Consider the following 72,089-nt stretch of genomic DNA (forward strand, 5'->3'; position numbering starts at 1 on the left):
GCAAGTATACTCCAAACGTAATATTGTGAAATCTAGTGTTGGTCGACCCCCCACTAGGTGGACCGACATCAAGCGGATTGTAGGAAACCGCTGGATGCTGGCGGCTCGAGATCGTTATGCTTGGAGGTCCATGCAAGAGGCCTATGTCCAGCAGTGGACGTCCATCGGCTGATAATGATGATGATGATGAGTTGATGATGAATATTGTAAACTTTGCCTTTTTATTCTTTAAAGTGTTTTATGTATGTTTACTTTAGATTTGCTAACCAAAGCCTAAAATAGATCTCTCTAGTGTTCTTAGTCACCTACATGCACCGCAAAACTTCTCACTTAAAGAAGTTCTATTCCCGGATCCAATTCTTAATGAATTATGAATTATGTAATTATGTTAGTGGTGTGGTGGCTAGGGTAATACCTAATTTTATACTCTCGAGAATTTGATATTAGGAGAAGGGATATTATGACAAGAATTTCAAGAAATTGTTTTAAATAAAACACGTAAAAAATTAATACAAACTATTTTATTGTTTTACTGATCAGCGATAGTGGTCCGCATTTAACTAAATTGACTTATAATTTTAATTACAGTTTCAATTTTTTTAATATAAATATAAAATAAGTAAATAATAAATTCTAACATATTGAAATCAATCTGGAATATTTTTCTTATTTTAATGGACTTATAAAAACCATTATTATCCAAAAAGAAATTTGAATAATAAATTAATTGTTTGATATGTTCATTACTAACTTTATTAAATAAAATGATATTTCTTACTTTACTACCAGATACCTACTTCTTTTGACCTTCACTTGACCTTCGAATTTTGTAGGGTGGAATTTCATACAAAGTTCCCACACGTATTGGTTCCCCACTCTCTTTAGAAGAACCTTCTCGAAATCTGGTTATGATACACAAAAATAATTTTACAATCTTACTGGTAGTTCCAGAGATTAGCGCATTTAAACAAACAAACAAATTTCCGCTATATCATATTAGTGTACGGAATGAGAAATAAAGCAGCAACTCATTTTAGGTCTAAGATCCGGTACAAGAAATATATACCCTCATTCATTAGTGATAAGAAATACCTAAATGATAGTTAAAGTTCACAGTGACACATTGCTAATAGGTTGCCTAGTTAAATTGCGGCCAAACACATTTTTCACACAAAATCTAGGCAACTATAAACAAAATCAAGGCACCCTTTTAAACCAAACCTACCAAATTTAGTCGTATAATGTCAAATTAAGCATAAAATAAGCTTTAATTTGACATATTATTATTATACGACTAAATTAGTGATGAGGGTAGGGTATATAAATAAATCTGGCAACCCCGCAGTTTGAAAGCAGGCAACCTTTACTATTTCAAATATTTTGGGTATATTCTAATAACTATTCTATTTTTTGTTAACTAACCAATGAGGGAAGGAGGTTAAATAAATTAAAAAAAAAACAATCTGTTAATGTATCCGGCCGCGATGTATCTAGGCAACCTATGTGCAATGTGTGAATGTCATTATTATCTATCACATGTTTCTTATACCAATCAAATAACAGATGAGGGTATATATTTCATATGTTTGATCTCGTACTATAAGTAATTCTGTTGTTATCGTAATCAAATATATTCTAGAATATTGACCAAATAACTCAAGCCTTAACTTAAGCAAAAAATATTTCGCTAATAGCCTCTTTTTATTTACAATACGCTTATCATTTATAATTAACTCAGTCTATACTTACCAATTAACAACTATAATAATTATTATAATACTATTTATAGAATACTTTGGTTTATTTCGTATTATTTACTACCTATACTATAATTGATATTTGGTTTTTAAAAAGATATGCTTTATAATATTAAAGCTTGTACTACAGTATTATTCGAAAGCTATTTAAGCATTTCTATAATATATGGTAACAGTAACAAAATAAATTTTTACACGTCTTAAATTTTATTTTTTATATTATAATATATTAAGAAATAATATGATTGAATGGATACACGCATTAACTGTCAGTTATAATAAAAAATACAAAAAAGACTAGATTAACCGGTCTAATGGTATATTATTAATGGTTTGTGTTCGGACAATTGAATGTAGGAAGAAAAACTATTTATGTAGTTTTCTATTAGCAAAAGAATATTCAAAATCGGTTCAGAACATTCAGAAACCTACAACTTCACAAACTCGAAACTTTTACCTCTATAATATTAGTATAGATAGGTTAACGAGGATTGAAGTAACTAAAAGATCCGGATAATCAAATACAATCTGATATATTAAAAATTATAATAAAACTAGTAATAATAAAAACGACATCCCTAAAATAACATAAAAAAACGACATGTTATCGTTTCTATGTATGGAAGAACTCATAATTATAATTTTTATTAAAAATCGTTTAACTTAATTGATTATAAAAATATGACATCTACTAATAAATAATTGAAACATCCAAAATCATCAATAACTAGCACATCGGAATTTTCTCTTATTCACATTGACATTCAAATTATAAACTGCAATTTGTGATGTAAATCTCGACAGCTCATATATTACGTGCGTAATTAATAACATTATCATCGTTAACTAGAGTGAGAGCCGGTGGAAGGCAGAACTTCGTCATTAAATAAAGCTAAAAGTTTGTCAGACCACGCTCTTGTATACCTGCTCGCTCTACTTTATACAGTAATCAAATATGAAGTTTATGTATGAAGAATACATGCGGCTCAAGACCATATAATGAAGGTAATATATAAAAAATATATGCGACTTATGACCGTAGTGTTTGGAAGTCCTTACAAGAGGCCTATGTCTTGCAGTGGAGGTCCATCGGCTGATTATTATGAAATTATGATGATAATAAAAAAAACAATTACAAGGGTAACTTAGAAAACATTGTACTATCTTTGGGTGGCTGCAATTAACAAAGGAGACTTTCAATAGTCCATGCATAAAAGTCAATTTGGCCACCAGATAATTATTAACTTTGCGGCAAATTCCTCCAGACGATACTAAATAATGTTTAGCATTAAGGTACTCTTATGTGCGGCGGTTGGGGACATGATGTTTTTTTACTATACCAAAGAAGACATATAAAATACGATTTTAGTTCAGGAGGCAGCAAGAATGATACATGCTACTTCCTAAACCCATCATGAACAAAACTACATAGTTGCATAGCATATTTACCTATATAGGATCACGTGTTGACAAGATTTCAGCTTTGTTGACGAAGGTTTGGTCACCACAAGCTCTCAGTCCATAATTAGAATACAGCAGCGTGTAGTGTAATTTTTTGATAATTTGATGACATATTTTGGTGACACATTTTATTTTTAAACGACTAGGTATCGTCGATCTCTATACCTAAAAGTGATCTGTAAGTGCTGCTGGAGTATTCGCTAACTTGGTCGCTTTCACTCAGCCACTGATCTGGTTTAACATTTTCATTAGATTTCCCACAGGTTTTTCCATACATTTAATAAAGTCAAACAGTTTCAGTTAACTTTAATAGCCTTTGAAAGAGACTGAGTTAACAATTATATTTTTTAAGAAAGATTTGGATAAAATAATATGAATAAAAGAGACAATATTCTCTGGGTGAATTTAAGGTTGTTTTCCAATAAACAAAAAAAAATTAAACCGAATAATCCCTAAAATATTATAAAACATTCCATCTTTATAATTATTAACTTAATCAAACCTTGAATAAGTATTTAACAAAAGGTATTACGATACAACTACCTTAATTAAGATAATTAATAAAAATAACAAGTTATAACAAAAGCGATCCCTCGGCACTGCTTTGTTGAAGTCTTGTAATCTAAAATCTGAAATATTTCAAAAATTAACTCATTTTCTGTAATGTATGGGTACGATATTAATTAACAAAGAAAATATTTTAATAAAATTATCGACATTGTCTTTAACAATGAACCATTATCTAATAAACATCTTATATTTTAATAATCAACAAATTTCACAAAATTTTCTGTTAACTCCAAAAAGAAATAGGCCTCGCTCTTTTAGATTTAATTAAAATCAATAATATTATATCAGAGAATATTATTATATACATAGACTACCTTGCTGGTCCAGTAGTTGGCCTATGTCACTTCGGATCACGAGGTCGTGGGTTCAAGTACAGGCTCGGATTAAGTAAATACAAAGCTTTTCTTTACTCTAAGAAGTTTTCAGTAAATGTCGTAAAATCCCGTAAATGGGAATATCATTACCGGAACGACCGCTTAACTTACTAATACTGTTCTACCCTCTAATCAATACTGATCGTGTATAGCGCTGACACTATCAGATGTAAACCAGGATTAACTATCATAGGACAGGTAGTTCCTGAACACACAACTCGACATTGTAGACAATATTTAGGTAATATTTGTTTAAAATACTTTTGTAGTTTAATATGAGAGTAAATTAAATTAAGACAATTAGCCACCTTGGTCTCGACGCTCTAGTGACAGGGATAATAGTATAAAATCTTTGGTTTAAGATTTTAAAAGAGCGTTAACTCTTTGAGCATTATTTATATATTATATATTATTTGAGACTCGAGCTCAGCAGCGAGCCGAATAAGGGTTGATAATGATGATGAATATTTACCTATAAAAGATTAATTCAAATTAAATCTTACCTTGTGTACCAAACGGTGTGCTTTCCGAAGATTTCCCCGCCACTATATTTAGTTTTTGAATTGCTGAAACAAATATAATATTTAAAAAAGTCCAAACTGTAAACAAAACAGACAAATTAAAAGAATACCAACCATTTCTATTTTCCAACGCAGGTGGCTGCATAGCTGTGAAAAAAATATCTCTATAGAAATAAATAAATCTGAAAGGTCTGTCTGTGAATTTAAAATAACTCTATTTTCAGAGGGCTTGCCATAAGGGTAGTCTTTAGTGAAATAATTTGTAAAGAAAAATTTAGATTCTTTTCACCGACCGACTAATGTTGATCCAATGATTAATGTTATCCGTGATAGCCCAGTGGATATGACCTCTGCCTCCGATTCCGGTTGTGGGTTCGAATCCGATCTGGGGCATGCACCTCCAACTTTTCAGTTGTGTGCATTTTAAGAAATTAAATATCACGTGTCTCTAACGGTGAAGGAAAACATCGTGAGGAAGCATACCAGAGAATTTTCTTAATTCCCTGCGTGTGTGTAGTCTGCTAATCCGCATTGGGTCAGCGTGATGGACTATTGGCCTCTCATTCTGACAGGAGACTCGAGCTCAGCAGTGAACCACGATAACCCAAACGATGTATCAAAATTTAAAATTCATTTATTTCAATTAGGCTTAGTTTACAAGCACTTTTGAAATGTCAGGATTATGTCATAATTTAATTTAATTTAATGGTGGTAATAATAGTCGAAAACTTAAAATTAAAGTTACGAGGGTTCCAAACGCACCTTGGTCCAAAAATAGCCCACAACAAACTCAGCCAAGGTATATTTTTTTTTTGTTTACCACAATTTTACAAACTTATTTATACAGTTTAACACCAAGCTTTTTTTATCATTTATATTATCATTAACACTATAATAAGACTTTCCTAAAAGCGTGCGTTTATTATCAGAACAATACTTACGATATAACTTGATGGTGCCTTCGGTGTCACCCAAGGAGTTCTTGGACACACACTTGTATGAGCCGTAGTCTGAACCAGTCACTCTTCTTATAGGCAGCCGAAGTATCGAACGATACGATCCAGCAATCTTTTGCGGCTCCAAACTACCTCCTGTGGAATTCAGTTATATAGAGCCTCTATAGCTCAACGGTAAGAGTGGTCGGACTTTTCACCGAGGGGTGGTGGTTCGATCCTCGCCCCGTTTGTCTATTGTCGTACCCACTCCTAATACAGTCATTCCCTACTAGTTGGAGGGGAATGGGAATATTGTTCATATTTAAAAGATGTGGAAATATTCTTTTTTTTTTTTAATCCAAAAAAAAATTATTTTTATTTCTGTTAAGTGCATATTTCCAAGAAAAGCGTGCGAGTCTCGGGATGCTTAACATAAGTGCTAACTTAAACCTGCTACTGCCTTATGCGAGAGAGAAAGTGAAGCCGTGAGTGGCGCCGTAACGCGTTACGTTATACGTTTATTTTTTTTTTATTTTTTGCTGGTTTCGGTGGACCTACTGCTACTGCTAGAAACAGTCACACAAACAAACAGTTTAGACCTATTACACTTTTTACGGTGGTAACAAATCAGATAATAAAATCAAAAGTCTGTGTACCAAAATAATGTTTTAACAATTTTAAAAGAACTTTTTTTCTATCTTTTTTCTACTTTCTAAGATTAACGTCCATTGAAAGTCCCGCCGATATCTTCGGAGAAAGACTATCTGATTAGACTTTAATAAAAGTAAAAGAAAGTTAAGTTCTGCTACAAAATCGATTTTTAGATACTAGTGATGTCTAGCCAGTGGTAAAAATGAGATCACGATTCAATCTATACTAATATTATAAAGAGGTAAAGTTTGTAGTGTAGGGGTAATCACTGAATCTACTGAGCCAATTTTGAAAATTCCAAAATGAGGGTAGATCTGTATAGGAAAAAACTAGAGGCGATACAGAGTAGGATGGTGATAGGTATATGTGGAGTGTACCGGACGATTTCTACTGTTGCGGTTCTAATCGTAGAAGGCCTTATTCCCATCGAGAAACTAGTAAGAGAAAATGCCCAGTTGTTTGAGAATAAGGAACAGACGTCATTGCAGCTGCGGGAGAAATCCCTATCCGAATGGGAAGAAGTAGGAAAGGGAACCTGGACGAGTAAGAAAAAATGCCCAGTTGTTTGAGAATAAGGAACAGACGTCATTGCAGCTGCGGGAGAAATCCCTATCCGAATGGGAAGAAGTAGGAAAGGGAACCTGGACGAGTAAGAAAAAATGCCCAGTTGTTTGAGAATAAGGAACAGACGTCATTGCAGCTGCGGGAGAAATCCCTATCCGAATGGGAAGAAGTAGGAAAGGGAACCTGGACGAGTAAGAAAAAATGCCCAGTTGTTTGAGAATAAGGAACAGACGTCATTGCAGCTGCGGGAGAAATCCCTATTCGAATGGGAAGAAGATTGTGTTTGAGTACGAAAGGGAACTTGAATGAGGGAATTGATCAGAGACCCGAAAAAGTGGTACAACAGAAAGCAATGGGGAGGTAGATCATTGGCTCACACATTTAGCGCGGTCATGGGGTGTTCAACATCTAACTCTTCGCGATTTGGAAATCTCCTAGTGAAAAATGCTTCTTTTGTGAAGAGAAAGACATTCCAAGGCTAAGGCAAGTCGCATAAGGAACGAGCAGTAATGTTGATCCTAAAAGCCTGATCAAACGTATGCTAGTCTAGTGTCTAATGAGCAAGATTGGCAGAGATATGGGCAAATGCTAGAAAGCGATTATGCTGAGGAGAGAAGAGAGAGAAAGTTAGCATGAAGAAATGCGTCGCAGTGTCATGCTGATTTCGGAGGCAAGAGGAGGTCGTTCAGTCCGTGCGAAACGAATAAGTCCAAAAGGGATTTTTCCTCCTCGGAAAAAAAAGGTAGATGACATTTCTCTGTTGATGTGATGTTAATTGAATGTGCTGTTAATAAAAACCAAATTAGTTAATAGACCAGCTGGATACTTAAAGAGTGGTTGTTGTCAATTCATAGATAGTCCAATACCAATGAATACGCTGAGTATGTCTATCGCAACTTTATTTAAACTCAATGGTAAAATCACTTTCAGAGATTCCAATTTTCTCATTTATATAAAGTAATTGATTGCATTTGCATTCACAATCATGATAGCGTTTAATTTAATTCACTTAACAACTCTGTACAAGGTAAGTATATTTTATAGGCTGAGAGCTAGAAACGTTTTCGTGAGATTTCTTGAGCAAACGTTCATTGTGATAATTTTTATTAATATTTTACTATTTGCTATCATTAACTCTAGTTTTAACCGAAGCTGAGTTAACATCAATTTTTAAATTACTTTAATATCATAATTATAATCTTAATATGTAATGCCCTTGTCAGTCAAAATGAAATGTTATCACCAGGCAGGTGACAAACCAAGTAAGTAACAATAAATATGAGTAAACCTATTTATAAATAATGTTTAAATTTAAATTTTTACTGCTTTTTTCCTGCGTTTTCCAAAAGTACAAAAGGAAAAACAATTTGGCACATTATTTTAAAAGTTATTTTTAAACAAAAATACTTCTATACTACAGCCTTTCTTGATGAGTACTGTTTACAAAGAAATTAGAAATGAAGACAGAAAACGCACGTAGTGTAGGTTACACTCACCTATAGGAACAATTTCACCGTTGTCTCTGCTCCAGTAGCTCACTGGCTTCGGGTAAGCTTCAGTTTCACACTCCAACACCAGATCTGACCCCAACGTCGCGCCTACCAGTTGATTTCTTATAACAATTACCGGTGGAACTAATAAAAGAAAAATTAAGTATATGTTATAAAAAGGACAACTAGGCAGCCGCCATAGATTTCTCAGTTTTGCCACATTTTCTATTGATGCTTCGCTATTCATCATAGTGTGACGTTTATATGCCTAGCCTTCCTCTATTAACGGACTATCTAACACAAAAATAAGTTTTCCATTTGAACCAATAGATATTAGAGGGTTCATTTAAAGAAATTCTTCAAAATTCTTCTTATTTCAATTTTTCAGCTTTATTAAATTTGTATAAATAATATAAGTACTTACTAATATTCCACAAATTCTCAATAATATTTATTACTAGACTAGAAAGGGTTAACATAATTTCGTTACCCAAAAAAAACATGAATACATTTTTTGTAGGTGTGCGATACGAATTTTAGTAAGACTATCACAACTATAATAGAATTTTGTGTTAATAACACAACTATAATAAAATCTTTAGCATAAACTTATTTCGTTACTAATAAGTAAACCCACATTTAGCATTTTGGACTCTCCTACTATAAAACTCGTGTCACTTACTATGTTTTGAAATTGCACCGTTAAATACTAAAACCAATAAACTAGTCAAAGCATTATCCAAAAACTCACATTCAACAGTTAACATAATCCTTTTGCTGACTGTCGGGGGCACTCCATTGGACGCTATGCACAGATAGGCTCCTGCATGTTGCCGGCTCACTCGACTTATATTTAGCACAGGGCTCTCCAATGACGTCACTACAATCATATTATCAAGCAGTCGCTTTATTTGGCATCTGATGAGGCTTAACTTAGCACTCGATATGAAGCTCGATCGTGTGTCGCTGCATTAAGTTTATCGATCTCAGCTTGTAATAATTGGGACAAAATTATCAATAGACTAGCTGACGCCACGCGGTTTCCCCCGCGTGGTCCCCGTTCCCGTAGGAATACGAAGATAATATATAGCCTATAGCCTTCCTTGATAAATGGGCTATCTAACATATAAAGATTTTTTCTAATCGGACCAGTAGCTCCTGAGATTAGCGCGTTCAATCAAACAAACTCTTCAGCTTTATAATATTAGCATAGATATAGTTAAAGTGTTTTTCAGATAGCATGGGTACGGTGACAGCCGCCTGTAGGATGTTTTTAACACGTACTATTATCGTGAATCGCGTCAAACTTTCAAGAGTGAAACGAACTCACCCGCACCATCCTACATGAAACGAACTGTAGATGTTAAATTATCTACATATTAAGTATATTTAGAGAAATTTAATGTTTTACATTTATTTACGATTAAGACAAATCAGTATGTTTGATATGTGAAAGTGAAAAAGCAAATGTGAATAATATTCTCAATCACGATTTTTCTCACAAAATTTTTTCATTAAATTCAAATTCGAATTCTTTTACACGCTACAAGCACATAAAACAATTCGAGTGTTAGGTTTAGTTTACAAGCATTTTTGAAAAGTCAAGTTAATCGAGATCGAGACGACGGATTCGGAAGTCAGGTTCAGCTAAGAATATTATAACTGTCAAGAAACGAAACTTTAAATTTGTAAACAACGGCGTCATATTGCTGCAAAAACTATAATAAAGTGTATGTACGTAGATTTAGTTCTTTCCAAATTATTTTCTTACCGTGAACGTCATCAGAAAGAGTTATAGGTTTAGAATGTTCCCGTCGCCATATTATCTGTGGAGGTGGTGACCCGTTGGCAGCGCACGTAAGACTGACAGGCTCGCCTTCACGCACTGTCTGATCGGCGCTCGTGCCTCGGTCCAGGATATCCGGCGGAACTAAAAGAAAGTCATATTCATAATCATGATGTAAAATTAATAAACAATAATTTATTTATGTTGCCATTCTCCGCAAAAACCAATGAATCTAAGCGGCAAAGCTAACCGGACAAGTATCTCACATGCAGTTATATACCAAACCGGAGTTGTATGAAGAAATATTGACTCTACAACATACTACATAAGTGAGCTGAGGATCTATACTAAAATTTCTCGGATGAAAGTTTCCTGACCTGCTACGTTACGTTCCAGATCCAACAAACTAAGCACCAATTCAAAGTTCGACGCAGTCAATTTGTGCTAATGACGTCACTTGTATTACCTACACCATTATAGTACACAAGGAGAAGGACCATCTCTCGTCGATTCAATTTGACTCGACAGTAGCAAAACTATCTTTGAATAATTTCAATAAAACTGTTTCAAAGGTTTTTTCTTAAAGGACTCCGATACTCCATTTACAGAAAGAAGATAGGCGAGTCGTTTATAATAATATTAGTACGGATTAACTTTCCTAAGCTGATTTCGTGTTGAGGGTATAAGTAATTACTTATGGTCAATGCAGACAGGCGAAGTGTCTAATATCTTATACGGAATTCATGTGTGAAAGTATATATCTTCACATTCTGATTTTAAATGAAAATCGTATTCTGTCCTATCATCCTTACTTTTTATTTATTTATTAATATTTAAATGAGAATAATATTAGTGATTGTATGCTAAAACAATTGAGCCCAAACCCGATAGGATTATCTTGTTTGGTTTAGGAGTTGCTTTGGACACCTTCTTATTCCAGCATCAGAGATTAATAACTTCATGGTACTTTCATAATACCATACTATTGCTAGTATACAGAATTTGGATCCAAAGAAAAGTCAGGAAGTGGCTTTGACTGGCCTACCACGAATTCACCCATTAACAGAGCAAGTTAAATTAAAGCTTGTGGAAAGAGTCTGTGTTGACCAGACCTTTGATATTTTATAAAACTGAAAGTTTGCCAGCTCGTGCTACTGTCCTATTTACGTATAGTAGGCTCAACAAGTCGCAAAGCTAAAGTAGCAATGGGCGGGGCACATCCTTCAAAGAGCTGATGGACATCGGGGTCCTAAAGTGCTGGACTGACGACATCAAGCAAGTTGCAGGGATTCGCTGGATGCAGGCGGCTCAGGGACGTTTGGAAGTCCCTAAAAACGCCTAAGTCCTGCAGTGGACATCCATCGGCTGATATGATGATGATAGTAGATTTAAAGGGTTCTAGACCCTCAGTTGTTGCGTATGAAACGTAATATTTTCATGTTTAATTTTATATATTTATATGGGATACTATGAGAAATCATGTCTCTAGTTGCCGAAAAAATTTCTTTCTGACCTTCCAATTTAATGTATTGATCAGACTTAATTACCAAGATTTTCTTGAAAAAATTAACCAATCATTGATCTTGGTGATTTTAGTACCTGAACCCCATCATCTATAGCATATGCACATGCATAGCATGAACAAACAGAATAGAGTATTACGTAGTGCTTTTATTGCTATAATATCCAGCAAACGAGCTTGCAAGACAGCTGAATCTGTCAACCTTCACTTTTGAACAGTTGCAGAACACAAAATGAAAATGCGTTGATATAGCCTTTGAGGGATTTGCTTATCTGCCCCATAACAACCATACTTCAACTGTGTGGAAACAGCCGGATGTTTCACAAATTGTACGTGCGTGGAGGAAATGATCGAAAATGTTTACGTCATATTTTCAACCAGTTGCCTGTCCCATTTCATTTCGGATGATATACTAAATAATGTGTGGGCCGAAAATGTTGATTACATTTTAATTGATTTCACCGAGTCAACGACTCCTTCATTAAAATGTGATTGGTTTTATTTTTAAACTACCGATTTCAAATATGAAGGTTCTGTATTGCGCATCTATAACATTTTTAAAGTACAAACAACCTAATGCTCAACTGTGTCAAAAATTATTTTGATGTCTAATTTAAGTTTGACGGCCTCCGTGGCGCAGTGGTATGCGCGGTGGATTTACAAGACGTAGGTCCTGGGTTCGATCCCCACCTGGGCCGATCGAGGTTATCTTAACTGACCCAGGTCTGGCTGGTGGGAGACTTCGACCGTGGATATTTACCACCCTACCGGCATAGACGTACCGCCAAGCGTTAGCGTGCCGGTACCATGTCGTGTAGAAACCGAAAGGGGGTGTGGATTTTCATCCTCTTCCTAACAAGCCCGCTTCCATATTAGATTGCATCATCACTTACCATCAGGTGAGATTATAGTCAACTTATAAAGAATAAAAAAAATAGAATTCACAGTTTCACAAACCTACAATATCCAGGTACCCCAGTTGACTCTTCATGGGGTCAGTGTTGATCTGACACATGTACCAGCCCCTGTCCGTCTCTCGCAGTTCCCGGATGTGCAGGAACCAGGTCCTGAGGTCGCTGTGCGTCACCCCCACCCGCCTGCTCCGGGATATGACGTGGGTGTGGATGGTCAGGATGGTTTGCGTGTCCACCCGTAACCACGCCACCTATTGAATAAAATATACTTAAATAATAGGCTAGTTAACACTTTTTTTTAAATGGTCATTATCGTTCTACTAAATTGAAAAAAAAATCATATTTTTTGCCACGTGATAAAAAAAATCATATGTTTTCGTGTGACCTACATGAAAATTTTATTTTTTAAATATCTTTTTGACAATACGAACCAAAACGAACCGACATTGTGGGCTCGAATCCGGTCGGGGCATGCACCTCCTTGTGTGCATTTTAAGAAATTAAATATCATGTGTCTCATACGGAGAAGGAAAACATCGTGGAGAAACCTGCATACCAGAGGATTATCTTAATTCTCTGCGTGTGCGAAGTCTGCCAATCCGCATAGGACCAGCGTGGTGGACTATTGGCCCATTCTGAGAGGAGACTCGAGTTCAGCAGTGAGCCGAATATAACCCCGAATGTCATGAAATTATTAATTTCACTCTCGATCAAGATATCAATATTCTCTTTCAGTGCGCTTTCATTTGAGACCCCACTCGAGTATATTTGCAGGAATTCGGTTGTTCTTCCCCATTTTTTCTTCTTACAAAAATCGAAACTGAGACTTTCCATTTATTAGGTCAGCGCTACACTACGTCGAGCTACTTAGTAAGTAAAATATAATCCGTCGCAAAATGTCCCAACTGAACATAAAACTGTAAGTCCGCCATGATGTATGACGGCCCGTGTCGCACACACTACACATCGCGGGAATGTTTTCCAAGGCTCGCGGATTTCCGTCGCACGTTTTCCTTTCGTGATTAACTATCTATCTATTCGTACATTTTTAATAGTAATGGGGAGATTCCTTAGACCATTAAAAAGAAAGAACCTGCCTCGAAAACCGTTACCCCTCTGTATGTTGCTATAGAGTCGATATTTCATTGTTGTAATCGTTTTCGTCGTGTAAAGAGCTCCCTAAAAATGCCGGTTTGTGTAATTGAATGACATAAAAACTAAATTTGTAACTAACTAAAAATTTGTAAGTATTTCTACCATAATTTTATCAAATTTGTAATAAAAACGATTTCTAAAAAGAATCGATTCTTTTAACGGAACAGCAAAAAATCGATTAAGTAATCGAACATTCTATATATTTATTTATTCTGTGGATAATCTAAGCGATGTGTTGGTTAGTCTGTGTAAAAATTACGCGTGTGTGTATTGCAAGTTAATTATATAGTTGTGTGTAGTGTATGGACACAGAATATACTTAATGTTGTTAAATGTTTTCGATGTGTGAGTTTACCTCGTCCCCCTTTAAAAAACGACAGACTTTTTTGCTGGTGAATTTGGGTGCGAAACATCCATTCTTTTTAATGGTCTAAGGGAGATTCTGATGAAAAAGGTTTAATTTTTTTCAAATTGTCCCGACTCTGAAAGACAAGATGTGCCACGTATTACTGGAAGTCACAAATGAAGCAGAGCAATGGCTCAACGATTTCCTATACTTAGAGAGGTGGGCTGTAATAGTAATTTGGCATATCTTCAATCAGAGGAAGCCTGAGTTCTACAGTTATAGAAAAAGTCGTTGCGAAAAATAATTTATTTAAGTTTAGCATGTAGTGTTTTAGTTTATATGTATAAAATACTGTCATAGGCTGTGAAGTGAACCAAAAATAGTTGGAATATATGACCCGCCGTATGTTAAATTAAATTAGATAACACCACAGGTTCACCAGCATAGTTCCTGTTGCCATGGGAATACGGGGATAAAATGTAGCTTATTTTACTCGCTGATAATGTAGCTTTTCATTTTTATATTTAACTGTGAAAGCGTAACAATCCTACAAACAAACGCATTTTCGCATGTATGAAAATGGATTTTTCCCCACTATTTCCATCTATAAGTGCAACAATATATACCTACTAATCTATACTAATATTATACAGCTGAAAAGTTTGTTTGTTTATTTGTTTGATTGAACGCGCTAATCTCAAGAACTACAGGTTTGATTTGAAAAATTCTTTCAGTGTTAGATAGCCCATTTATCGAGGAAGGCTATAGGCTATATATTATCCCCATATTCCTACGGGAACGGGAACTACGCGGGTGAAACCGCACGGCGTCAGCTTGTAAATATATAAAAGCACTACCGAACTAGTGTTCAACATTCAGCAAACTTAAAGCCGCTGTCTTTGGAAGCAACTTAAGACGTGAACAACACGTAACGTATGTACTTATCAACTTTTATTGAGCCGGGCCGCAACTTTGTTGCTCCTACGATCAGCCATTTCAAAGCAAAAGACGAAATTTCATAGCAAAATGAACCATAAATTGTACGGAATGCGGTTCAATTTCTTTTGGCAACGACATGCTTAAATATATTAGCTTCTGTCCTCATGTATGCTTTACTTTAGAACGGGTGCAGTAATGAATTTCATAAGTAAAATCATATTTTCCAAACTTTTAACCGGATTTTGTAGTTTTTATACAGAATTCATTTTATGTAGTGATAGATTACAATCAATCAATGATACTAAGTGGAACTGTATATCATTAAGAGATTATAGGTAAAAAATATCATCTGGTAAGTACTGACAACCTTTCGTGGATATCATACAGTAGGTAATGTATACCTATTATACCAGTTGACATTATGATTTTCAGTAACAAAAGAATTACGGAATACGAAAATTGCGGTTGTTATTGATTTGATGTTAATTATTTTAGGCGGTTAACACCAAAGTTAGTTATTTTTTTTATTTTCACTTTTTACTTGAAGAAACCCATATTGTAGGTGGTGGGGAAAACTGAAACTGGGAGAGCATTCTACATCTTTGCAGTGCGTATAAGAAAAGAGGAACTAAACCGCTTAGTACGCGTCCGAGGAATTTCGACGACATAGCGTTGCAGATCTCTGCGATGGCTAGCAGTCCTGTGGTAGAACGGCGAAGGTGGCACAAGATCGAACAGTTTCTGAGCGCACTCCACGAAATATATCTTGTAAAATACCGATAGACAAGCAACCTTTCGTCGATGCTCTAAACTTTGTTTAGTGAATAGGGCGGCTGGACTGCGTAGTGTGTAATGCGTTTCCCAGTGACAAAGACAAAGGATGTACGTACCTTATATGAGGACAAGTTGTGAACTGAACAAGCGAGTATCGCTTCTCTTCCCAGAGGCGCCGTTATGTTTTCTATAGGACCGCTGAAACCAGGTTCGTCTGAAAACAATCATCTCATTCAAAACACATTCACAAGTCAAATTAAACTTATTTGTTTATAGCCCCCGATGCAAAAGAGAGGTGTTATAAGTTTGACGTGTCAGTCTGTCTGTGGCACCATAGCCCCCGAACGGGTGAAACGATTTCAATTTAGTTTTATTTTTTACTAGCGGACGCCCTCGACTTAGACCTCTTGGATGGAGTAACTTCTCCCGTTTTCCCAATATTTTCCTTCACTGCTTCTCCTATTGATCGTAGCGTGATGAAAAGTATACCATAAGCCTACCCAGGATTATGAAGAATATTTGTACCATGTTTCGTTAAAATCCGTCGCGTAGTTTTTGTATCTTTATCGAACGTACAGACAGACAGAGAGACGGAAAAAACTTTACAGATTGCATTTCTGCCATCAGTATCGATCATTAATCAGTAATCACCCCCTGATAGTTATTTTGGAAATATATTTCATGTAAAGAATTGACCTCTCTACAGATTTATTATAAGTCTATCACCACAATAGATTAAGGATGACTTATGTGCGAGCATTCTTAGATAATGTTTGTTTAAAATTAGTTGAGCCGTTTAAAAGTTGTGGGTGTGAAAGTGGGGAAGGACAACCGAATGTCTGCAATTATACTTCAGTGGGGTTTCAAATAAAACCACATTGAAAGAGAATTTTAATGACTTGATCGAGAGTTTCGCAAACATAGCAAACATAGCAGGCGTCCACTAACAAGTAAATAAAATAAATTATAATCGTCATCAACCCATATTCGGCTCATTGCTGAGCTCGAGTCTCCTCTCAGAATGAGAGGGGTTAGGCCAATAGTCCACCACGCTGACCCAATGCGGATTGGCAGACTTCACACACGCAGTGAATGAAGATAATTCTCCGGTATGCAGGTTTCCTCACGATGTTTTCCTTCACCGATTGAGACGTGATATTTAATTTCTTAAATTATAATAAATAATATAAATTAATATATAATATGATCTTCAGTTTATTTGTAAAAAAAAATTAACCCTAAATTGCACTGTGCACTAAATGAATACAGAAAATCAGAGTGCTCAGCTATATGGATATTACTTCTAGATGTCGCTTATATTGAGCTTAATTCCGAGAAATGAAAATCTTGTTCTGTTTCCTTTAACTCCGTTCATTTAAGTGTTTCTAAAGTCTCTCTTGACTGCAGGAATTTAATTACAAGAATTTCAATGGTCTTTTTTCAATGTTCCGTTAAATAAATATTCATAAAATATATTAGGTATCTTAATGTTCCGTTAAATAAATATTCATAAAATAATATATTAGGTATCTTAAGGATATTTATTTATTTGGCAATGTTTGTTTTGATCAAATCTTTGAAGGTATTCTGGGAATATTAATAGTAAAAATGGGGTGTTTTAAAAATAGATATTTGTTAATCAATGAGCTAATTATTCAACTAATCAACTAAATACGAGGCAGTAAACGGAAATCATAAAAGATTATATTGGGTTTTAAGTAAACATTATCTTAAATATATCAAACTATATTGGATAGAAGCAGGCGTTACTTTGCGGAAGTTCATCATGAATATATAATAATTTATTTATTTTGCTATTATCCGCAAAAATCCGACGAACCCATGCGACAACGTCACCCAGGTCCGACAAAATACTCTGTACGTACGAGCATCCTCAGGAGATTTGACTCTGCAACGTGCAATTGCAAAGTCTTTGCTTTGCTTTCTTTCGGCTTTTTGCGGATAATAGCACAATAAATAAATTATTATATATTCAAACTGTATAACGTGTTGTTAATGAAAGACACAATAAACCCCGAATTTTACATTATATCCAGCGCTTTGGCTTGATGGGGTTCAGCTTTTATTATTATCATTAAGCTTTTATTAAAAACCCCTTTTAAAATTCTCTCTCGCAGAACACTACTCGGTAACCCATTAAAAAGTATCTCGAACAGGGTTGCTACTTTCTTTTTTGAAAAAAGTCCATTATTTTTAGTTACAAAAATATACTGTAGTAAAAAATAAGTTCATTTGTACCGAGTACTTTGTTGTTTCTTTTAATTTTTAAATATTTTTTAGGAATTATATTATTAATACTACAGTGAGGTCCAAGGTTCGAATCCCGGGTCAGGCCAACATAAAATACGTTATTGGGAGTTTTCTTACAAGAAAAATCTTAATAGCAGCCTGGAGTTAGGAAGTTGGTGGTGTTGGTACACTCCTGTACTTCGAAGAGCACGTAAAGCCGTCGGTCCTGCGCCTGATCTTTCACCAGTCGTGTAGTTTTGCCGTCCCATCGGAATATGAGAGGGAGAGAAAATAGAGAACATCTGTGCTTACGCACACACTTGTCCACTATAATATCTTCTGCGTAGATAGTTGTAGATGCTGGCGTAGATGCTGGCGGCTCGAGACCGTTTTGTTTGGAAGACCAAGCATGAGGCCTATGTCCAGCAGTGGACGTCCATCGGCTGATAATGATGATAATGATGTATGTTAGTTGTGGTCAACAACGAACGTTATATAAACAAATAACACCTAAATATCGTCAACAATGTCGAGTTATGTGTTCAGGAAGTGTAAAACTATTTATACATAAATAAATAATGGAATTAAACACAAAATTGAATTGTGCAAGTGTGCGCTCAGTTTTGTAGCCTATTCGAATCACATTTTGCGGTGATTTTGTAGGGACGTAACCGATCAATAGTATAAAATTTTACCGTTGGGACCGAAAAGAAAAAATATGTTTAACTTGTAAATTAAATAACAATGTAATTGAAAGAAATATTAAGGATCACAACGGGAAAAGACGTGAGGTTGCACGCTCGAAGATCGACTACGGGGTCATCCCCTTCAACCTAAGATCGAATAAGGGACGATTGCTCTCCCGGCCCGGGATGTTTATCAGTTTTGTTTTCTAGCCCATTTCTATGCTGAAACTTGCCGGGTTTTTTTAGGATTGTCGGCTGTGGAAATGTGATGCCAGTAAAATAATAACTCGAAATCATCATCATTGTACAAGAACGTAGAAAAGATGACATATTTACCTCCAGGGGGAAAAGTCTTTATTCAAGGCTAAAGATGCGACTATTACTGTTCTACAAAAAAGGACATTTTATTTTTGAAAATGATTGCAAAAAAAAATAAGTAATTAAAGCGGTGCTAATAGCACAGTGGGATAATATGACCTCTGCCTTCGATTCGAAGGGCGTAAATTCGAATCCGGTCCGGAGCATGCACCTCCAACTTTCCAGTTACGTGCATCCCGTGTATCTCTAACGGTAAAGTAAAAACATCGTGAGGATACCTGCATACCTGAGAATTTTCTGCGTATGTGAAACCTGTTAATTCGCATTGGGCCAGCGTGGTGGACTATTAGCCTAAACCCTTTCATTTTGAGGGGAGATTCGTGCTCAACAACAGTTAACTATATGGATATATTCATCTCAAAGCTACATCGATAAAACCGTACAGGCCGTGAGGATTACCTACGTCACGTATCAGAAAATTGACACAATTTCCTCCACACCTCAACATTCTGACCTCGTATTGCATTAAAAGTACCAAAGCTTCCTACCCCCTGGGAGTAGCCAACCAATATAGTGGGAATCCAAGCACGATTGACATTTTATAGGTTGTTTATACAGAATTAGCTGACCCGGTGAACTTCGCACCGCCTCATAAAACGATCGTTCCCATACGAAATTGCCAATACCGATTGTTAGTTTTTTAGCAAACAAAAAGAAAACATTCAAAAAAGTTTTAATTGTTTTTTTTTAATTCCTTGACAGGTTAGCGACAAGTTAGCCCTTGATGGCACTACACCTGATGTCTAGGGGTGATGCATTCAACGATAAGTGAAGAAAAGCTAGCTTACTTTTAAAAGTCACAAGTATATTATACCCACTCCTTCGAGGATTTCTACGGCATCATACCGAAACGCTAAATCACTTAGCGGTACTTTGTCGGTAGTAACTAGCCACTAGCTATGCCTACCACCAGACCAGACCTGAGCTAATTTAGAAATTATAAAGTACCAAATTGACACAAGTTGGGAATCGAACACCTCTCTGCTGAGAACCACAGCAGAGGTCGTCGAAATTTTGCTATTCCTCTCGAAAACCCATGAATCCATGCGGCAACGCCAACCGGGCAAGATGATTTCCTGTCATCTGTATGCGACCATACGTTAGTTTTCTCCCAATAACTTGAGTAACAACTTGATTTTAAAAGCTAGTATTATTAAACTTATAATATTTTCTTGTGAATCGTAGGTTTTGTTTTTAAATATTGGATAGAAGCAGGCGTTACTTTGCGGAAGTTCATCATGATTATATAATGATTTATTTATTTTGCTATCATCCGCGAAAATTCGGCGAACCCACTCTACAACGTGCAATTGCACGTTGTAGAGTCAACATCTCCTGAGGATGCTCCGGTTTCGGGGTGAAACGTACGTAGAGAGTATTTTGTCGGACCTGGGTGACGTTGTCGCATGGGTTCGCCGAATTTTCGCGGATAGCAAAATAAATAAATCATTATATAATCATGGTTTTGTTTTTTACGAAACTGCCTGTTTGTTCTATCAACTGTATCAATTTTTTTCATTCTCAGCCTCTTTTCATCAAGCTCTTCTTACTTAATCCTTACAGTAAAAGAAATATGATCGCATAGATCTCAAACCCACCACGCTGCTCCAATATGGGTTCGCGGGCTTACGGTCATAATGTTTGACTCATGGTGGTAGGCATATAGGCCGTGGTTAGTTACCACCCCAGTGGCAAAGACGTACCGCCAAGCGATTTAGCGTTCAGGTACGAAGCCGCAGAGAAATAGGTAGAATAAACTTGTAGGTACTTCTTCCAAGTAAGCCAGCTTCCACATTAGATATCATCACATAACATCCGGTGAGATCGCAGTCAATGGCTAAACACACTGAACAAACAAAGCTTAGGAAAAAATTGACTTTTTTGTCGAACTTGTACTAAAAATCTGTATTGGATGAAATACTTATGGTATTTGTTCAAATACCGCCAAATAAGAAGCTGGATACAATTTTTCAATCCAAAAACTACACTCGAAATGTTTTGTTCGTAAATAGCTAGCTAGTTTTCCTCTGTATACCGAGCGGCGAGCGGGATCATATTTGTAGAACGGTAGAGTGCATTAAAGGACGTCGTATTTGGTAACTATAGCTTGACGTATCGAACCGAGAGACCGTCGTGTTTGCCCCGACATGCCTCGACATGCCCGACATGCCCCGGTGCCGCGATAGGGTTGACATAATTACTGCTCCTACTAAAGCGAGCACATGGAGCGCTTAATGTCAATCTTTAGACAATTACTGCAGAGTCACTTATTGGGTAACTATTCTACTATAAAAGGTTTCTATTTGAGTGAACTGAACCCATGGCCACATGGATGAAGAAAGTATTGCACAAGGATTTAGACCAGGTGATTTGAGGGATTGAGTGTGCATAATCGGGTGACCGCAGTCTGTTTACAGTTTTAAACTCAGAAAAGCAGATTACGACTGTGTAAATTGTCAATATATTTGTTGGTCCATTTTTTTTTTTAATCTTTAACCCTTGACTACAATCTCACCTTGTAAGTAATGATGCAGATCCAAGATGGTAGCGAGCTAACTTTTAAGTAGGAGGATGAAAATCCACACACCTTTTGGTTTCTAAACGACATCGTACCATCCATCCATCCATTATTTTATGAAGTAGTTCCTAATTGCTTGTTTTAATAAGAATATCCATCATGATTTGATCTTGACTTAATCATGATTATTTTTAGCATTATGACACTAATAGCTAATCTATTAAAAACACAAGAAAGTCAAAAACAATCTTTTTTTAATTATATCACTCTGAAACTACTGGATGGATTCAAATGAAACTTGGCACGATGTGAGGCATATAATAGCTTACACCGCACGGTTTCCACGTGGTACCAGTTGCCGTAGGAATGCGGAGATAATGTTTAGTCTATAGCCTTCCTCGGTAAATGTGCTATCTAACATTGAAATAATTTTTCAAATCGGACCAGAAGTTCCTGAGATTAGCGCGTTCAAACAAACTCTTTATAATATTAGTGTAGATACTTATGAACAGAAAATCTAGAAGTTTCTAGAAGCTCATTTGTACTTTTCACTTGGAAATCAACCCAAAAACTCGTAGCCTTATTGCCAAATACGGATTAATAAACCATGTTTTGATTAAATTAGTCGACTCGCACGCGACACGAAATAAAAACAAATCCAGGTCGAAGCTGTAACGCTTTCTCCAGATATTCGCCTTTAATGTTATACTAATAAGGTTTTGATTTATTTTGGGCAGTAATTATTTTGGCATTTTACGAAAAATATTCCCCATAAATTGTTATGGTGTTTCCAGTCTATCGCATTTATTTGATACAGAAATGTTGGTATTTACTGTTTTCTTTTTTTTTTTAAATGTACTGCCCTGTGGCGCAGCGAGTTTGCCATTGCCTTCTGCAACAAATGCCCTAAGTTCGATTCTCACAACTGAAAATGATTTGTGTGATGAGCGTTTTCCACCATGAACTATTTTCGTAACGACTTATGGGAATGATAACTAGGTTTGAATACATTGATTTTTATGATACACTCGGGTAACTAAAGCCAATGTTAACTAATTTATACATAAAAAGCAAAGATTGACTGGATATTTGCAAAAATAAATAAGATTATAAAATTTCAAAATCTATTAAAAATCTTATATCGTAATTAAATGAAAATTCATATAGTTTTAGCTTCCTTACATTACATGTGACATTTTTCAATAATTGCACAAATAACAAAGATATTTATTAGTAATTTTGTTTGAACGCCCACACAAATCTAACGATTAATATGACCTACGACGTCATTAAATCGTATCATTTTGTATGGGGCGTTATTCACGGATTCGTGGCAGAAGTTTCCTTTTCATAAAAGAAGTCCCCCAGACGTGACGCTAATGTCTTAATGACGCTCATTGTAATTTGTGTAAGGCGCTGTCAATTTTAGTTCAAGTTGCATCAAAAGGACTCTACAGACACGAACCGCACAGACAAAATATTCTTTCCGTAAATACGGGCGCGGCCCGTGTCTGTCAACGTCTGCGCGGCCGCGTTACGATAGATATAAATACGTCAATAAACACTGTATATACTACAGCCTTTCTTAAAGAGTACTGTTTACTAACAAACAAATTAAAAATGAAGGTACAAATCACTAGTCATTTCACACCTAATAATAATTAAAATTAACTTGCTCTTCACGTCATCAACCCATATTCGGCTCACCGCCGAGCTCGAGTCTCCTCTCAGAATGAGAGGAGGAAGGCCATTAGACCACCATGCTGGCCCAATGCGGATTGGCAGACTTCACACACGCAGAGAATTAAGATAATTCTCTGGTATGCAGGTTTCCTCGCGATGTTTTCCTTCACCGATTGAGACACGTGATATTTAATTTCTTAAAATGCACACAACTGAAAAATTGGAGGTGCATGCCCCGGACCGGATTCGAACCCACACCCTCCGGAATCGGAAGCAGAGGTCATATCCACTGGGCTATCACGGCTCTCTACTAACTTGCTTAAACAAATTTTATTATTAAACCTGAACAATTAGATATGGTTAATATATTTTATAAACAAACCATACATAATTTAAAATAAATGTCATGAAATGACATGCGTTTTCTACCTACATTTCTAATTTCTATGTTGGTAAACAGTATAACATCAAGAAAGGCTGTAATATAGAAGAATATTATTTTGTCTGCCACGGCACGTGTCTGGCACGCTAAATGTCTGTAGATATAAACGTACCATTACACCTCGATTGCAATTTCATGGGTTCTGTAAAACAAACGCTCATGAAACTTCCGCGGCTGTCACTGACAAATTGCAAATGGCCGACCCAGTCCGCCAGTCAGCGCTAATTGACTGCGCGTCAAATTTAGCCGCGATAATCCAAATAGAGGGGAGTGATTTTAATACAGCGTTTCTAATCGTCGGTGTCAGTGAAGCTATTAGCGGCTAATGTGTACTCGAAGCTATATTTATAGCTACCTTGTATTTTTTTTCTTTACATAATATATTAATAATATAGATACATAAACGTGGCATTGATTTTATAAACTAAAATAGTACTTAAACTAAAGTCAAATTCGATGTGCAATGTTTACCAACAAACAAATTCGTTATGAAAGTAGAAAACGGATGTTTTTAATTTCTAATTTATTTTAAATGATGTTTATTTTCAAATTTTATTCTCATTAATTTAGGAATAATTAAAATAGCTCAAAGTCATTTTATATTAAAGCAGTGCATAAATTGTATTATAAAAAGGTAATATTTGTTACTAATACGTAAGCCTAGCCTACATTACTTTTTTATTACACAGCTAACTAAATCTATACTAATATTATAAATACGGAAGTAACTCTGTCTGTCTGTGTGTTACCTTTTCACGGCTAAACGGCTGAACCGATCAAGATGAATTTTGGTATGATCGTAAATGGGACCTTGGAGCAAAACATAGGATACTTTTTGACCCTAAAATAAAAATAAAAGGGGGTGAAACAGGGGTTGAAAGTTTGTATGGAAAGTCCTTCATTTTTAGAGTTACTCTTTTAATTGAGATATTTGAGATATTTAATTTAATTTAATTGTTCATCCTACTAATATTATAAACGCGAAAGTTTGTATGGATGTTTGTTACTCTTCAACGCCTACTCTTACTTACTCTGGTTTAACACATAAGTTACTTTTTATCCCGGAAAATTCTGTGGTTCCCGAGGGATTTGTGAAAAACTAAATTTCACGCGGACGAAGTCGCGGGCGTCTGCTAGTATAAACTAAATAAATATTCAAGCACATAAAATGTTACTTCAGAAAGTGTCAATTATCAAGTATTAACGGTCGAATTTCGACCGCTGTCAACCAACGAGTTTTACTAACTTGTGGCCATAGCTATAAGTAAGTATAGCTATAAGTAGACTTGGACAACGACTTGGGGAGATTTTGACACCGAAAGGGATTGGTCAGAGGTCAATCCCTGATAGGTACATAGCTAATTTTGTTTTGAACGTCTGATTGTTAACATTACATTACATACATTATCAACCCTTATACGGCTCACTGCTGAGCTCGAGTCTCCTCTCAGAATGAGAGGGGTTAGGCCAATAGTCCACCACGCTGGCCCAATGCGGATTGGCAGACTTCACACACGCAGAGAATTAAGAAATTCTCTGGTATGCAGGTTTCCTCACGATGTTTTCCTTCACCGTTTGAGACACGTGATATTTAATTTCTTAAAATGCACACAACTGAAAAGTTGGAGGTGCATGCTCCGGACCGGATACGAACCCACACCCTACGGAATCGGAGACAGAGGTCATATCCACTGGGCTATCACGTGTCTGATTGTTAACGTCGTAATCAAATTGCATTACTTTCAAGTGTGATTTTTAGTGCTTTTTTTCTGTTTCTGCAGCGAAATACCCGCCTTCACCTTATAGGACTACTTAAAATAGGCAGATATTGTCGGTTGTTATCACAAGCGTGCTTACAATCTTAGTACTTCTACTTTATACAATACATACTATATGACGCCGAGCGGTTGCACCCGCCTGGTTCTCGTTCTAGTAAGAGTACGGGGATAATATATATCTTATAGCCTTCCTCGATAAATGGGCTATCTCACACTGAAAGAATTTTTCAAATCGAACCAGCAGTTTCTGAGATTAGCGCAACCAAACAAACGCTTTAGCTTTATACATTAGTATAGATAGATATAAATTATTACTTATCGAATCGAAATAGAATCAAATTAAGCTTTGTTTAATTATTTGTAGTTTGTAGTTTCAATAATACTCAATTATTTTTTTAAGGAGTAAGAAAAGATCTCTTTCTTTTAAGAGATAAAATAACAATTTTGCATTAAAGGTCGCCCATACCTGTTAGGATTCTGTGTTATTCATTGATCTTCGCTTTTCTGGCATAGTATAATGAAAGGTAATGAATAAAGCCGGCGGCCAATTTGTAGGCGTATGCCTAATAATAGAGATCGTGTTCCGAAAAGCTTAATATTAAATATTCATCAAAAAGTTATCGGTGTATCAGTGCTCGTATTATTGGTTCTCGTTAAGGATGCCTTAATAAATATATAATAACTAGCTGACGCCGCACGGTTTCACCCGCGTGGCTCCAGTTCCCGTAGGAATAGCCTTCCTCAATACATGGGCTATCTAACACTGAAAGAATTTTTCAAATCGGACCAGTAGTTCCTGAGATTAGCGCGTTTAATCAAACAAACAAACAAACAAACTCTTCAGGTTTATAATATTAGTATAGATTATAAGATGTCGTTTTTTTAAGTTACGCAAAACTTATAGTGTGACCCACGTATGGCAAAGCGATATTAAAATTTAAAAAAAAAATTACCGTCCGGGTAATCATAGAGGCCCGTGAAACTCGTAACTACCTCTAATTATCATTTTCATTATTAGCTTTAAGCTGTCGAGTACTCATTGACAGCAACTATAACAACCGTTTCAATAGAATGATTACTTTAGGAACACACATTATAGGACACGAACGACGCCGTGATAGCCCAGTGGATATGACCTCTGCCTCCGATTCCGGAGGGTGTGGGTTTAAACCGGTCCGGGACATGCACCTCCAACTTTTCAGTTGTGTGCATTTTAAGAAATTAAATATCACGTGTCTCAAACGGTGAAGGAAAACATCGTGAGGAAACCTGCATACCAGAGAATTTTCTTAATTCTCTGCGTGTGTGAAGTCTGCCAATCCGCATTGGGCCAGCGTGGTGTACTATTGGCCTAACGCCTCTCACTGAGTGGAGACTCGAGCTCAGCAATGAGACGATAGATAACGGGACACGCTTTACAAAAGCCCGAATAGCGTTTCCGCTCTCTGTTTTTCTACTAGTTGGTGGTTTTTCCGACATACCCGTATATTGTGTATTTAAAAACCGGAAACAGAGACACCCGTGTTAATGGTCTTTTAAAAATATATATTGATAGTCCAATAAAATAAATGTCAAGCGGTAAGTGCAGTCGGTGTGAAAAATTGCAGCTCGTAAAAGTTTATCCAAAAAAAAAAGAAGTTAAAGCGATAAATCTTCATCCTTACTTATTTTGCGTTAACGCCAGTGCCGCATGGTTTTGCTTTTATTGTAACAAATAAATCTTTTTGGGGCCCGCGGGAAGTTGGACGCGTTAATGTAAGAGACGGGAACATTACTACTAGTAGTGTGGTTCAACTTAATAGGTCAAAGGTATCAATCTATACTAATATTATAAAGCTGAAGAGTTTGTTTGGTTGAACGCGCTAATCTCAGGAACTACTGGTCCGATTTTAAAAATTCTTTCAGTGTTAGATAGCCCATTTGTTGAGAAAGGCTATAGGCTATATTTTATTCCCGTATTTCTACGGAACCACACGGATGAAACCGCACGGCGTCAGCTAGTAATAATATAATCTTCTTTCATTCATACAAAATTCCTAAAATCGCGATAAAAAAGGGTGAGGATAGAATAGTGCAAAATACTTCACGTCCTTTCTACTAATTATAGAGAAAAAATCATTAATATAAATGTAGATTTTTTTATTAAACTTGCTGACTTGGCAAATGTTGTTCCACCATATAAATTTATTTAATTAAAAACTACTTAAATCGTAATCTAAAATGGCAGTGAGTGAGTAGGGGGTAAAATATATTTTATGGCTATTTCCAGAAATCTAAATCGGTCAACCCGTTTCAAAGGCGTGTGACCAAAAAATCTGTGACAGGATTTTTTTATTTACTAGATTAAGCCCCTGCGATTTCATTGGCGTAGTTCTCATTCCCATGGGAACCTATGTTACTCGCTGATAATATAAAATATGTGGTGAAAGCAATTTTAAAATTGGTCCTCTAGGTTCTATTCAATCTATAAAACAAAAATCAAATTTTATTTCTATAAAATATTAGTTTAAGAATTTGTAACAAACAAACTTATATTTATCACGATGTTAAATAACCCTCAATATTATAGAGAAATATATAGAATTTAGTGTTCATTTTTCATATAAAACTTAAACTGTTCTACTAACACTACATTTTTTGTAAGCCAAGCAGCGCGCGGAAAAGCTTCAAAAGTCATTACTAGCCGAGCGTGTTACTCTTCGCTATTCCAGTTTTGCAGCAAATGTTAATAATTATTATTTTAAAAAAGCTCACTTGCTTGCGTACTTGTTAATAATTATTATTATTCAAAAAGCTTCACTTGCGTACTTCATTAAAAGTGCGCCTCTTCTAAAATATAAACTGGATATTGTTATAAAGGATAACTGCTTCGTTGTGGTATTTGTTAACTTATTGAGCTGCAAATAAAGAAAGAAGAAAGAGCCTCAACTACTACTAAAGATACTTAAAAGCCTCAATAGCTCAACGGTAAGAGCGGTCGGACTCATCGCTGAGGGGTGGTGGTTTGATCCCCGGCCCGTTGGTCTATTGTCGCACCCACTCCTAATACAGTCTTTCCCGACTAGTTGGAGGGGGATGGGAATATTGGTCATGTTTAAAAGATATGGCAAATATTCTTTTTTTTTTAAAAAAAAAAAGATTTTTATTTGGCACACACAACAATGATTGATGCATTTGGACCCTATCAAGCGATGCTTCTGCGCTCGCCCAAAGCCCCCGGTGACGCCGCGAAAGTCCCGTTAAGAAGCCTACGGCACTTACACAATCAAAAAAAATAAAGGATTATGAAGTTCTAGTTGTAGTCAAGGGCTAACTTGTAAAGAATAAAAAAATGGTTCGACATAATAACATCCGTGAACCAAAATTTTTCCGGATGTGGCTGTATGTTTGCATACTATTTATTCCGGAAAAATCCTTAGTTGCCGCGGTTCTCAGTAACTGAATTTCACGCGGACAAAGTCACGAGCGTCAGCTAGATATATAAATTTACGGAAATGAACGAAGTCGCAGCAATATAATAGCTATTAAAGTATAATAAGCGTTATGTAAAAACGGTTTCGTGATACCGTGGCGTTTGTGTCAACCGATAATACGTTCAGTATTAACTCAGTGGTGAAAGTTCAATGTCAAAACGCATGGGAATTATTATGATGGGATTTTATATTTCTTCATTCATACTTTTGCGTTTTATGAATGTTACTAAATAACCTCCTCACTTATCATCACTTATCATCATCATTATCAACCCATATTCGGCCCACTGAGCTCGAGTCTCCTTTTCAGAATAAGAGAGGTTAGGCCAATAGTCCACCACGCTGGCCCAATACGGATTAGCAGACTTCACACACGCAGAGAATTAAGAAAATTCTCTGGTATGCAGGTTTCCTCGCGATGTTTTTCCTTCACTGTTGAAGGAAAAATGCGACACATGATATTTAATTTCTTAAAAAATGCACAGAACTGTAAAGTTGGTGCACGCCCCGCACTGGATTCGAACTCGCACCCTCCAGAATCGGGGGCAGAGGTCATATCACCTGTCTGGAGTCCGTTATGTGCTACTCATACACTTACCGTTGAGAAAGTCCAAAAAAAATTCGCGCGTGGTTTGTATAAAAAAATTTACGGTTATTACCCATATTTATACCCTTCCTTGTTTGTGTCTGGTATGGTGGGGCTAGACACTCTGGAGTTAAGGCGAAAGAGAGCTATTCTCATCCATTACTTCCTGCTAATACACAATAAAGTAGATAACTCGGACGCACTGTCGCGATGTGCCTTGTCGGTTCGAGAATCAGGCAAGTTGCTTCGGTCGTGTCGTAAGCGACCTTTTTTCGCTATCAAGTCGTTCCGTACGCAATATGCTCGAAATGCCCCAACTAATCGGGTACTGTCGATGCTCAATTCGTTGATTGCTCAGCGCCAAGATCTAGATATTTTTGATATAAAACTTCATGTATTTATTGATATTGTAAACAGCTGTGAATTCTAATTTTAATTTTATAGAAATATGCAATTTAAGTGTTTGTATTGTATAGTGATTATATTGTAATTTGTTTATCAGTTATATTGTTATATTGTAAGTCTGTACTTTGTATGCGTTTTGGCTTAGCTGTAAGCATACTAAGGATATATAATAAATAAATAAATAAATAAATATCCACTGGGCTATCACGGCATATCATCACTCATCACGAAATACCGAAACGGTGAAGGAAAAACATCGTGAGGAAATCTTCATACCAGAGAATTTTCTTGATTCTCTGCGTGTGTGAAGTCTGCCAATCCGTATTGGGCCAGCGTGGTGGACTATTGGCCTAACCCCTCTCATTCTAAGAGGAGATTCGAGATTAGCAGTGAGCCGAATGTGGGTTGATGATGATGAAGGGTAGACAAAGTCGCGAGTACTATATCAATGCAGTTGTTCTGTATATCGGTCCAGATCTATTTATTCCTGTGGGAGTCTGTGGCCGCAACTAATTACTGACATGTCAGCAACGGCGTGCCTTGATACTGCTGATAAATAATCCTTCAACGTATTGCCACTATTCAGTGTTTCCCTATATAACCAAGTCGTTGCATTTTGTGTGAAAGCTTTTGCTTTCACACAAAATGAAAATTTCTGAAAGTCGCAGATATGCCGCTATATGACGCCCCGCGGTTTCAATTACGTGGTTCCCGTTCCCGTGTGAATATGAGGACCAAACATAGCCTATGACACTCGCAAATAATGTAGCTTTCTATTGGTAAAAGAATTTTCCAAATCGGTCCAGTAGATCCAGAGATTACCCCCGACAACCACACAAACTTTACCTCTTTATAGTATTAGCATAGAAGTCGCTTGGGAAATTATATACTTTTGGTCATTGCACCACGCACAAAAGGCTTGACCAATTTCACTGAGGGTAGGGGTAGGATAGGGGTAGGGAAGGGGTAGGATAGAGGTAGTGTAGGGGTAATTTAGGGAAAGTGTAGGGTACGGATAAGGTAGGGGTAGTGTAGGGTAGGGGTAAGGTAGGGGTAGGGAAGGGTTAGGGTTAGCGGTAGGGTAGAAGTAAGGTAGGGGTAGGGTAGGGGTAGATTAGGGGTAGGGTAGGATAGGGTATGGATAGGTTACGGGTAGGGTTAGGGTAGGGGTAAGGTGGGGGGAGGGTAGGGTTAGCGTTAGCGGTAGGGTAGGAATAAGGTAGGGGTAGAGTAGGGTAGGGTTGGGTAGGTTTACGAGCAGGGTAAGGTAGACGTAGATAAGTTTACATCAATTTTTACGCGGACGAAGTCGCGGGCGTCCGCTAGTGTTGTATAATTATGTTTTGTTTGTGTATACTGTGATCCGTGTGCAGTGCATTCAGATTTTTTTTAGAAAAAAGAAATATCGTAGACCGATTCAAGACTCGAACCCACGACCTCGTGCTTTTAAGCCAAATAGGCTAACTACTGGACCAACGAGGCAGTTACTAAATATACTCATATTATGTACATTAATATTACTATATTCATGTAGGTACATATGAGTATTATTTTGACGGCCTCCGTGGCGCAGTGGTATGCGCGGTGGATTTACAAAATGGAGGTCCTGGGTTCGATCCCCGGCTGGGCTGATTGAGATTTTCTTAATTGGTCCAGGTCTGGCTGGTGGGAAGCTTCGGACTTTTGGTTAGTTACCACCCTACCGGCAGAGACGTACCGCCAAGCGATGTCGTGTAAACACCGAAAAGGGTATGGATTTTCATCCTCCCCCTAACAAGTTAGCCCGCTTCCATCATTACTTACCATAAGGTGAGATTGTAGTGAAGGGCTAATTTTTAAAAATTAAAAAATATATATCAAACACAAGTATGAAATAATTATGTAGGTATGTAAGGCTTGGAACTAACACACTGCTAACGAGTTGGAAGGTAATGATTTCCGACTCAAAGGTAACTACTATCGTGAAACCTATCACCCTCATAATGACTCAGTTTAGACTTACTCGTAAACACGAGTACTTACTCCAATAATATTGATGAGGCACGAAAGATATATATGTAATTATACTAGCGGACGCCCGTTACTTCGTCTGCGAAAATTTAGTGTAATCTTACAACATTCTCTTTCAACCATTTAGGGGTTGATGTTTAGAACTGTAACTCTAAAAATTAAGGACTTTCCATACAAAACTTTCAACCCCTATTTCGACCCTTTCTCTATTTATTTTAGACAAAAAGTAGCCTATGCTCTGCTCTTAGATCCCAGTTATTAGAATACTAAAATTCATTTTGATCGGTTCAGCCGCTTCGACACACATTCAGACAGACTTACTTTCGCCTTTAATATAAGTAAATGAGAAAGTATGTATGACATCCAAATATTGAAAATCGAAAAATGCTTATTTATTGAACCTGAGCTAATGTTACTTGTCAAGTGCATAATATAATAGTTTCGGGGGTAAACAAATGACACACCTGATGGTTAGTGGTCCACAGAGCAAAATTTTACAATGCATACCTACCTACAAGCGACACCGATATCGTCATTCTGTAAGCTTATAAAAAGGGAGAGGATTGGTAAGTGTCATATGCCTGTTACTTTCCTGGCAACCATTAACCCTTTAGACTAGAAGAAAGCAATGCTACTAAGCGGAAAATATAAATATGGCGATAATTCTTCCCCAGGCAAGCTTTGTCAATAAACGCTTTACTACTGCAACAGACACGATAAGACATAAGTATGTAAGATTGTGACAATTATGTAAAGTAACTTAATACTTACGTATAGTGGCGACGATGCTTTGTGCAAACAACCAATCCAATATGAGAAATACAAGAAACATTTTGATAATTTTGCCAATTCCAAATTGGTAAACAAAGTTCATCTTATAAATAATTCACTTAGTTTTTTAGTTTATGCAGTCCTAGTCTCACACAATCATTTTCAAGTATTAAGAAGGTAGTTAGAAAATAAACTGTTTATAGTCCCACGTTGGGCGCCAAAAGTTAAAAAATAACATCACAATTTACGGATCTTTTTCTATGTATTTAAAATAAATAATTCAATTAGATTAGCCACCAAAGTAGAAATACAATATGGTATTTAAAATATGCGGCATTTAAATAATGATAAGTTCATCCGACATGAAAACTAAAAAAAACACTTCGACAAATACATTTTAAGGAACGAAACACATCGTTAACCATCACTGGATAACATCCAACACACGCGAAGCAGTGATTATGAGGGCGGTAAACTTTTAATCTGTTTCTTCTTCGAAGTGCCGTGAAAAGTTTATGTTGTCTGCCCGAGCGTAAAACACGACCGCACTGTTCGGCGTCCACCGAGCTACTGAAGTGAAGTACTGAGTTGAGAATGGTGCATGGGGTTGCAACGCGCGCCGTAGCGCCTCCCCTTTCGCTAGGCCTTCTCTTTTATTACGGCACGGAATACGTAGAACTCAATATAGCCTTAATAGTCTAATGATTTTCTTTTGAATCCTAGAATCGTACTTTACACAAAATTATTCTTTAACGGGAAAAGTCTCTATGCATTTCCTCCTTATATATGATTCCAATAGCTTACTTTACTAATACTTTCCATGAAAACTTAATAAGTAGGCATTATTCTTATTTCGCCTCTTTGGCCTTAGCGATCTCCGCAACTACTAAACGCCGCAACTACTAAACCGATTTGGCTAAAATTTTAGCGAAGATAGATAATACCTTGGAATTATTACATAGACTACTTTTTATCCCGGAAAAAATCAATGGTTCCCTAACTAAAACCTAACTAAACTAAAATCCACGCAGATGAAGTCGTGGGCGTCCGCTAATGGCAAATATATTTTGTTAGCTATTTTGTTTGTTGACATCCGCTTCAAAGAAAACATCTCTGAAGTGTTCGTTGTTGCTCGTAAATTAAAGGAAACTACTTGGTAAAAATTATATCTACGAATGAAGCGACTCACATTCGTTTAATCACTAATTACCAGAAGCTTACGATCTCTTACATCGGTTAATGCCTACCTACTCGTACCTACCTTTATTGCCTTTTTTTAAAAGTAAATCTAGAAATTATATGCAATAGTTTTATGCAGAAGAACAAATATCTGACCCACTTCATATATTTGTATGGTTTTCCTCTATTTGCAGCTGACGGAACGTTTTGCGGTTGTAAGCGATATATACGATACAATACTTTCAACAACAAAATATCGACGCGGTGATGCTTGAAACGACGTTACGGGAAACCTTTTAAGATCCCTTCCTTTATACAAAATGTATGTTATTCTACACTACAGTGAAAGCGACGTTTGCCGTAGTTTTGAATATTTTTGTATTTATTGGCTACTTTAAAGGTACGTTGAATTTTATTTTCCTACAGCTGTCGATACCTTCTCGGAAAGTATAATGAAAATAAAGAAGAATATTGAAAAGGAAAGGAAGTGAGAAAAGCCTACGACATGGTAGGCCGAATGGCAGGTACACCACTTGAAGTTTTCAGCCGGTAGGAGTCCAACACTACCCAACCGAGTTTCCATGAGGATTTTCAGCTCTACAGAAAAAAAAACTGTCGATACCTTATTCATATCAATATTATAAATGCGAAAGTCTGTCTGTCGGTGTGTCTGTTATCACGACTAAACCAGTGAATCGATCTGGATGAGATTTTATATAGAGATGAATCCACCACGCTGGTCCAATGCGGTTGGCAGACTTCAAACACGCAGAGTATTAAGAAAATTCTCTGGTATGCAGGTTTCCTTACGATGTTTATGTCTTTCACCGTTTAAGACATGTAATTTTTTTTTAATGCAAACAACTGAAAAGTAATGAGGTGCATGCTCCGGACCGGATTTGAACCCTCGCCCTCCGGAATCGGAGGCAGAGGTCGTATCCACTGCGCTATCACGGCTCGGCTAGAGCATTTATTTATGTACATTGTACATAGACCTAAGCTTTATAGATTTATAGATTGTGTTGCGTGGTTCCTTACTAACACAGGCGTTTACAAGTCGTAGTCATTTGGAGACGTCATCGCTCGTTTCAAGTCAAAGAATTTAAATAAGAATTCTTAAATATGAAATTGGCGTTTTGTCAAACTGACCCTCAGATTAATCAATAATATACAGATAGAGCGTACGGAACACAACGGTGTCGTATCCGTCACACATACGAAATTCAAAAACTAATACATTTTCGAATCAGTACGACACCAAGCGTCGCGTCAGTAATTTTCAATATTATTCAAGAAAAATAGCCTCTTATGTTTTTAAATATATTAATTGTGTTTTTAAATAATTTAATTTATTATATTAATTTACGTACTTGTTGTAAGTGTTAAATTTTGAAATACATATTATGAAAAAAGTTCGTATATGCGGTTGTCAAGGAGACGCATGACGTTTGTTTTTTTATGGGTTGCGCCGGATTCACACGTTACTTGTAAAGACTCACTCTGGTTACTCTGTGTACTGGCCACTATGATCTTAAATATCTCTTCTTTGGTAAGGAATTCCAATTTCAAATTTATACAGCTATCTGTGCTAATATTACGGTCTCTCTGAAGGTCGGCTAAACGACTCATATTCTTGCAAATAGCTGATAATATTATGTGCAGTTAATGCAAGGTAATTGTTAACCAGTCAATTATTTATTGTATTCCTAGAAAGCATTGACCGACTTTCCACCGGTTCGAATTCTGCGAATTCGCTTCTATGCCGCGAGCGGCCTTACTGTCTTTAATATTTAAATGACACTTTTTAGAATTTCCTTAATGGTTTCATGATATCGAACTGCTTGATATTATTTGCGACTTTTCCTTTATCAAAATGCCTGCTTTGTAGTAAATCTTACTTTGATGATAAAACTAATAACTCTGTTCGAGTGAAATTCAATTTTCACTATAAACAATGGTGATATGCTATAATTAGTTATATATCTTAATTGATTATGAAACACGGCTAAAACTCACGTGATATTACGTCGGAGTATGCCCGACTAGTTTCGAACCCATACGGGGCCCTTAGTCAGGCCCTTGGCTGCGTTATGTGGATGATGTGTTTGCCATTGTAAACAGGGATGATTTGGCCATAACATTCCAGTGTCTCAATAGTCTACATGAGAAGGTTCATTTTACGAAAGAGGAAGAAAAAGAGGGCGGTCTGCCATTTTTAGACGTGATGGTGATCCGGGGGTCTGGTGGTGAATTACATACAACGGTGTACCGAAAACCGACTCACACCAACAGATATCTCCATGCGAGTTCGCACCACCATCCGTCGCAGATATCGTCGGTACCAAGAAGCCTCATAAATCGAGCCCTAAGTCTTTGTGACCCACCCTATATTGAGTGCGAACTAAGAGTAGTGAGACAGGCGCCGGAGAACAATGGCTATAGTTGGCGTCAGAGTTCCAGATGGGCACAAACAACAACTAGGCGGAAACCGTCCTGTGTGAACCGGTCACCAGTGTACTTAACATATGTGAAGGGCGTGACGGACAAAATCAGCCACTATCTCCAACGGAGATTTGACATAGTGACGCGGTTTCGTCCACCTGCACTGGTGAAGAGTATACTGCGATCGCCTAAGGATAGGGATCCGCTGAACGTGCCCGGGGTGTACAAGATTCCGTGTGACTGTGGTAGATCATACATCGGTGAGACTCGCCGTAACATCACCACTAGAGTAAAAGAACACATACGGAGCATGAAGAATGTGGACACGGACGGTTCAGCAATAGCCGAGCATGTTCTAGCTTCGGGTACGACTCATTATATCCGTTTTGATAAGGCTTCTGTATTGTCAAGGGAAAAGTTTCTAGTACCTCGTAAGATACGTGAAGCGATAGAAATTAGTCGTCACCCGAATTTTAATCGGGATCATGGATGGTTGCTGCCCACAGCGTGGAAACCGCTATTTCTTTCATTGTCACATACAACAAACTTGGAACAAGATAGCATTAGTTCGGTTTGCTTACAAGAAGACGAGTCTAATGAAGATGACATTAATGAACCGTCGGAGAGTGTAACGGAACCTTCACTCCCCACCACTCAACCCCTCTCCGCGCGCGCAATGCGTGCAGCAGCGTGTCGCGCAGCCGCTTCGCAGTTTGGATCGCGCCGCGATGCAAGAACCAGCTCATGACTAAGGGCCCCGTATGGGTTCGAAACTAGTCGGGCATACTCCGACGTAATATCACGTGAGTTTTAGCCGTGTTTCAGAATCAATTAATATGAATAACACTCACGATAGTTTAAATTCTAAAATAGTTATATATCTGTTTTCGGAAAAAGATTTTAAAACTTTATTAGGCTTATTTTATACTTATATTCATGTGTACAATAAATAAATAGAAACTATTTGTCCGGACTAATCTTTGTAATAACTGAACCAATTTTAATGAGACTATCTATCACTGGTAGATAGAGGAGGTAATGGAGCAACATAATATAGGCTACTATTTAATCTGAAATTTTCCCGCAGGTTTTGTGAAAAGCTGAATTTTCACGTAAACGAAGTCGTAGGTGTCCGCTTTACACATAAATATGTATAATTAAAGTATGACACACGTTTTAATCTAAATAATCTTTATCTATACTAATATATAAAGCTGAAGAATTTGTTTGTTTGATTGATCGCGCTAATCTCAGGAACTACTGGTCCGATTTGAAAAATTCTTTCAGTGTTAGATAGCCCATTTATCGAGGAAGGCTATAGACTATATATTATCCCCGTTTTCCTACAGGAACGGTATCCACACGGGTAAAACCGCGCGGCGTCAGCTAGTATAATTATAATGCAAAAACATAGCTTATTAAAACTTTTACTAACTTAAACTTTAACTATTACCTGCTTTACTTGAACTTTTAATAAGTTCACGTAACAACAACAACAAATAAGGATTGTGTATACGTTCAAAATGCTACAAAACTTCATCAAAATAAACACAGGCCTTCTTATACTGCTCGTATAATTATTGCGAGGGTACGCCCTAAAGTGTTTATTTTCTCTGCAAAACTTCTGTTATCATGGGATCTGTTAAAGTTTGCCAAACAAATTTAACACGGGCCATTAATTTTAAGGTTAGGCCGCTTTTTATCGTGAACTTTTAAACAGTTTTTCAGTTCTGTAACATTGTATATTTTAATCGTTCACGATCTTAAACGTGTATGGTGTCGTGACGGTGGTGAGCTGGTACCAACACTCTTAAAACCAATGATATTAAATACTGTTAGATGTGTTACTAGCGCATGAAAAATGATGTGCTCAAAAGACGAAAGGAGATGGTCCAAAACTGAGCCTAGGATCAGTCATTGTACCCTAGCGGAAATAAAAGAAAATATGTTTTTTAAATATTTTTGATTATACAAATCTACGAATTTACTTTAATGCTTTCGAAATAATATTCAGTAACTCCCAAGAAATGCAACACTTTAAGGATAATAATGGCGGATTGATGACGTTTTCAATGCAGTAATCGATTTGACGTTTGCTGTCAATTGTCTTGACATAGTTGCCATCTTGATGTAACTCAAAAACTTGGGTCTTAATTTTGTTTATTTATTTTTATTTAGTTACATTTATTAATTTTAATAAATTTTAATAAAATCCTTGTATTTTTTAAATTTTAATGATACGGGGTACAAGAGTGGACCTGAAATGGACCATCTCCTTTATACACAACTCAATGTTAGTTGTAGTCAACAACGGACGTTATTAAAACAAATAATACCTCAATATTGTCTACAATGTCGACCTGTATATTCAGGAAGTGTAAAAATTGTATATACATAAACATATATTGGAATTAAAGACAAAATTGTGTATATGTGCGCTCAGTATTGTAGCCTATTATTCGGATCATTTTTTGCGGTGATTTTGTAGGGACATAACCGATACCTATACTATAGGTATAAAATAATAATTGCTTATAACACGATTTCGTTTCACTATTCGTATCATTACACGCGGAAGTTAAAAATGAAGGGTAGGACGTCCTCTGTTGTGGTCTTTATAGCAGAATTCAAAAAGGGAGAAGGTTCTCAACTTGATTGGTATTTTTTTAAATAACTGCTAAATGTGAGTTTCGTTTTTCGAGCATATAGAATAGAATAGAATATATTTTTATTTGTCCACACATAAGTAATAAAATAAACAAACAGAATATACAAAAATCTGGTCGTGGACAAAAAGGTATCCACCTCAGCACGATGCCACAGCGAGCTGTGGCGCTGGTTTTCAGGTCATATATGTATTTGTTGTATGTATTATTTTAAGGACATTCGCTACTACGACCACGTGAAATTCAATTGTTCAAAAAATGCGCAAGAACCATACTACAATCATGTCGTAATTTTGCTTTGAAAGTTTTCCGGGAGTTTTGAAACTATAGGTATTTTAAATTATACTGAAGAATTTAAAGTGCTCATTTTTAATTATTGCCGTTCACGGCGCCACTTTGGAAAAATGGCGTCTAAAACCAGTTTTTTGACAGTATGAAATCCTTTCCGAGTACAGCTAGACATATTAATTGATTATGAATAATTATATGAAACACGGCTAAAATGCGGCACGATCCAGAGCTCATGACTAAGGGCCCCGTATGGGTACGAAACTAGTCGACCATACTCCGACCTTATATCACGTGAGTTTTAGCCGTGTTTCATAATCATTTAATATGAATAACACTCACGATAGTTTAAATTCTAAAACAGCTACACATTTTTTTTTATATATTATTTCATATAGGTATAGTTTTTCTAATCTTACTGGTTCTTCTAAAGGTTACTTTTTTAAAAAGAAACCCTCTTTAACTTTAAAAAATATTTTATTCATCTTGCAATGAAAACTTATTATTGGTCAAACTCAGTATTCAGTTGACTAGTAAACTAAGTTAAACTCAGTACCCTTATTTTTATTCTGTCGCAGTCGGTATAAGCCGTACATAGTAGGTACGAGTAACTCATTATAGCCATGTGGTCCTGAAGACCGAGAATTACAAATCTTTAGTTATGACTTATGACATTACAATGGCTTCTTACTAATTCGTAGAATTCTTGGGCCTTTTTCTGTTGTATGCTAAACTAGTACCTACTACATATAATAGGGATGAAGACAGTTTTTTAAATTAAGAGTACGCTAATAGTAAAGCGATTTTGTAAAAGTAACAGGGTATCTGCGATCATTACTATCGGAGCTACAGGGATTTAAAGGGTCAGATTTGCGGCGCTGCCGCGGGACACTGAAAAACGACCCATACAAAATGGTACGAACTTATGACGTCGAAGGCAATTAATGATCCTTAGATTTGTATGAGCGTTAAAACAAAATTACTAATATCTTTGTTATTTCTGCATTTATGTTTATAGTTCACATATTACAAAATGTCACATTTAATGTAAGGAAGCTAAAACTGTATGAATTTTCATCTAATTACGATAAAATATTTTTAGTAGATTTGAAATTTTATAATCTTATTTATTTTGCAAATATCCAGACAATCTTTGTTTTTATGTATAAATTAGTTAACATTGACCTTATTTACCCGAATGTATCATAAAAATCAATATATTCAAACCTAGTCATCATCCCCATTATGTGGATATACTTTCTAGATTGTAAGTTGCATCTGTTATAAATTAATATTTATTGAATTGGACGACGACTTTTTTTTTATTTCTGTACAAGTTAGCCCTTGACTACAATCTCACCTGATAGTAAGTGATGATGCAATCTAAGATGGAAGCGGGCTAACTTATTAGGGGAAGGATTAAAATCCACACATCTTTCGGTTTCTATACGACATCGTACCGGAATGCTAAATCGCTTGGCGGTACGTCTTTGTTAGTGATCGTTCACGGTTTTCGGACCTCTGTTTTTTTTTTAGATTAATAAACAAATTTTTAAAGCTTAAACTCTAAAAATGAAGGACTTTCCATACAAACTTTCAACCCCTATTTCACCCCCTTCTTATTTTGTTTTCGCAATAAAAAGTATCCTATAACCTTTTCCATTTTATGGTCTCAAACCAAGCAAAAGTTTCATTTGAATTCATCCAGTAGTTTCAGCGTGATACCTGAATAACAAAAAAACTCACGGACAGACAGACAGACAAAAAATTAAAAAATATAAATTTTTAGCTTCAGTATCGATTATATAATGCCCAAAATTTTTAAAATGTACAAAATGTACAGAATTCGTATTATAAGTATAGATTCTAGATGGCGCTAGTAGTACTCTAGGCCACGGTAACGTTTGTTGTTACAAATGGTATAAGTAAAATCTCAAATTGCGAATAAATGTATAGAATTCGACCAGTGTTATTATAAGTATAGATATAGATATATTTGTAAAGGCATCGTTAACCAAAACCCTCATATACTCGTAATTCCATCGGCCCAAAATAATCGCGGTTGTAATTCTACCGGACGAACTCCCTTAAAAAGCCACCCCCGAGATACCCCTAAAATGCTATGATTATGCTTTTTCCGAATCTCTATGCGATAAAAGGTATGAATAGGGGTGTGTTAGGTCCCACCGCGGCAGTTACTTTCCGGCCGGCCGCTGCCAGTAACGAGCAGTCACATAAAACAAAATGCCACTAGAAAAGGAAACCTGCGAATTGCTTCGATATTTATAAAAACACCCATTTCGGTTAGCCGTAACCGTTTAAGGATAATATACTTGAGAGTATATGGTAGGGAGTCAAATATCAAACGAAATGACTTTCTTTTTTTTCGTATGCTACGGTTTTTATTGTAAATGTTATTGTTTCGGTTATACTTTTATTAGCTTTTGACGACCTCTCTGGCACAATTGCTGTGGTTCTTAACAGATAGATCCTAGATTCAATTTCCAGCTCGGGTCAATTTAGTCCCACTAATATTATAAAGGCGAAAGTTTGTGTGTAAGTGTGTATCTTTGTTCCTCCTTTACTCTGCGGCTACTGAAGCGATTTGGCTGAAATGTGGAATGCAAATAGATTTTACTCTGGATTAACAAATAGGCTACTTTTGATCCCGGAAATCCATGGATCCCGCGGTGTGATAAACTGAATTAGACGCGTAAAAAGTCGCGGGCGTCCGCTAGTATTTTATTATTTTAGAGTTGGGATAAGTTAGTCGGTTGATAGGCATCGGCCGTGGGTAGTTAGTTGTAGGTCAAAATCACTTTAGTAGACGAACGAACGAACAAATTATTGAAATCTGTCTAAGAATATCTAATAGATAAGTGTGTAAGGGTTTTATACATTTTTACTCTGCAATAGAAATTGATATATTGAAACAATCTCATACGTTCCAATTCGTATCAAAGTTGTCTCGTAATAAGTGCTTCCAAACGGTTTCTTTTTACCTTTTCCGAGACAAGGAGCCTCGCAGACGTCTATTATTTGTAAATAAAGGCTGAGTAAACCCATTTCCCTTTTTTCATTTCCCTAGATTCAACGTTACTCATACACCCGGTCCCTTGTCAGGAGAAACTTTTTCCCTGTCTCATCGAACCAATTACGTTGATCGCGAAGAAGTATTTTTATGAGTGATTTTCAGTGCCTCCGAATTATACCCAAAGGAATGATCCTTTGGGTATAATTCGGATCTATTTAAAGCTTCTTGAAAAACTAATTTTAGCGTATCATTATCTGAATGACCTATCTTCTAAATTTTTTTTTTTGAAGTGTTTTGTGATATTTTTCTTTAAAGCGAAATTTTCAGTGGCTCTGAATTAGACCCAGAGGATCCTTTTTGGGTATAATTCGAAGGTACGAGTATCTGTTTATAGCTTCTCGAAAAACTAATTGTAGTGTATCATGATCTGAATTTGTATGTCTTCTAAATCAATTTTTTTTTAATTCTTACAAGTTAGCCCTTGACCGCAATCTCACCTCACCGTTGGTAAGTGATGATGGAATCTAAGACAGAAGCGGGCTAACCGGTTAGGCGTAGGATGAAAATCCACACCCCTTTCATTTTCTACGCGACATCGCACGTCTTTGCCGGTAAGGTAACAAACCACGGCCGAAGCCTCAGCCAGACCTGGACCAATAAGAAACCTCAATTAGCCCAGCCGGGAATCGAACCCAGGACCTCCATCTTGTAAATCCACCGCGCATACCACTGCGCCACGGAGGTCGTCAAAATCTACGTCATGTATATATATCGAAAACAACTGGACGTACAAAAATAAGATTTGGGAGGTAGTTTGTTATTAGTAAATACCAAAAACCAATTATGCAACAGGGTCGGATTAAGGAGGTCTATGTGTGACGTCGCTGGCGTCTTCTAGTTTAAATATTAACTAGCCTTTTTTGATTATTTTTCAGCTCAGATAACATATATTGCGTTATTTTATGCCTTGATGTCAGCTATCACTCCGTCGTCATACTATTTGCGGGACACCCTTTATAAATAAATGTTGCTTTTGACTTAATAAAGCTATCGTGGGAGTGGCTATAGTTCATGTCACATCCATATATCACTAATTGGACAGTTTAATAACGGCTGACGGATTTGAAAGCGGTGCAGTATATTCGGGTAGCGTCAGACATATGTGCCAACGTTTCCCTATCTCTGACATTTACTCGGCGTCGTCACGAAATTATGACGTTCTGCTTCACGCTGTCATGCGTCACGCGTGTCAGTCACGTCAGCTTGTTCACTGTGCCGTTGGTAACAGGTAGCCAATGGCGTGCTCAAGGTTTTTAACTAGAGTATGCATCATATGTACAAAATGGAAAATTCCTTCTCTAATACTGGTTTGTAATGAGTCTTCAGGGTAGGCAGTGCGTTTTTGGATATATGAAATGCACGCCACTGCAGGTAGCACCTACTATATGTTTGATAGCCTCCGTGGCGCGTGGATTTACAAAACCTGGTCCTGGGTACGATCCCCGGTTGGGCCGATTGAGATTTTCTGAATTGGTCCAGGTCTGGCTGGTAGGAGGCTTCAGCCGTGGCTAGTTACGACCCAACCGGCATAGACGTACCGCCAAGCGATTTAGCGTTCCGGTACGTTGTCGCGTATAAACTGAAAAGGGGTGTGGATTTTCATCCTCCTCCATAAAAAAATACTTCTGTAGCGTAGTTGAAAATAACATGACACTGTCATCATTATCAACCCATATTCGGCTCACTGCAGAGCTCGAGTCTCCCCTCAGAATAAGAGAGGTAAGGCCAATAGTCCACCACGCTGGCCCAATGCGGATTGGCAGACTTCACACACGCAGAGAATTATGAAAATTCTCTGGTATGCAGGTTTCCTCACGATGCTTTCCTTCACCATTTGAGACACTTGATATTAATTTCTTAAAATGCAAACAACTGAAAAGTTGGAGGTGCATGCCCCGGACCGGAGATATTTATTCTGTTTTCTTAAAAAGGTATGTCAATACGTTCTACATTGTATAAAAAGGCAAAGAATTACACATATAGTGAGTGGGTATAAGATACTTTCAACTTTGTAATGACAAGTCGACGGAAACTTTTTATTGTCGAAGTCTTCATGTCTCTTATCCTACATAGTTGGTGAAGCAACTTAGTAAGAATTTCAGCTTACGAGATCAAAAAAGTAAATTCCTGTACAGAGGCAAGATATAGAGACGTAACTAACTAGGGCAGTAAAACGGTATTTTTGGTATTGGGATTTTAATTATTTTAAAATGAAACTATTATAATGGCTATCGACTAATAGGAACGTCGTTATCAATCCTTATTAGGCTCACTACTGAGCTCTAGTCTCCTCTCAGAATGAGAGAGGTTAGACCAATAGTCCACCACTCAATGCGGATTGGCAGACTTCACACACGAGAATAATTAAGAAAACGCTCTGGTATGCAGGACCTTTGCTATCGATTCTGGAGGGTGCAGGTTCGAATACGGTCCGGGGCATGCACCTTTCTTTCAACTTTTCAGTTGTGTGCATTTTAAGAAATTAAATATCACGTGCCTCAAACGGTGAAGAAAAAACATCGTGAGGAAACCTGCATACCAGAGAATTATCTTAATTCTCTGCGTATGTGAAGTCTGCCAAACCGCATTGGGCCAGCGTGGTGGACTATTGGCCTAACCCCTCTCATTCTTAGAGGAGACTCGAGCTCAGCAGTGAGCCGAATATGGGTTGATAATGATGACAAGGTATAGGAATAATTCTATACACTATTTATGTCTCATTATCTACCAATGGTAACTAATTAAAAGAGTCCCCAAGGAGTTAACCTGGTTAGTTTAACAATGTATAAATTCTGATAAATGAATTTGCAAAGGGATTTAGGATTACTAATGTTTAGTTCATATCGAAGCAACGCAACTGAAAGGTAATTTAGATGCAGTGTCCCGTGATGTGTACACTAACAGCTTGTTCAAATACTCGCCCGGTATTATACTGGTGTGGCACTGGCTGTAACATAACCATTTATACAATGGACCATATACAACAACATATAAGGGGAATTAATATAACTATAACCCTAAATGTTAGGAGAATTCCGAGATGTCGTCATCAAAGTGGGGATAAAAGGTGGTGATAGTGCGCCAGCAAGCCTATATAAGTCATTGCGCACTTCATTCTGGGCGATTTTCAGACGGTGACAACAAGTAAGCTCAAAATCTGTCCATTTGGGTTTGAGAATTTGTTATAAGAAGTGTTGTGTAATTATTAACGAGTTAAACCTTTGATTTTGTTATCATGTGTGTGTAAATAAATTATTTGTATGTCGTAATTTTTATTAAATTACCCAAGTGGTTCCTAAAAATCTATACTAATATTATAAAGCTGAAGAGTTTGTTTGTTTGTTTGTTTGTTTGATTGAACGCGCTAATCTTAGGAACCACTGGTCCGATTTGAAAAATTCTTTCAGTGTTAGATAGCCTATTTATCGAGGAAGGCTATAGGCTATATATTATCTCCCTATTCCTACGGGAACGGGAACCACACGGGTGAAACCGCGCGGCGTCAGCTAGTATAATATAAACAATGACAACCCTATAATGAATTATCATCATCAACATCATTAATATTAGCCAATGGACATTCACTGCTTGACTGACTTTTGAAGAATTTAGAAACGATGTCTTCATATAGCGGACTGTAACCCGCATAGACGGGTTTTTTTTTTATTATTTACAAGTTAGCCCTTGACTACAATCTCACCTGATGGTAAGTGATGATGCAGTTTAAGATGGAAGCGGGCTAACTCGTTAGGAGGAAGATGAAAATCCACACCCCTTTCGGTTTCTACACGACATCGTACCGGAACGCTATATCGCTTGGCGGTACGTCTTTGTCAAGGGTAACTAGCCACGACCGAAGCTTCCTACCAGCCAGACCTGGACCAATTTAGAAAACTTCAATCGGCCCAGCCGGGAATCGAACCCAGGACCTCTTTCTTGTAAATCTACCGCGCATACGAGTACCACTGCGTCACGGAGGCCGTCATTACTACTAGGAGGCCGTTGCCCGTTACTATCCACTTGACCAACACTACACTTGCGGTCGCCATTCCAGCATCCATGGGTGTAGGGTTAAAGACATCTTTGACAGTTAACTAAATTAATTCCCATTCTCTGCTCGTGTTGTTCTCTGTCTAGAAAAATTTGGTAAGATCCTGCTAGAGCAGCTTTGGATACCCGTTCTAAAATAGAACTTGTATACTAATAATTATATAATAACATTTTTAACTTAATTTGTTAAGTCATAATTTGTCATAATCTAAAAAATGCACTATCAAATGTTATCTCTACTAAAAACTATCATAATATATATTCACTTATACGCTGCGGTATTTCGGAATGATAGTCGAGAAACCAACATTTATGTAGTTACTTGTAGAGCTTGAGAGTACTATACGTTTACTTTGTTTAGAAAATGGAAAATGTCTGGTCTAGATCTCGAAATAACGATATCGTCTGGTGATAATTAGTCGAAAACTTCAAATTAGAGTTACGAGGGTTCCCAACGCGCTCTCGTCCGAGAGTACCAATAATATAAGGATGTTCTCGTAGGTAATTTACGCAGTCAAGTTTTCATAAATTTTGTTTATTCTCAGGGAAATGTAACAAGACGGTTTTACGATGGAGCGATTCACGGCCCAATCTTCTCTTGTTCCTCGGATATGGTAACATTCGTGCAGTTACAGCCTGGATTGGACGCTTTGCCTATTTTCGTGTAGTTCGGTCGGGCTTGCACAAATTTTATATCCTCTACTAGAAATGACAATGAAAACGACAAAAAAATTAAAACATCATACTAAATTTAAACGGCCAGGCCAGCCAGGTTTTCCTCTTTATTGGATAGGGAATATGGAACTTAAACCCACCATGCTTTTCCAATGCGGGCTTTGCGAGACGATAGTAGAATATATAATATAATAGTAGAATTCTTTTACGGCCAATAAGTATCAAATGCTAATACTAAGGACCGAGACCGATGGCCTATCTTGCCTTGGCACGGATGTGTTACACCACCAATTTCACTAATTTCCCCATCCCGGGCTGAGAACTATTTCTTAGCAGAAAGTGTTCATGCTCATGTCTATAGCCCGACCAGGGCTCGAACCCAGGACCTTATGAGTATGATCCGAATCCACATAAACTTACCACTGGACCAACTTAGCAGTTAACTTCATACAATCTTATCTACTTGATAAAAACTTTTTTTAATTGATCTGATTACCAGCATTATCTGATTTTTGAGATAAACCCAAACTGCATTGCTATTGCATTTTGTATGATTTACTGTTCGTTCTTCCATAAAAGCTTATGAATAAAGCTTGTTATATAACAGTCAAGCTATTCATCATTAACAACCCATAATTAGCTATTACTTTTGAGCACGAGTCTCCTTTCAGAATGAGAAGGGTTAGGCTAATATTCCACTACACTAGCCCTATGAGGATTGGCAGACTACACATACAAGAAACTTGAGAAAATTCTCAGATGTGCAGGTTTCCTCACAACATTTTTCCTTCACTATTTGAGACACGTGATATTTAATTTCTTAGTGCACAATGCACATAACTGAAAATTTGGAGTGTTCTGGATAGGATTCGTACTTACGCATTCCGAATCTAAGGCTTCAGCTCAAGCTACTCGCTCAAATGTAAATAATATTGGTTATCTCTTCCAGTAGTAATATACATTGATGTGAAATGAAATTCCCTTGAAATATTTTACGGTTCTTGTAATAAGCCCCTGAAGAGGGGCTCAACTGGTATGAATGCGTTCCCATCGTGATTTGTGTTGTACAAACAGCTAGTACAAATCGTAAATTTGGTACTACAACGCACCGTAGGTCTTGTACCAACATTTTGTCGGACGTACTCTAGAAAAAAGGACTTGACAGACAAAGAGGCAGAAATACGGACTGCCAAACAGATTGATTTGGATAGCCAAGTTATCTTATAAGCCTTGCGCTTTTCCGCTGAAAATCAGCGCTGCTCTTTGCTTACGGGGAGTATATAGCAATATGATGAGCTGGGACCTTTTTCTAGGTTATGCCATATAAGCAAGGCATCACAAGGTATTGTTCTGGTGTAACTAGAAATAATTGTGATGTATTGTGATTTCATCATATTATAAAGCTGAAGAGTTTGTTCGTTTGTTTGAACGCGCTAATCTCGGAACTACTGGTCCGATTTGAAATATTCTTTCAGTGTTAGATAGCCCATTTATCGAGGAAAGCTATAGGCTATATATTATTCCCGTATTCTTACGGTTACGGGAACCATGCGGGTGAAACCACGCGGCGTCAGCTAGTGTAGTAATAAGTATTTGTCTTTCTTTCAATTGTTTCTATATTTTCTTTTATATTTTCAAGGTACTTACGGAGCTCTTAAAAATCCTGAATACCAACAAGCCCCATTCAATCAATTCAATTTATGGAAAACGTTTGATATTCTCAGTACCTCGGGAATACCCGTGGAAGAAATCTTTATTCTTGAGAATGCGTTTCGACGCGTTGACATTGAAAGTGACGTATTGTCATTTAGGATAAAAGAATTCGCAAAACATTATTTAGATCAGACGTTGTGAGGAGTTGAGTGTTCATAATGAGAACCGCGTTCTGTTTAGTTGTATACAGTCTTGAGCTCAAAAAGCATGCAGGTTATGAATTTGCATGTTGCCAGGTTTTCGTCTATTATTTTGTTATACCCAAACCCCTCTGATATTGAGTATATGGACTGAACAAATCTGTATCAGTTTTATTGTTTATTTGTCGCTCGATGTCGACCCCCCACCAGGTGGACTGACGACATTAAGCGAGTCGCAGGGATTTGCTGCATGGGATATGTCCTGCAGTGGACGTCCATCGGCTGATATGATGATGATGACGATGATTATGCATTAGTATCAAGATTAGTATTAACTAGCATTTTTTTAAATGTAATACTCTGAAACTACTTGATGAATTCAAATGAAATTTGGCACAACTTCAAGTATCTTATTTCTTTGAAGTATCTTATAGGATATGGAGTTTATACCCACCACGCTTCTGCAGTAGGTACGGATTGGCAGCTTATAATGATAAACTCTTAGACGATCACTATCAGAAGTATAATAATTACCGAATAATAGAAAAAAAGGCTTAGTATTTCAGTTCTCGTCCCAGGGTTCGAACCCAAAACTTCGTAATGTGATGCCACATAGACTAACCACTGAACCAAATAGGCAGTTACATTCACAAAGTCAACTGGCAAAGTATAAAACTCTGAATATAAAATAGAAACAGAACTTCCATAACTCACGCACTCCAATATGAAGAGGTTCGAATCGAGTAAGTAATGGGCGTAACAATTTCCTATTGCGCTATAAAACCACATTTTGACTTTATTTATTCGCACTAAAATGATCAATATGCGATATTGCCCTTCGATATCGTTTTCATCCAGCGATAATGGGTTTCTTTCTCGTTTTGTATCGTTTTATTCTTTGTAATAATAGCTAAGAGACGTGATAGCTCAGTGGATATGACCTCTGTCTTCGCTTCGAAGGGCGTAGGATCATTATCAGTGTCAAAGTGACAGGCAACAGTTTTGATAAGGATCTGACATTAACTTGATACATTTAGTCAAAATAGGACAATAAACAATGTCAAATCCCTACGAAAACTGTCAGTTTGATAACATTTGACATGAATATTTCAATTCAATCAAATTTTTGATTTTACGAACATGGATATTTGACAATGACATTTTATTCTTTGATTGACTTTGACATTGACAGCCCGTGTTTGCAAAGACAACTGACTATCAATAATTACGCATCAAAGGGGATTTCATTATAAATCACTACGATATGCGTTTAATATAAAGTTTTACTAGCGGACGCCAGCGACTTCATCCGCGTGAAATTTAGTTTTTCACAAATCCCTCGGGAACCATGGATTTTTCCGGGATGAAAAGTGGCTTATGTATTAATCTAGAGTTAAATCTATTTCTATTCCAAATTTCAGCTAAATCGGTTCAGTAGTTGCGCCGTTAAAGAGTACTCGTAACAAACATCCAAACAACCAAACAAACATCTATTACAAACTTTCGCGTTTATAATATTTGTAGGGATATATGTCTATATATCTGGATCGGTGTGAAAATAATGAATTCAGCTTATTTTCTCTGTTGGCGATTATTGTTTCCGATAATAGAGTAATCTAGTAAAATATACAAGATTTCTAGTACATTTTTCATTTCTGTATCGTTCTAAAAAGTGAGTACAATTTAGAAGATCTCCTTTTCGAACAATAGTAAACAGTAATGATTAGGTCCACTTCGCTTTGCAGAAATTTGAGGTTTAAATCCTAATCAATGTTTATAAATATGGCATATGAACACCGAGCATTGCCGCTGGTCATCTGTAGGCTTAACATGCGCACCATGACGTTTTGACAAGAGAAAACACAATAATATGAAATAGCGATTAGTAAAACAAGTTGTTTTACTATTCCACCACCACTCACCAGTAACCCACAATTCTTAAAAAAAGAGAAAATCCCCTTTTTTTTTAAATCGGTACATTTCTGCCCCATATAACCCAATTCAATTTGATAGCTAATGATCCCTACTATCATCCTTTAAATGGATCGCTATACGTTTCCATTGACCTTGTATAGATTTCATCTCTGCCTTATGGCGGTAGGCCTGGTCCTGTAGTAGGCTGTTAAAATGGGCTGATATTGATAATACTTTTGAAATCTGAATGATATCCAATTTCACGCCCAAACTGTGATACAAAAAAATGTCTTTGTACATTTTTTTATATTAGTGGTGGATATTATTATGTAGATGTTCTAAGTTACTTTATATAAAACACAACAGTACAGGCAGCAATGTTTATTTATCGAACTCGTAAAAGCCAAGTAAAGTAATACAAATAACCGGTAAAACCGAAAACTCGTAGTTCGGCTGAACCCGGACACTGGGTCGCTGCTAACTCCTTTACCGAAAATTTGCTTAACTTGAGATCAAAAGGGGGTGATATCTGAGAACAAAGGGTATAAGTTACACCTTTAAATGAAAACTTCACATTTTGTTTATAGCACTTAACTTATTTAGAAGTGCTTTCGTCGTCGTCGTTATAAACCCATATTCGGCTCACTGCTGAGCTCGAGTCTCCTCTCAGAATGAGAGGGGTTAGCCAATATTCCACCACGCTGGCCCGATGCGGATTGGCAGACTTCACACACACAGAGAATTTAGAAAATTCTCTGATATGCAGGTTTCCTCGCGATGTCTTCCTTCACCGTTTGAGACACGTGATATTTAATTTCTTAAAATGCACACAGTTGAAAAGTTGGAGGTGCATGCCCCGGACCGGATTCGAACCCACAGCCTCCGGAATCGGAGGCAGAGGTCATATCCTATGAGGTTATCATGACTTTGATTACAATTAGAAGTGTTTTACCTACTTTTATTTTTGGCAACATTTTTAACCCTCGACGCAAAAAGGGTTCTGTCTATCTGTCTGTGGCACAATAGCTCCCGAACGGATGAAGCGATTACAATTTAGTTTTTTTTTGTATTAAAGGTGACTTATGTGCGAGTGTTCTTAGACATGTTTGATGAAAATCGGTTGAGCCGTTTAAAAGTTCTAGGAAGTTAAAGTGGGAAGAACAAGCGAATGTATGTAAATGTACTCGAGTGGGGTCGCGTATAAAAACGCACTGAAAGAGAATATTGATGACTTGATCGAGAGTGTTCTTAGCTATGTTTGATAAGAAAATTAATAGTTTGCATACGTTATACATTTTATTAGAAAGAAATGAATATAAATATGCTTGCTGATTAATGTAATAACTACACAACGAGCAATGGTGAGAAGTATTTTAAACGTTTTAAAAATTCATAAAATACGAACTAGACAAAAAACAAAAGTTACAAATGCTCTAAACCATACATTGACACTTAAATGGCAGTGGACCAATCACATCTCATGTTACATTGATGAAAGGTTGACCTTACACTGTACAAAGTGGATGGGACCAGATGCAAAAGGAATGCAGGTAGACCAAACAGACGGTGGATTGACGACATCATAAAAACTGCTGGAAAGGAGTGAATTAACACAGCAAAGGGTGTCATGGAACAGGATGGAGGAGGCCTTTGCCTAAAAAGGGGCTAATATCTCATAAACACTAACATACTAAACAACTTAAGAAGCTTTCACTGAACTGTTGGATCAAGAGTCGGATACAGAAGGCGCGTATATTTCGAAGGCGAATTCTTGAGACGGCGCGTATTGTGAGGAGGTTCCTCACTCTCCAGCCCTAACCACCGGTTGCTTGGGCACTCTAATTTCCCGCAGCGGGTTGATTTTTTTATAAATTTTTAATAGTGTATTTGTAATTGTATTACTTTTTTATATTAACATTGTTAAAAATTAAAAAAGGATTAATAAATAATTGAGAGAAAAACAAAGTAAATCGTACTAATAATAATTACTAACAAAGTGAAATGTCAAAAAGATTTTTGAGACAGAGAAATTAATAATTATTTTTTTTAATTCTTATTTACACAACATTTTTATTGCCAAAAAGGACTGCCAACAATCTATCCAAATATCTTAGTTTTAAAGGCATATTGAATGCACGAATAGTGTAATATGCGTGAATGGAACACCAGATGTTTCGTGGCTTTAATTCGATCGCCAAGGCTGATGCGGGAAGCTTGCAGTCGAATTAAGCACAAAAAGTTGCCACAAAAGGTTTGATAAGACTAACAATATGCAGTAACAAGACTGGAACGCTTCTAGAGGAGGCTACGAGTATGTTGTTCTGCATTGTCTCGGCGTACCGCGAGGGCTCGCAGTAGCGGGTCTCTCCCATTGTCTAGCTCTCTTTACCTGCCAAGACGGATTCATACAAAGCCTTACCTCGTTCCGACACTTGTGTTTATTTTTTGTTTTATGCAATTGTACGTTTCGAGTGTGCCGTGTGGATGCGACGTATACCCGCTCGTTTGTGAATTGGAGTGTGCTTTCAATTTATATCCGGGTCTATTTGTATGACAGTATGTTCTATAGAGATGTTTCTTTGTTTTCTATTTTTCACACACCACAATCACAATTATCTTAGAATAACAAATACCCTGCGATATGTGGCATAACCTAGAAAAAGGTACCCAGCTCAACATATTGCTATCTGCTGCCATGCAAAAAAGCATACAGTTCTGATTCAAACATACACTGTATTCAAACTTATGTGCACTCCATAGATGTACTAATGCACTGCTTATTGTAATCTATATATCGTCATTATGAACCTGTATTTGAAAAGGAATTTTCCATTTTGTACAATTTGTATGTATAATGCCTACCCTAGTTAAAGCCTTGTGTACGCTATTGCTTATGTGCTATGGAATTCTAAAGGTATTCTTCAGTAAAACTATTTGTAATGAAGATATCAATAGTTACATAGAGAAAACAGAACAGAGATTATTTTTTTTCTCTACGTATTTTTGCACTATCCCGTTTATTAATATATTAAATTTCTTTATCCAAAGGTTGATAGTGCTAAAAGCAATAAGACCGCCTTTGCACACACTTGTTTACTATGTTTTTTATATTTTCTTCGTAATTGTTTTTCTTTTGTGAAATAAAGTAAATAAATAAATAAAACTTTAAACTTTCTGAAATATAATTACTTAAACATAAATTGAGCATACACCGTTACAAAAATTGCATTAATGTTAGTAGTATTGTTTTGGAAAATTGGGAAATGCATCTTCCCGATTGAACTGAATTAGGAGAAAACTGACTCCTTCACTAAATAGGTATTTGTCAGAACATTTAATAAAATCGTAACGAGCCTACTGAAAACTTATACGTAAAGCTGAAAACGTTGAACGTGTTATTTTTTCACAGCTTCAAGGATAGAGCTGAGTATATAATTATTTATACTTGAGTTTTAATTTCAATGCAATACCGCAATCCCGCAATAAAGGATCTTGACACACATTCAGACAGTCAGACCACAAAGTGATTCTACAACGGTCTCGTTTTTTGGGTTCCGAACGAACGATATACCTGAACCCTTATTTTACTTCGGAACCCTAAAAATACATCATAGTTACCAAATACAAACGCGGGTAAAGCCGCAGAGTTCGCATAGTAAAATGTAAGACGTGGGATCGGAACAAAGAATATGCTGATCTAACACTGTCTGCCTTTCAGCCAGCCAAAACGGATCTGGGCTTGCGCCAAGCCGTACCGAAACTCTTTGTTTAGAGAGATTATGTACATCCCTTCAGCGAGAACAAGATGCATTTGCTTTCGAAATATATGGTTTTGGAAAACTATTTGCATCGCTACGAGATCGATTCTGTACTTGGGTCAATTTGGGATTTTATAATTTTAAGGGTTCCGTAGTCCAAGGAACCCTTATAGTTTCGTCATGTCCGTCTGTCTGAAAGCTGTAAAATAGCATTAATATGTACATTAAAAATGTGAACATTGTCGTAGAATAACATTTTGAATATATAATATTTTTTTTCACTACTCTTGCTTAAAAACATTGTCATATTACCACTCCACAGCGGGGCTAAACAAGCATATTAGCCTCTAGGGCTAAAGTAATTTTGTTTTTTTAATTATTGTCTGTTACGAGTACTAGCCAAGTACTAGCCTACTTTATATCGAAGGAGGTTATATGGCTCCGCGCGTCGAGCGATTGAGCCAGAGGTAAGGTCCTGACTGTTTGATAAAAATAAAACTTGGAATTGGAATAAAATGCAGCGTTCTTGTCTGTGGAATGCGGTTATTTTTTTTATTTGATTTTTATTGAGTTGCGAATTTATAGAGCGAGATTTGAAGACAAGGGTGCACGGTGTAATACCTTTGCCTTTTCTTCATGGGAAAAAATTATATTAATAAAGAAAATAAAATTTAAGAGCAAGAATTTAAAAACAATTATTGTCGTGAATAATCTAATTACTTGATATTTTTAAATAAATTCATTGTGAATTTGTGAACGTAATTTACATGTTTCGCAACATTAATTGTTATGTCTTCATCTAGTGAGAATGGTGACCCTAATTTGGAGATGGATCAAAAAAGACTTACAAATTAAACACCTATTTACGAAAAATTTAATAATTAGAGAAAAGAACAACAAGTGCATTCTTACTTACAACTTCTTCTTCGTCGTCACACTCTTGACAGAGTGGTCGTGGTCGTCATTTGGGCGCGGTGGCAAGCCTCACTATCCGTCGCCATTCCTCCCGCAGTGTGGCTCTCCTAGAACATTCGTGGAGCGATCCATGGAGAGCGGTTTTTACTTGATCAGTCCAGCGCATTGGTGACCTGCCACGTGCTCTTGTGCCCTCCACCTTTCCTTGCACCACAAGTCTCTCTATGGACGTGTCATCTTTTCTTGTAATATGACCAAAGAAAGTCAGTATGCGACATTGGACTATTGAAGAAAGACGCTGTTTGATGCTCAGTTCTTGGAGGATTGAAATGTTGGATCGGAACTGAGTCCAGGATATGCCAAGCATTCTTCTCCAGCACCACATTTCTAGAGCGTCTATCTTTTGTTTCTCGCTTTCTCTCAGAGTCCACGTCTCAGCACCATAAAGAAAGATGGGAAACACCAATGCCCGGACTAATCGCATTTTAGTGGCCTTTGTGATGTTCCTGTTTCTCCATATCCTTTTGAGTCGATCCATGGCAGATCGTGTAATAGCCATCCGTCGTTTAATCTCATCAGCGCATCCACCACTATTTGATATTAGTGCCCCGAGGTAGATATATGATTGAACAACGTCGCAATTCGCAATTTTAGTAACTTCGGGCGAATTGCCATTAGCTCGATCGATAACCATAATCTTTGTCTTGCTGCGATTTATCTTTAGACCGAAATCAAGACTAACTTGCTCCATTTTGGTCAGTAAGCATTCCATATTTTCGATGCTAGTTGCAAATAATGTGGTGTCATCTGCATAACGCAAATTGGATATTTTATAGCCTCCAATAGTAACTCCGTCTGTCCACTTTTCGAGTGATATTCTCATAATGAGTTCCGTGTAGATGTTGAACAAAAGTGGTGATAAGATGCAACCTTGACGAACTCCGGCACTAGGATGAAAATTACTCGACAACACGTCGTCTGTTCTCACCGAAGCTGTACCTTCTTCATAGAGTCTCCTAAGAAGGTGAACGAGATGTTTTGGTGTTCCCATAGCCAACAGGGTCTCCCAAAGTACTGGCCACCTTACTGAGTCGAATGCCTTTGAGAAATCAACAAAGCAAATATAGGTCGGCTTGTTGAACTCTCTGGCCTTTTCAATAATTTGGCGTACATTCAAGATCTGTTCGCGAGTACCCTTTCCTTTTACAAAACCAGCTTGCTCAGGAGCAATCTCCTTCGATAAATAAGACTTCAATCTCTCGTTTAAAATATGCAGCAGAATCTTGCTTGCGTGTGAGATCAAGGCAATTAGACGGTAGTTACTGCATATTTTGGTGGAACCTTTTTTATGTAGAGGAACAAAGACAGTGTGAGTCCATTCTTGGGGCCAAGTACCTGTTTCCCAGACTTTGCTACACAGGGTATGAAATATATCAACACCATACTCTCCGGATATTTTGATGGTTTCGATCGATATAGCGTCCCTCCCTGTAGCTTTTCCGCTTTTTAGTCGTCTGATAGCGGCTCGTACTTCGTCTTTTAATATGTGTGGCTCTCTCTCTTCGTCTGTGGGTTCCGTCGAGAGATAGTTGTGTGCTTGAGGATCTTCAAATAACGACTGACAGTAGTTCTTCCAGGTCTCAGATATTGCACCTATTTCTGTATGTAATTCACCCTGTGAGTTTTCTACAGCCCAAGTTTTAGAAGAGAGGGTTTTTGTAATTGATCTTATTTTTTGATGTAGGTCGCTAGTTTCGTGTCTATTAGCGTGAACTTCAGCTTCTGCGCATAAGTTGTTCAAATAGTTATTAAGATCCCGCCTACATGCTTCCTGTATACGAGCAGACATTGAGTTTAAGTTGTTAATGTCTGTTCCCTGAGCTTTCATGTTTCTTCTTACTTACAACTTACGCATGGTGTTTTTTAAACAATTATCTAACATGTTTACCCCTCATATTCATTATTCAACTTCACTGTAGTCGGAAATTAAGTTACCGGGTAAAAGCATTTCCCCGAAACATCCAAAGTTATAGCATTTTGTACCTACATTTTAATTTTCAAATAAAATATATCGTTGAATATTGTACTAAACTATTTTATTTTCTCGCAATCGTAGTGAAAAGCAGAGTGTAACACGTGGGGCTAAACCCATTATAAACTCGGTTTCTATTTAGGCGGCCCTCGCCTTCGTCTCGGGCCCTAAAAATACCTCGTATATAATGGGTCTTTTTAGCCCCTTGTATAACAATCTACTATTGGGTACATGTATAGTGGAGATTAACTTTTTATTACTTGTTTATTTCATAGTGTAGGCTTGTTATATCTACTGTGGTGTAGGTCTTTGTAAGACATGATTAATTATTATTTGTTATTAGATAATATTTGATAATTAAGACAATATTTTTCAATTCAGGGATCCGTTGTAAAATATTAAACTTTAAGAGCAAATTTTTGTTAGATTCAAGTGTCTACACCCTGTACCCTGTATGAACATGGGCTATACTTTATCCTCGTATTCCCACGTGAACAGGAATTACGCGGGTGAAACCGCGGGGCGTCGGCTAGTCTTTACTAATATTATGAAGAAGTGAAGTACGTGGTATTACAGGGGGTAATCTCTGAATCTCAAGAACGGATTTTAATTGTTTTTTGTCAATAGAAAATCACGTTATTTGCGAGTGCTATAGGTAATATTTTACCCCTGTATTCTCACATGAACGGGTACTACGCGGATAAAACCGAAGAGCGTCGGCTAGTCTTTACTAATATTATAAGGATGTAAAGTAGGTATTACAGGGGGTAATCTCTGAATCTTAAGAACCGATTTTAATTTTATTTCGCCAATGGAAAGCCACGTTATTTGCGAGTGCCATAGGTAATATTTTACCCCTGCATTCTCTCAGGAACGGGAATTACGCGAATAAAACCGAGGAGCGTCGGCTAGTCTTTACCAATATTATAAAGAAGTGAAGTACGTGGTATTACGGGGGGTAATCTCTGAATCTCAAGAACCGATTTTAATTTTTTTTTTCCAATAGAAAGCCACATTATTTGCGAGTGTCATAGGTAATATTTTACCCCTGTATTCTCACAGGAACGGGAATTACGCGGATAAAACCGAGGAGCGTCTACTAGGCTGACATAAAATGCAGCCGTAGGTATGATTGTAAGCGGCGAGGAGCAGCGTTATCGCATGATTCATTCCCGCGTAGATATTGATAAGGGCGCGGATTCGTTACACCCCACACATTAAAATCGCGTTAGCCACAAACTGACCGTTACAAATGTTTTCTGTCTGAGTTCATTAAATTTTTGCACGCCTCATAACGCGTTTGAGTTTTTGTGTTGTAACTCAGAGACTAGTAGTAATAGATAGCAGCGGCGAAGAGTCCGATTCCCGCCAGGTTACCTTTTGAAAATCCATACATACATATTCATTACTGTAATGAAAATAAATGTAAGGATAGATGAGTAACCGGGGTTTCTATTAAGCGGTATGAATTTCCTATTCTTTGGGACGGCCTACCTTCGTCAAAATTCCATTCTTCGCCACTGCTATACAGCTCAATAGAGCATCAGTAGCTCAACGATAAAGACTCATCACCAAGGGGGGGGACTATTGTCGTTTACCCACTTCTAATACAGTCTTTCTCGACTAGTGGGAGTGGGAATATTGGTCATATTTAAAAATGATCAAAATACAAAATTCATTTATTTCAATTATGCTTTGTTTACAAGCACATTTGAAACGTCAAGTTATGTCATTATTTAATTTATAGCCGAACACTTAAAATTAAGGTTACGAGGGATCCAAATGCGCCTTGGTCCGAGAAGAGCCCACAACAAACTCAGCCAAGGTTTATTGTTTTTTTTGTTTTTTGTACAAACTTATATCTAGAACTAAGTACATTTTAAATCACATACGAAGAAATTAAGAAAGAAAATTAAGAATTAAGAAAATTAAGATACGTGATATTTAATTTCTAAATATCCACATAACTGAAAAGTTGGAAGTGCATGTCCCAGACCGGATTCCCAAACCTATGCCCTCCGATTCAAAGGCAGAGGTCAGAGGCTATCACGGCTTTCAGAAAAAGTATTACAAAGTAAGTTTATAAAATTAAAAAGAAAATCACACTTTTAATAACAGGATTGAAACAAGTTGACCAACTAAAACACATCATACTAAGTCAGCAATCGTGGCTGCGGAACCCTACACTGAGCTTAGCTGAACTCACGCTTGACAGGTTTTTTTTCACGTCATTCTGTCCTGGAGGATATTTCAGATTACGCATAGGTTTCTTGTTATGCAGACCGCATACTAGTACTATGACAGTGCTAAAAGTTGCAGACTTCATCGCTACGGAGTACGTAACAAGGGACCAACGTAGAAACTGATTAATGCACAAACAAAGGCTTCTAGTGTGCTTTAATCGGAAGGCATAAGGTCGTAATTTGCTTGCTCTGAGTAACGCAGTGAATACGTCGCGCTATTCAATTGTACCTAGTGGTTGTTTCGTTATATTATTGACTCAATTGCCTCATTGTTTCCGTGGTTAGCTGGGTCAAGGGTTTGAATCCCGGATCAGGCCAACCCAAGATACCCAAGTTATAGGAGTCAGAAACACTGACTTGGGAAGGATATTCCAAATCCAAAAGTTCTAGGAACAGAATCAATAACATAGTTCTATCACTATGTTGTTGATTCCGTTCCTAGAACCCACCCGATGTGTTGTGGTACGATGGTAAAAATTATAATAAAGTCCCTTCGTCAAAAGTTTAAAGAAATAGGTATACTAACAGTAGCCTGTCAATATATATATAACAGTATAGTCTATGTAAGACAAAATATTAACTTGTACAAACGAAAAGGAGATTTAAACTCACGTCTTACTAGACACGGGCATAAGTTAGTTATTTCTGCATATCGTCTCCAAAGAGTAAAAAAATCTTTTGTAGGTTTGGGTGTACTCTTCTATAACAAGATCCCCAAGACTGTGATGGACCTGCCAATGCATAGCTTTAAGCAATGTGTTAAAAACATTTACTTAGTCGAGGTTACTACAACATTGATGAGTTTCTTAAAGATAAAAGAGCTTGGAGGCCATTGGATCAGCTTCCACCTTCACACAGGAAATAAAAGTATAACAAATTGTAATTGTTATCAATTGTAAATTATAATACTGTATGACTTTTTCAAAAGAGCAACTGTTGAGTTTCTTGCCGGTATCTTCTCAGCAGAACCTGCCTTCCGAACCGGTGGTAGAATCTTTACAAATAGTCAACTGACGTGTCAAAAGTGCTTGTAAACTGAGCCTACTTGAAATAAATGATTCTTGATCTTGATTCTTGAATAGAATCTTTTATAATATTCTTATGGATCAACAACATATATAGTGATGAAAACCCACCCGAAATCTTGCGGTACGATGGTAAAAAAGGGAAAATGGTATGACGTCGAATAGCTTCTTTTATAATAGAATCTTGACTATAATATCAGTGATCATCTCCTTTCCCTTATTCCACTTAAGTGGAGTCACTGGCGCCACTTTTAAACTTCCTCTTATATACTCTTTCTTTATTTTATCCATTCTTCCCGTTCACCGCCCAACATTCTGATCCATACAACACGGCAAGTCTTACAACCATTTTGTATATTTTAGGCTAAGTCTTAGAGGCATTCAAGCGTCACATACACCAGAGTGCCTAGTGGGAGTTTTCAATGTTGAAAACATTGAAAACTTACAACTTAAACGCAAATTTATATGTAACTGAAACAGTTGTGCAGTAGTGCCACTAGATGGCGCTGTTTCAATTCCTTAGAAATTTGCGTTTACGCTTACGCCGACGTCATAGTACTCGTATCAAACTGCCACTAAGCACACCGAGACTTGTCGCCATTTCATCCATCCCGCATTTAGTCTACTTTTCACGTCTCGGTCCACATTGCCATCGTTTTGAAAAAGCGACACGAGGTACCGGAAATCGGAGCAATAATAATATGGATTAACTAGCGGACGCCCGCGACTTCGTCCGCGTGGAATTTAGTTTTTCACAAATCTCTCGGGAAACATGGATAATGTATCTTAATACCAAATTTCAGCTAATTTGGTTCAGTAGTCGAGGCGTGAAGGAGTAACAAACGTTCATATCATCAAAATCATCAGTTTTCGCAAATCTCGGGAAATCATGGATTTTTTCTGAATAAAAAAACCAGTCAATCCAGAGTAAAATCTATTTTCATTCCATATTTCATCCAAATCGCTTTAGTAGTAGCGGCGTTAAAGAGTAACAAACATTCAAACATACATCCAAACATCCACACAAACTTTCGCGTTTATAATATTAGTAGGATATGATAAACTCGTAGTATCTGTTTTTTACATAAACAAGTTTTAAAGTACAAAGACACTCTGTCCTTGTCTACGTATGTACACATGTAGGCACGCCTTTATCTTTGACTGTTTCGAATTTCCCAGTTTATCATGTTCGGGTCAACTAACTGATAACTTGAAGACTTATCCTTATAAACTGGTATTCGTTGTTGGATATTATACCTACTTATTTGTTTACTTACGTTTTAACTGTCTCTAATGTCCAATGCATTCGGATCAGGAGATACTAGGTGGAGCTACAAAAGACTGATCTTTTCTTTCTTTTAAGAAAGGAGTTAAAAATGAAAAGAAGTACTTAAAATATTGTATATTTTACTAGATTACTCCATTAGAATCCGTCCGAAGATCAACACGATTTTTTTTTATTAATCTTTACAAGTTAGCCATTGACTACAATCTGACCTGATGGTAAGTGATGATGCAGTCTAAGATGGAAGCGGGCTAATTTTTTAGGAGGAGGATGAAAATCCACACCCCTTTTCGGTTTCTACACGACATCGTACCGGTACTAAATCACTTGGCGGTACGTTTTTGTCAGTAGGGTGATAACTAGCCATGGCCGAAGCCTCCCACCAGCCAGACCTGGACCAATCAAGAAAATATCAATTTACCCAGCCGGGTATCGAACCCAAGACCTCCGTTTTGTAAATCCACCGCGCATACCACTGCGCCACGGAGGCCGTCAAATCGTGGTAAGAACCCAGCATTGTGATAAAAACATTTCAAATCTTGAAAGCTTAATCTTCTTCTTTAATAAAATTCCTAAGCTTAAAGGAAAATTCACTTCCTACCATTATCAACATTAACAGCCAATGGGCGTCCACAGCTGGACATTTGCCTCTTCCAAACAAAACGGTCTCAAGCCGCTAGCATCCAGCGGCTCCCTGCAACCTGCTTGATGTTCTAGTGTTAGTTCCTTCACTTCCTATAAACATGCATGAAACAAAAAATGGTAAAATAATGTCCAGAATAGTCTCTACAAGAAGGTATTTTTCAACGGCACGGACGCAAAACTACAACAAACCATCAATTTGACTTGATAATTGAATGTAAAAAAACACATTATTCTTTTTATTTTTCTTTTATTTTTGCTACAGACTATATAATCACAAATGTATTATGATTATACAAAAATACCCGTCAATGGAAAGGATCCATTTCTGTGTGAGCTCTCAATACGTTCAATGCTCTTGTAGCGTTTCCAGTTTTTCTAAAAAAGAAAACTAAATTTATACCAAATCCAAAAAGAGAATGTTCCAACATTCTCAGATTGACTTTTCGTCGATGTTTAACCATAACTTTGTATACCGGTCAATGGCGCTCAAGAAGCCAACCTGGAGCTATTATAGTCAGGGCTCTCTAGAACATTCTGTACACCTGATTACATACAAGCTAATTTTTCGTGAGTAGCTTCATCTCGATGAGACGATCAACTTTTTAATTAACGAAAATTCATTCTGGTAGCTAACCGAGTTACCAGGAAATGAATATGTAGGAAAATGTGGCTACTAAGTTGCTTAACTATTAATTAATCAACAGTAAAAAACATCTGGTTAGTAACAACTTTTGTTACTCTACCGTTCTTCCAACTTGTATCTATAACGAGGTTATTAAAAGAGATGAATTTACTCGCGAAAAATTAGCTTGTTAGTATTTGTTAGGTGTACAAAATGTTGTAGGGATCCCTGAATATAAGTTTTATTTTATTTACAAATAAACTTGTTTGCATAAACTTGCATACAAATTCCCTTAGATATGGATTAACTACGTAATATTCAGATAGAAATTTTCATAAAATTTCTAGTAGAATTTTACGATAGATCGTTTATGTAATGAGATTAATATAAATCTGTTGTATTGTTTATATAGAGGTAAAATTGTGAGGTTGTAGGGGTTTATCTCTGGATAATCTGAACCGATTTTAAGATTCTTTTACCAAAGGGTCTAAACCATCGATTCCCAAAGTGGTCCAGGTAGACCCCCAGGGGCATATGTGCGCTGTGTGGAGTAGCTGAAATCGGATCACTTTTTCGTTAGCACGTAACATATCTAATAGTATACAATATCGTTGCTGGTCTCTATGAACTTACTAATATGTCGTTTGCGACACCATTCGCTTCGTCCAGTAAATGTTGATTTTTCTGAAATTTACAATGGAAAATCATTTCTATTTGGTGCGAATTAATATCCTTATTGATCCAGTGGTTATTTCAGTATAGAAAATTAACCATGGGTTCGAGTCCTGACTCGGGCTGTAAGTTATAGGACTTTGATTTAATGATTTAGGAACAAAAGTCCCATCGGAGTATTTGAGAGAGGGAATAGAGACTATAATATCTCCTGCGTACATGGTTAGTCTCAACATGAAATAAAAAAAAAACGGTCAGGAGCGAGCGAGTGGTTCGTACGATCTGGATCCTATATTAATGCTATGATAGGATAAAAAATATAATTACCAGCTAAGCTTGAAAAGCACGCTAAGCTGTCGGTCCATTTCTTTGTACCATAAACATAGTGACAAAACAAAACATCAAAATCTTGTCTATGTTGCACCAGTGCCTGTAAAATACACATCAATTCTCTTTCTACAAACGCTAACGCTTCGAAAACTAAAATATTTATAGATTGATTCACTTGACCTTTATGATGAATGTCATCCCCATACATTTTTTAGTTTTCGAAGTGTTATCGTTTGTAGAAAGAGAATTTATGTGTAACTTGACTACGGACCCAGTGATCGTTACAAAATCAAACATTATCGTACTAAGCCCACCAAACCACAGTGTCAAATTTGACTGCAATTTATAGCACTTTAAGTTATTTAGACTGGTATAAAAACCATTCTTAAAACTTACCTGACTTAGTTCGCAATCAAAATAAGGGCAGATCTGAAATCTGAAATAATACAAAATAATTTAAATTCATACATTGAAGGTCTCTAGCCTTGTGGGCCGTTAAAATATTCTGACAATGATTATGTGCATCATGTGCAACGATGTTTTGTATAACTCGCAAGTGCGAGTTTCGAATTGACCTCTATCTATCTCATTCTATAGTATCGTGTTAAACAGAGAGAGATAGAATTGAATTCGAAACTCGCACTTACAAGTTATAAAAATATCATTACAAAATAGCCTAGCTGGTAACGGTTGTGGTAACGGCGTGGCAAAGGGTGTCAAGAATACGGAGGACTTCAAGCGGGTGACTCGAGACCGTGGTGTTTGAAAGTCCATATAAGATACCTGTGTTGAACTGTGGACGTCTATCGACTGTTAATGATTATGATGATGATGATGATCATGATGATGATGATTATGATGATGATGAAGTTACTAATTAATATTTCATAATCTATTTATTTACCCTGATGGTATAGATGCACAGTTTCCGCAAGTCAACACAAGGAGTGTGAAGATAAACACAGCTTGAATTTTATACATTCTTGATTCTATTAATTGATTTTATTATTTTTCTTTCACTTTAAAATAATGCACGTCAACTATTGTACAGTAATTATACAAGATAACGTACCTACATTGAGAATCGAGTAAATAATACCTATCTGTTATCTCTTCAATTCCATAATTGTAATCAAAATTGAATTTAGTGTCTGTGATTTTAAAATAAATTTATTTATTCTTCAGACATTTTGAAAATGATATTAAAAGTGTAATATAATTTTTAACCGGACTTACCTCGGTCGCTTACGATCGTAGTATTACGTCATTTAAAAAAGACACTGTATTTTAGAAGTACTTTAGCTATTAGTTTTATTAATTAAAATAATAATTATTTGACCACTATGATAACAGACATTGAGTTATCTTCTAAAATTGTCGCATATTAGTACGAATATTTGTAAGGAAGATGTATGTAATTGTAAGAAAGATCTACAATGCATTCTACGGAAAGACCAACAATGTTTATTTCATTTGCAAAGAATTTTTAACTTAATAAAATAAATTTTGTAATAAAAACATTACCTACAAAGAAACGATTCTTCAACCGGAAAAGCAAAACATCGATCAAGTAATCAAATATTCTGTGTAAGTGTGTGCAAAAATTACACGTCTGTGTATTTACATATGTATTACATAATATATTACAACTAAAAAATATTATAATATATACTACATAAATAACAATAAAATAAATACCTCGAAAAATAAATTTTCAATTCCACCACAAATAATGTCGTTTAAACCGAAACTTAAAAATGGCAAGTGAATTACTGACACGGTATAGATAGATATTTTGTAGATATATTTGTTTGGTGCAATAAAAAGCTAAATAAATAAATAACGAAAGTAATTTTATTTGTAGACTTACTAAATGTTAACACAATATTTTATTTAAGGTAAAAGAACGTAAATTGTATGACTTCGTATTAGTAGTTCCACCACCGATTGGGGCGGCCTCCGCCATTCATATAGACATGGTTGACGTTATTTCTACCGTTGCCAATGTTCACAATTTGAGGCCTTTGGGCGTTAAGTCTCTGCGCACGCAACTGTGTGATGAAACCGAAGGTTCTTTGCTAAAAGAAAAAAAAACAGTTAGAAAGAATAATCTATACTTCTATTTTTGGTTGTTTTTTTTTTCGTGTTGATTAAGTGCCGATGGCTCCATGTGGGACCACTACGGCGTCACCGGGGGGTTTGGGCGAGCGCAGAAGTATCGCCTGATGAGACCCGAAGGCTGAAATAAAGATAGAAAGATAGAGGACGGAATGACTCTTTAAGGGCGTCTCCTATGAGACTCGGACCTCGGCTTAGAGGGCCATTCGGGAGGGTGTAACCGTGATCTGAGTGAATCAGTCCGGACGCTTACGAGATCGTGAGTTAGAAAACCCACGTCCAGGTGACGTTAGACATCGGGGACCTCGTCTTCGCCGGTGAAGACGCTGTGTTTAAAGTTGTAGGTAATCTTTAGATCTACTTAACCGATTTAGAAAATTATTTTACCAATAGAAAGCCCGTATTTGTGAGTGTCAGCTACATTTGATATCCGTATTCCCTCAAGAACCGAGTGAAACCGGCGTCTTCTAGTATTTTTATAATCATCTGTGTAGGCAGACATACCTTATTTTATGAAAGCTGAAAGTTAGACATATACCCAGAATCTCAATTTCGTATATATTATATGTTTTTTTTATTCTGGATAGACTTGCACTTGATTACAACCATGTCTAGAAGATGCCTTCACTCTTGCCTTGAAGGTGCACAAATCGTAGGTATCAGGCAAAACAGACGCTGGAAGGGCAATTCACATTTTAACAGTCCTAATTAGAAACGGTACGCAAAACGTTTCTCGCGGGTTTTCTGAACATCGACAACAAAGGGAGACAAAGGAATTCAGGACGTCTCGCTATTCTGTCAACATACGTCAAAGTTAGTAAATTAGCCTGCTAGTCCTACTATATTTTTTGTCTTTTTTTATTCGATATCTAGCCTAATGTCTGCAATCCCCAGATCCTTAGCTTAGTGGCAACCTTTCGCTAGAGACTTAAAGGTTGATCTTTAACGTTTTTATTTTGAAAGGGCAACGCGAAGTTTACTAGATTTTGGCTACTAAAAGTACAGACTAAAAACGCCCGGCAAATTAAAAAAAAAACATTTTAGGAAATTGGAAAAATCCCATATATCAAATGACATGACTATATAAAAAAAAATGCAAGTATTAAGACTGAGTTATCACATATTTGCATTAGGGGCTGGTACCCAAAGGAATGGTAAAACTCCAGGGAAGGACAACGTTTCAAATATTTGTTTTCATTTCCAAATAACTATTATATATAATTAGTTGCCCACCAAAATACTCACATATTTTTGTGGGCAACTAATTATATTTAAAAAAAAATCTTACTACTTACCAAAGTATTGTCAACTATATTTGACGCAGTGTTTAAAATGTCTGGCAAGTGTCTTTTTCTTCTTGCTACCTGTTAAAGATATGTAGATATGTAAAACAATCTGACTGATAAACAAACAAACGTGGAAATAAATCTCTGTTTTTCGAAATTTCTTTTACAATGTTATTAGATAAGCTCTATAAGTTACTAGCGGACGCCCGTGACTTCGTCCGCGTGGAATTCACTTTTCACAAATTTCCGGGATGAAACGTAGCATATGTGTTAATCTAAGATATTATCTATCTTCGTTTTAAATTTCAGTCAAATTAGTTAAGTATTTGCAGGGTTAAAGAGTAACGAACATCCATACAAACTTTCCCGTTTATAATATTAGTAGGGTTAAAACCTACTACAAATGATACTAATCATCCTATGTTAACTGTTAAACTAGAGGGCCAGGAATCCCCCACTTTATAGGAGACGGAATATGGACCTTATACTCATCTTACTGCTTAATTTTTTTTTAAATTGATAGACTAAGTTCTGCATAATGAAAATATATGATTTAAGAACATAAATAGCAACTTACTTCATCATTGCACTTATGAAGACAAGGATTCTTTATACTTTCTTTGCTGAAAACAGACACATTCATTTTAGTGTTATACAAACTAACCTAACTAATCTAATACTATAAAAACATATCTTATAGTATAAAATCTTTGTTCGTAGTGGTCTTAGTAAACTATAGATGTAATATTTACCTTATAACTTTTGATTCTGTAAGAACTACCAAAGCGGTCAAGGCAATGCATAACACAAGTGATTTCTTCATGTTTTCTTATCTGCAATTAAAACATAGAAGATAATAATGAACAGAATCATTATTATTAGCCTATTTTCAAAGTCCACTAGAGAGCCAGGCCTCCCTCTTTATAGGGGAGGGGATTTTTGACGGTGGTATGCGCGGTGGATGTACAAGACGGAGGTCTTGGGTTCAATTCCCGGCTGGGCCGATTGAGGTTTTCAAAATCAATCCAGGACTGGCTGGTGGCTTCGGCCGTCGTTAGTTACCACCTTACCGGCAAGGACGTACCGCCAAGCGATTTAGCGTTCCAGTATGATGTCGTGTAGAAACCAAGGGGTGTGGATTTTCATCCTAGTACTTACAACCTAGCTAGCTTTTTTCTAAGATTGCATCATCACTTACCATCAGGTGTGATTGTAGTCATGGGCTAATTTGTAAAGTTTTAAAAAATGGAGCTGAGACCTACCACGCTGCTTCAATGCGGGTTGGCGGGCTAAAGGTGATCATGTTTGATTCTTTAACGATCATTATCAAATGTAAAGGTGTGTACGGATAACGCGTACACTCAAAGTCAAAATCAAAATTCATTTATTTTAAATAGGCTTGGTTTACAAGCTTTTTCGAAACGTCAGTTAATAATATTAAACTTAAGATAATGGTGATAATAATTATTCGAAAACTTAAAATTAAAGTTACGAGGGTTCCAAACGCGCCTTGGTCCGAGAAGAGCCCACAACAAATCAGCCAGGTTTATCCTTTTTAAGTTTATCACCATATTACAATAGGTATATAAGTAGCCTGTCATGTAATACATTTCATTTCCAAGCAATTTTGTCATTTACGTAATCATTGACACTATAATATGACTTTTCTATAAGCTTACGTTTAAACTGGTTCGCGTAGTCAGTTTACGCGTGTCCTGTGTGCCTAGACTACCCATAGATTAAAGGAATACGATTCAATAACTTTACCTGTTTTCTATTAAATTTAGTTTTTCAAAAAAGGGGCGTCAACATCAGATTCTGAGTTTAATTCTGAACTTGTTATAAAACTGCAATATGTTAAAATAACGTTTGTCACTAAGCACTATTAAAACATATAAATATGAGATATCAAGTATTTCTGATATATCCGACTACAGTAAACACTGATACAATACTTGACGTTCTTGCTCGAATATCATACTTTTTATACTTACTTATTTAAACATATTATCTGCATATAGATATAATAAAGTGCGTAGTAAGTTTATCGTCGCCAGGTCATTGTAATCAGAAAAACCTGATAATAAATCATTTGTTAAATGCTTTATACATCAATATGAAGATTAAGTAAACGTGTTTTACCGAAGCTAAAAACTTTCCCATATTATATATTACTTAACCATAGAATTACTCATTAATTATTGTTTTTGTTGGAAAAGCGTTTGGTCGTGTGATTCTGTGTAAAATATATATATAAATAAATAAAACGTATTGTTTCACTTAAAAAAGAAAGAACCCAAAAAAGTGACCAAAGGAAGAATTTGCTCATGCCTCAAGATAAAAGTCTTTGAACAGTGCGTGTTGACAGTGTTGACGTACGGATCTGAGACTTGACTGCTAACTATGGGTCTCAAGAGGCTCAGCAAATCAGAAGATTCGCAGGAACCAAACCATAGCTTATCGAGTCACAAAGCTGAAGAGGCAAATGGCGGGTCACATGGACTGAAGAGCCGATGGACGTTGGATAATAACATCCAATGGACGTTCACTGTTGAACATATACCTCATGTAAGGGCTTGCGCCACCTACATCCAGTGTTTATCTATTACGAGTATTCCGCATTTATTTCTAATTAGTTAAGTCAAATTTACGATGATCTGGCCATCTGGCCCATAGTCCACCTGTGGTAGGAGGTAACAAACTTTAATCTTTTGTAAATTGACGATGGTCTGGCCATCTGACCCTTAATCATCTGTGGTAGGAGGTAACAAACTTTAATCTTTTGTAAATTTACGATGGTCTGGCCATCTGGTCCTTAGTTCACCAGTGGTAGAAGCTAACAAACTTTTAACTTTTGTAAATTGACGATGGTCTGGCCATCTGGCCCATAGTCCACCTGTGGTAGGAGCTAACAAACTTTTAGCTTTTGTTAATTGACATAAATCTGGCCATCTAACCCGTAATCCACCTGTGGTAGGAGCTAACAAACTTTTAGTTTTTGTCAATTGACGATGGTCTGGCCATCTGGCCCATAGTCCACCTGTGGTAGGAGCTAACAAACTTTTAGCTTTTGTATATTGACGATGGTCTGGCTATCTGGCCCTTAGTCCACCTATGGTAGGGCTAACAAAGTTTTAGCTTTTACAAATTGATGATGGTCTGGCCATCTGCCCTTAGTCCACCTATGGTAGGGGCTAGCAAAATTTTTGCTTTTATAAAATACTGATATTCTGGCACCTGGCCCTTAGTCCTTCATATTTTATTTGAATACCATTGTAAACTATGTTAGTGTATAATTTATTAAAAGAGCAACTGTTGAATTTCTTTGCGGATTGACATCGACCTTTTCAGCAGATCCTGCCTTCTGAACTGATGGTAGAATCACTACAAACAGACAAACCTGACGTTTCAAAAGTGCTTAAAATCTACTTGTAAAAATAAAAAAAGGTCTTTTTTACTTTCATCACTGATTTAATAATAAGCTTATAAAGTTTTCAGTAACAACACAGCTGCCTATCAATGCATTGTTTTTATACATTTATACCTATTATCTTTTTTATAAAGCGGTGCTAAATATAACATAAACATAAACGTCATAAAAGATAATACGAACATAATATAGTATATATAAGTACATATAAATATTCTATACGCACGTACGTTTATTAATATATCAAACAAAAAATTTTGCATTATTGAAAAAAATATTCAAAATTATTGAAAATAGTATGTGATGTAAACATATTTATTTATTCATTCATGTATACATACAGTATACGGTTCGAATAAGACCACACACAACACTAATATTGCTAATTGATAATTCAATTAAATAAAACACTAGAAAGTTAATAACATTAACAGAACTACTGTATGAATTTAAAAGAAACATGATTTGAGTTCATACTGCAAAGGAGGTCGCAGTATTAAAGCTTTTTATTGCAAAGTTTAAACTAAAAGGGGGATGAAATAGGCGTTGATACTTTGTATGGAAAGCCTTTCTCTTTTCAAGTTGCAATTATAAAATTTGATACATGTACTCGTTTAAAAATTCTACGCTGTATTTTGTAACCAGCTCTTGTTATTAACTTTTGCGTTTTCTTTAATTGATTATATCTATCAGTTTCTTTAATCACTAGAAACAATTGGATATCCATGATAAACCAAGCAATAAAATTATTTCAAAGCATTTGTTTAGTCTATTTAGTCGATATCGAAGAGCACCCTCTTCGGGTATTAAAAATAATGAACCAACAAT

The 72,089-nt window shown here is 36.6% G+C and overlaps 4 protein-coding genes across 4 annotated transcripts in view; 1 reads left to right on the forward strand and 3 right to left on the reverse strand.

Annotated features, from left to right (window-relative positions):
- Positions 1-511: 511 nt before the first annotated feature.
- On the reverse strand, positions 512-33,309 carry LOC112048966 (lachesin-like). Its single transcript, XM_024086677.2, has 10 exons — positions 32,740-33,309; positions 15,876-15,973; positions 12,589-12,796; positions 10,095-10,253; positions 9,075-9,203; positions 8,330-8,467; positions 5,625-5,774; positions 4,798-4,830; positions 4,666-4,728; positions 512-3,847 (listed from the first exon to the last, which is right to left on the reverse strand). The coding sequence occupies exons 1-10, from the start codon at positions 32,840-32,842 to the stop codon at positions 3,747-3,749; spliced, it is 1,182 nt and encodes a 393-aa protein (XP_023942445.1). The 5' UTR covers positions 32,843-33,309; the 3' UTR covers positions 512-3,746.
- A 2,833-nt stretch (positions 33,310-36,142) lies between these two features.
- Positions 36,143-37,464, forward strand: LOC112048970 (uncharacterized). The gene is made up of 2 exons (XM_052884807.1): positions 36,143-36,620; positions 37,448-37,464. The coding sequence occupies exons 1-2, from the start codon at positions 36,143-36,145 to the stop codon at positions 37,462-37,464; spliced, it is 495 nt and encodes a 164-aa protein (XP_052740767.1).
- Positions 37,465-66,252: 28,788 nt separating this feature from the next.
- LOC112048961 (uncharacterized) lies at positions 66,253-69,792 on the reverse strand. The gene is made up of 5 exons (XM_024086673.2): positions 69,599-69,792; positions 68,584-68,664; positions 68,409-68,454; positions 67,841-67,909; positions 66,253-66,505 (listed from the first exon to the last, which is right to left on the reverse strand). Exons 2-5 carry the CDS (start codon positions 68,652-68,654, stop codon positions 66,356-66,358), a joined length of 336 nt encoding a protein of 111 aa, XP_023942441.1. The 5' UTR covers positions 68,655-68,664; positions 69,599-69,792; the 3' UTR covers positions 66,253-66,355.
- Positions 69,793-71,301: 1,509 nt separating this feature from the next.
- The window catches only part of LOC112048959 (uncharacterized), a 4,884-nt gene continuing 4,096 nt past the window's right edge, over positions 71,302-72,089 (reverse strand). The window contains exon 4 of the mRNA XM_024086671.2: positions 71,302-72,089. This exon is cut by the window's right edge and continues 711 nt beyond it. The gene's annotated coding sequence lies outside the window, so the exon portion shown is untranslated.

This window comes from Bicyclus anynana, chromosome 12 (assembly GCF_947172395.1).
Source record: "Bicyclus anynana chromosome 12, ilBicAnyn1.1, whole genome shotgun sequence".
Taxonomy (NCBI): Eukaryota; Metazoa; Arthropoda; class Insecta; order Lepidoptera; family Nymphalidae; genus Bicyclus; species Bicyclus anynana.

What these genes read in the sequence shown, in the direction of transcription:
- LOC112048966 (XM_024086677.2), bottom strand. Translation starts at nt 32,842, where the DNA reads ATGAACTTTGTTTACCAATTTGGAATTGGCAAAATTATCAAAATGTTT. An exon ending in AAGCATCGTCGCCACTATAC is followed by an intron (nt 15,974 to 32,739) that starts GTAAGTATTAAG and finishes GATTGTTTTCAG; the next exon opens with ACGAACCTGGTTTCAGCGGT. An exon ending in CGGTGAAATTGTTCCTATAG is followed by an intron (nt 5,775 to 8,329) that starts GTGAGTGTAACC and finishes TGAATTCCACAG; the next exon opens with GAGGTAGTTTGGAGCCGCAA.
- LOC112048970 (XM_052884807.1), top strand. Translation starts at nt 36,143, where the DNA reads ATGGTGATCCGGGGGTCTGGTGGTGAATTACATACAACGGTGTACCGA.
- LOC112048961 (XM_024086673.2), bottom strand. Translation starts at nt 68,654, where the DNA reads ATGAAGAAATCACTTGTGTTATGCATTGCCTTGACCGCTTTGGTAGTT. An exon ending in TTCATAAGTGCAATGATGAA is followed by an intron (nt 67,910 to 68,408) that starts GTAAGTTGCTAT and finishes TATCTTTAACAG; the next exon opens with GTAGCAAGAAGAAAAAGACA. An exon ending in ATATAGTTGACAATACTTTG is followed by an intron (nt 66,506 to 67,840) that starts GTAAGTAGTAAG and finishes TTTTTCTTTTAG; the next exon opens with CAAAGAACCTTCGGTTTCAT.